Source organism: Triticum aestivum, chromosome 2B (genome assembly GCF_018294505.1).
Source record: "Triticum aestivum cultivar Chinese Spring chromosome 2B, IWGSC CS RefSeq v2.1, whole genome shotgun sequence".
Classification (NCBI taxonomy): domain Eukaryota; kingdom Viridiplantae; phylum Streptophyta; class Magnoliopsida; order Poales; family Poaceae; genus Triticum; species Triticum aestivum.
In genome coordinates, this window is record NC_057798.1 from 516,955,955 (window position 1) to 517,027,701 (window position 71,747).

General features: G+C 48.5%; 2 protein-coding genes across 3 annotated transcripts; both read left to right on the forward strand.

Moving 5' to 3' along the window:
* The first annotated feature begins 33,249 nt into the window (after positions 1-33,249).
* On the forward strand, positions 33,250-39,243 carry LOC123045764 (SWI/SNF complex subunit SWI3A homolog). The gene is made up of 7 exons (XM_044468937.1): positions 33,250-33,490; positions 33,596-34,122; positions 35,864-36,355; positions 36,450-36,613; positions 36,689-36,741; positions 38,222-38,376; positions 38,601-39,243. The coding sequence occupies exons 1-7, from the start codon at positions 33,409-33,411 to the stop codon at positions 38,799-38,801; spliced, it is 1,674 nt and encodes a 557-aa protein (XP_044324872.1). The 5' UTR covers positions 33,250-33,408; the 3' UTR covers positions 38,802-39,243.
* Positions 39,244-39,692: 449 nt separating this feature from the next.
* LOC123045765 (surfeit locus protein 2) lies at positions 39,693-43,075 on the forward strand. 2 transcript variants are annotated; one of them, XM_044468940.1, is made up of 5 exons: positions 39,693-40,078; positions 40,368-40,465; positions 40,978-41,283; positions 42,521-42,584; positions 42,670-43,075. In XM_044468940.1, exons 1-5 carry the CDS (start codon positions 39,780-39,782, stop codon positions 42,746-42,748), a joined length of 846 nt encoding a protein of 281 aa, XP_044324875.1. In that variant the 5' UTR covers positions 39,693-39,779; the 3' UTR covers positions 42,749-43,075. The 2 variants fall into 2 exon arrangements, with proteins under 2 accessions (XP_044324875.1, XP_044324874.1); XM_044468939.1 differs by having other exon boundaries at positions 39,694-40,078; positions 42,667-43,075.
* The last annotated feature ends 28,672 nt before the right edge of the window (positions 43,076-71,747 follow it).

Below are 71,747 nucleotides of genomic sequence, written 5' to 3' on the forward strand. Positions count from 1 at the left end.
TCTGATCAATAAACAAATTTTCCAGGACTTCCTATTTTGATAGAATTTTTAGAGTTCCAGAAGTTTGTGTTAGTTACAGATTGCTACAGACTGTTCTGTTTTTGACAGATTCTGTTTTTCGTGTGTTGTTTGCTTATTTCAATGCATCTATGGCTAGTAATTCAGTCTATGAACCATAAGGAAGTTGGAATACAGTAGGTTTAACACCAATATAAATAAAGAATGAGTTCATTACAGTACCTTGAAGTAGTCTTTTGTTTTCTTTCTCTCACGGAGCTCACGAGATTTCTGTTGAGTTTTGTGTTGTGAAGTTTTCAAGTTTTGGGTGAATTCTTTTGATGGATTATGGAACAAGGAGTGGCAAGAGCCTAAGCTTGGGGATGCCCATGGCACCCCCAAGATAGTCCAAGGACACCAAAAAGTCAAAGCTTGGGGATGCCCCGGAAGGCATCCCCTCTTTCGTCCACTTCCATCGGTAATTTACTTGGAGCTATATTTTTATTCACCAACATGTTATGTGTTTTGCTTGGAGCACCTTGTATTATTTGTGTCTTTGCTTGATAGTCTACCACAATCATCCTTGCTGTACATACCTTTTGAGAGAGCCATATATGAATTGGCATTTGTTAGAATACTCTATGTGCTTCACTTATATCTTTTGAGCTTGATAGTTTTGCTCATAGTGCTTCACTTATATCTTTTGAGCGTGATAATTTTTGCTCTAGTACTTCACTTAGATCTTTTAGAGCACGGTGGTGGATTTGTTTTAAATAAACTATTTGATCTCTCATGCTTCACTTAGATTATTTTGAGAGTCTTTAATAGCATGGTAATTCGCTTAATGTTAATATACTTGGTGTTCAAGATATGTGAAACTTTCTTTTGAGTGCGTTGAATACTAAGATAAGTTTGATGCTTGATAATTGTTTTGAGATATGGAGGTGATAATATCAAAGTCATGCTAGTTAAAGTAGTTGTGAATTCAAAGAATACTTGTGTTGAAGTTTGTGATTCCCGTAGCATGCACGTATGGTGAACCGTTATGTGATGAACTCGGAGCATGATTTATTTATTGATTGTCTTCCTTATGAGTGGCGGTCGGGGATGAGCAATGGTCTTTTCCTACCAATCTATCCCCCTAGGAGCATGCATGTAATACTTTGCTTTGATAACTTCTAGATTTTTGCAATAAGTATATGAGTTCTTTATGACTAATGTTGAGTCCATGGATTATACGCACTTTTTCCCATCCTTCCACCTTTGCTAGCCTCTCCAATACCGCGCACTTTTCGCCGGTATCATACACCCACCATATACCTTCCTCAAAACAGCCACCATACCTACCTATCATGGCATTTCCATAGCCATTCCGAGATATATTGCCATGCAACTTTCCACCGTTCCGTTTATTATGACACGCTCCATCATTGTCATATTGCTAGCATGATCATGTAGTTGACATTGTATTTGTGGCAAAGACACCGTTCATAATTCTTTCATACATGTCACTCATGATTCATTGCATATCCCGGTACACCGCCGGAGGCATTCATATAGAGTCATACTTTGTTCTAAATATCGAGTTATAAGAAAAATAAAAGTGTGATGATCATCATTATTAGAGCATTGTCCCAAGTGAGGAAAGGATGATGGAGACTATGATTCCCCCATAAGTCGGGACGAGACTCCGTACTTTACAAAAAAAAAGAGGCCACAAAAAAAGAAGAGAAAGGCCCAAATAAAAAAATGAGAGAAAAAGAGAGAAGGGACAATGCTACTATCCTTTTACCACACTTGTGCTTCAAAGTAGCACCAAGATCTTCATGATAGAGAGTCTCTCATTTTGTCACTTTCATATACTAGTGGGAATTTTTCATTATAGAACTTGGCTTGTATATTCCAATGATGGGCTTCCTCAAAATGCCCTAGGTCTTCGTGAGCAAGCAAGTTGATGCACACCCACTTAGTTTCTTTTATACAGCTTTCATATACTTATATCTCTAGTGCATCCGTTGCATGGCAATCCCTACTCACTCACATTAATATCTATTGATGGGCATCTCCATAGCCCGTTGATACGCCTAGTTGATGTTAGACTATCTTCCCTCTTTTTGTCTTCTCCACAACCACCCTTCTATTCCACCTATAGTGATATATCCATGGCTCACGCTCATGTATTGCGTGAAGATTGAAAAAGTTTTGAGAATGTCATAAGTATGAAACAATTTCTTGGCTTGTCATCGGGGTTGTGCATGATTTAAATATTTTGTGTGGGGAAGATGGAGCATAGCCAGACTATATGAATTTGTAGGGATAACTTTCTTTTTGCCATGTTATTTTGATAAGACATGATTGCTTTGATTAGTATGCTTGAAGTATTATTATTTTTGTGTCAATATGAACTTTTGTCTTGAATCTTTCGGATCTGAATATTTATATCACAATTAAGAAGATTTACATTGAAATTATGCCAAAGTATCACTCCGCATCAAAAAATCTTTTTTATCATTTACCTACTCGAGGACGAGCAGGAATTAAGCTTGGGGATGCCTGATACGTCTCCAACGTATCTATAATTTTTGATTGCTCCATGCTACTTTATCTACTGTTTTGGACTATATTGGGCTTTATTTTCCACTTTTATATTACTTTTGGGACTAACCTATTAACCGTAGGCCCGGCCCAGAATTGCTGTTTTTTGCCTTTTTCAGTATTTTGAAGAAACGGAATATCAAACGGAGTCCAAACGGAATGAAACCTTCGGGATCATGATTTTCCAACCGAACGTGACCCAGGAGACTTGGACCCTACTCCAAGCAGTGCCCGAGGAGGTCACGAGGGTGGAGGGCGCCCCCCTGGGCGCGCGCCCTACCTCATGGGCCCCTCGGAGCTCCACCGACGTACTCCTTCCTCCTATATATACTTACGTATCCCCGTACGATCAGAAGAGGAGCCAAAAACCTAATTCCACCGCCGCAACCTTCTGTACCCATGAGATACCATCTTGGGGCCTATTCCGGAGCTTCGCCGGAGGGGGCATCCACCATGGAGGGCTTCTACATCATCACCATAGCCCCTCCGATGAAGTGTGAGTAGTTTACTTCAGACCTTCGGGTCCGTAGCTAGTAGATAGATGGCTTCTTCTCTATTTTTGGATCTCAATACAATGTTCTCCCCCTCTCTCGTGGAGATCTATTCGATGTAATCTTCTTTTTGCGGTGTGTTTGTTGAGATCGATGAATTGTGGGTTTATGATCTAGTATTATCTATGGAAAATATTTGATTCTTCTCTGAATTCTTTTATGTATGATTGAGTTATCTTCGCAAGTCTCTTAAAATTATCTTTTTGGTTTGGCCAACTAGATTGGTAGTTCTTGCAATGGGAGAAGTGCTTAGCTTTGGGTTCAATCTTGCGGTGTCCTTACTCAGTGACAGAAAGAGTTGCAAGGCACGTATTGTATTGTTGCCATCGAGGATAACAAGATGGGGTTTTTATCATATTGCATGAATTTATCCCTCTACATCATGTCATCTTGCTTACGACGTTACTCTATTTTTTACTTAATACTCTAGATGCATGCTGGATAGCGGTCGATGAGTGGAGTAATAGTAGTAGATGCAGAATCATTTCAATCTACTTGTTTTGGACGTGATACCTATATACATGATCATTGCCTAGATATACTCATAACTATGCTCAATTTTGTCAATTGCTCAACAGTAATTCGTTCACCCACCATAGAATACTTATGCTCTTGAGAGAAGCCACTAGTGAAACCTGTGCCCCCCGGGTCTATTCTCATCATATCAATCTATATCACTTTATTTACTTGCTTTGTTTTTACTTTGCCTTTACTTTTTACTTTGCATCTATCTATCAAAAATACCAAAAATATTATCTCTATCAGATCTCACTCTTGTAAGTGACTGTGAAGGGATTGACAACCCCTAAGCGTTGGTTGCGAGTTGCTATCGTTTTGTGTAGGTACGAGGGACTTGTGCGTGGTCTCCTACTGGATTGATACCTTGGTTCTCAAAAACTGAGGGAAATACTTACGCTACTTTACTGCATCATCCTCTCCTCTTCGGGGAAATCCAACGCAGTGCTCAAGAGGTAGCAGCTGCGTCGCCGTGATAGGACTGCACTAGTCATGGGATTTGCGTCAAGTTGGTTTAGCTTTCGCGTGACTTATCTCATGGGTTTGGAGTAGTCCTTCGGCGAGGTGTCGGGTCTGCGGGCCGGCAACTGGGGTGTTGCTGGGTCAGGCCCTCGTGGGCTTCTCCCATCTTCCCCACACTTTCCTTCATGCTCTACGTCCTCAGGTCCCGGCCCTCGAGCGAGCTCAGCCGCCGCTGGTATGACAGGTCGTGATGCTGTGGGTCAAGGCCAGGGGTGAGGGCTGGAGAGCCAATAAGAGCCCATGAGTCGCGATGCTCAGGCGCCCCCCTTTTAACGCGCGAGCGGATCATGCCGGAGAGAGGAAGAGAGAGCTTGCGAGGTCCCCAGCGTTACTTCTGGAGTGGGTCCTTGTCGGTGTCAAAACCGACGGATCTCGGGTAGGGGGTCCCGAACTGTGCGTCTAGGCGGATGGTAACAGGAGACGAGGGACACGATGTTTTACCCAGGTTTGGGCCCTCTCGATGGAGGTAAAACCCTACGTCCTGCTTGATTAATATTGATGATATGGGTAGTACAAGAGTGGATCTACCACGAGATCAAGGAGGCTAAACCCTAAAGCTAGCCTATGGTATGATTGTTGTAATGTATGTTGTGTCCTACGGACTAAAGCCCTCCGGTTTATATAGACATCGGAGGAGGCTAGGGTTACACAGAGTCGGTTATAATGGTAGGAGATCTACATATTCGTATCTCCAAGCTTGCCTTCCACGCCAAGGAAAGTCCCATCCGGACACGGGACGGAGTCTTCAATCTTGTATCTTCGTAGTCTTGGAGTCCGGCGGACGATGATAGTCCGGCTGTCCGGACTCCCCCTAGTCCAGGACTCCCTCAGTATCCCCTGAACCAGGCTTCAATGACGATAAGTCCGGTGCGCATAATGTTCGGCATTGCAAGGCGGGTTCCTCCCTTGAATAATCCAGAGAAGATCATGAACACTAGGATAGTGTCCGGCTCTGCAAAATAAATTCCACATTCCACCGTAGAGAGAATAATACACATAAATCCAATCTGCTGACGTTTTATGCGGCATGATATCACACCACTTCCAAGCCTTTATTTGAATCATTTTTTATTATACCACCTCAGCACGTTTAGCGAAGCGGTTTCCTTGGCACGTCTTGTCGAAGCAGAGATCGTGTTCCCCTTATTCCGGGATTCTTATCAATACGGACGTGGGTAACCCAACCGCGCCATTGATGGTGGCGCTTGGGAGATAAGCGAGTTTTACCAGGCCGGTGGGGGACGCATAGTCTTTGTCCGCCTATATATAAGGGATAAGGATTCACCTTTTCACCTACGCCTTCTTCCTCCTTTGCTTATCCATCTCCGCGCACTCAAGCTCCAACGCCCAAGCTCGCGCATCTCGCCCCGACCTTCTCCGAATATGTCCGGAGCGGGAGGCAAATGGTTGGCATCCACCGTTAAGGAGGAGCACATCACCAAGCTGCGCAGCGCCGGATACCTTTCCGGCGACATCGCGCATTGGCTGCCCGACGAGGGGCAGCTCATCCCTACCCCCAGGCCCCATGAGAGGGTCGTTTTCCTCCCCCACTTCCTCCACGGACTGGGTTTTCCACTTCACCCTTTTGTCTGGGGGCTCATGTTCTACTACGGCCTGGATTTCAATGATCTGGCGCCGAACTTCATCCTCAACATCTCGGCGTTTATCGTCGTGTGTGAGGCCTTCCTCTGCATCCGGCCCCACTTCGGCCTGTGGCTCAAGACCTTCAACGTCAAGCCAAAGGTTGTGATGGGCACGCAAGCGGAATGCGGAGGCGCCATGTTGGGCAAGATGCCCAATGTTCTTTGGCTCGAAGGGGCCTTCGTGGACTCCGTAAAGGGGTGGCAATCGGGGTGGTTCTACATCACCGAGCCGCGCGAGCCCACATGGGCGGCGGCCCCCGAATTTAGATCTGGCATCCCCACGCAGCTCACCTCCTGGAAAGAGAAGGGCTTGTTGTGGGGCAATCCAAAGGAGCTGACGGGACTCCGGGCCTGCATCCAGAAACTGGTGAATAATAATCTCAGGCTCGTCGACGTGGTCCAGGTCATGCTCATCCACCGGATTCTCCCATGCCAAGAACGGGCATTCAATCTGTGGGAGTTCAATCTGGAACAGCACCAGGCACTAAGCGGGCTCTTCGACACAACGTACGAAGGCGCCTGGAGGGTGCTGTTTAAGGGCGCCGAAGCCCCCGCATCCGCGACAGAAGATCGCGGATTCCGCTCACAGCATCCGGCTGACGAGGTAAGTGATTCTACCCCTTTACGGGACACTTATTGTTAAGAGTTTGACCCTAAGCGGGTTTTCAATCTTCCTTCTCCTTTGACAGGAATGGATAAAGAAGGCCGAGCAGCTCATCTGCCCGGCTCCCATGCCAGAAGACCCAGTGGACGCCCGTCTAGCGGGGTTGCTGGTTCCGGCACCGCATGTGGTGCCGGAGAAGAAGGCCAAGAAGGTGGCCACGGGTACTCGGAAGAGTACCCATTTTCAGGTGCCCGACGATGAGGCGGACTCCTCCCCCGAAGACAAGGATGAGGAAGAAGATTTTCTCCCAAAGGAGGGAGAGAGAAAGAGGAAGGCCTCCCCTACAGGGGAGGCCGAAGGGTCCAAGAGGGGAAGAACTATTCCTCCGGACAGCTCCGCCAACACCAACGTTGGCGAAGAGGAGTGGCCTTCAAGGGCTAGGCCTCCTGCGAGATCGTAAGTATCCGGATCCCTGTATAATATGAAATTGCTTTCGTGCCACATAGTGCCTTTCTAATGCCGCATATTGTCCGCAGTCCGGCCGATGATGATCTCCCCGCTTCATCGAGCGGGTCGTTGGCCCCGTCGGATGTGGATTCACTTCCGACTGCCTCCACCCCCCGCGCCGATGAGGACACCAAGGTGGGATCCTAGAGAGGGACCCATCAGGAGGAGGCTCCGGAGGCGCCGCAAGGCAGCCTCCCGGACTTTGCGCCGGACTCTACATCGGAACCTGCAATGGTTCCGGAGTTCGGCAGGCGGCCCCTTCGAAAGAAGGGCAAGACCGTGACGCCGGCAGCCTCCGTCCAACCGGAGGCGCCGGACAACTTGCTGGAGGTGCTCAAAGGCGCTTCCATCAAGGAAGAACACCGCACTATTATGAGTGTGTGATTCAGAAGGTTCAGCTCGCCAAGAGCGGGCTGACCGAAGCCTGCAGCAGCCTTCTAACAGGCTTTGAGGTAAGAAGTTATAATTATGTAATGTAATACCGCATAGACAGTAGCCCCTGATGCTCAGTTCGGTGTTCGGAAAGAAAAGCCGGACTGAGGATCTTAAAAGATATACGCAGGGTTGCTTAAAAATATGTCAATATGAGTTTGCAGGCTGCGCTGCTGACCTCTGCCGCACTGACTGCGGAGGTCGGTGCCTTAAGACAGGATCTCGAGCGGTCCGAGCAAGAGCTCGGCCATGCCAAGAAGCAGCTCGAGGACAAAGAAGGTGAGTAACACCACTTTGAATAATTACCTTACAGAAAAGGATTTCGGTTGCAATAAAATTAACAAGGACAATATGGGTATTGCAGGGGCCACGAACGAGGTGGCAGCCCTGAAGGAGGCTATGTCCGCGGCCGAATGCAGTGCAGCCGCGGAACGGGCAGAGCGAGAAAAGCAAGAGGCCCAGGTGGCGGAAGTACGGCAAGAGCTCCAGGCTCTCATGGAGAAACATGAGAGTTTGGAGCGTGACTCCAAGACTCGAGAGTCCGAGCTTGCCTCGGCTCTCGAAAGTGCCAAGTCCGCCAAGGCCGAGGCCCGTAAGGCCCTTCAGGATGTTGAAGATGTAAAGAAGATAGCGGCGAGTAAGGCATTTTTCATGCAAAGCAAGCATGTTAATGTAAACTTCCTGACACTTACCCGCATTCGGAGCTCTCAGGGGCGTTTGCAGATCTGCTGTGTAGTGTGTCCGGTGCCGCCGCATTCTATCGTGGCGAGGAGGGGAGCCCGACAGAGAAGGTCTTCTGGTCTCAGTACGCTAAGGCCGGCCATCCGGTGCCCCCAAGCGACCAGCTGAAACAGCTGGTCGAACTCCACAAGGTAGCTGAGGAGGCCATGAAGGGCCTTATAGTCCGGCTGTGGCCTGGACAGGCCGTGCCTGGGAGCTACTTCGGCCTCGTGCGGCGGCTGGTGGATGTGTGCCCCTGGGTGGAGGTCATCAAGCGCTCCGCATGTATTGAAGGTTCTCGTCGGGCCCTTGCCCGCGCGAAGGTGCATTGGGGCAGGTTGGATGCGGAGAAGCTTCTCACGGACCCACCGCCACCGGGCAAGGAGTATCGTACGCCCAAAATGTATTATAAAACTGTCCTGAAGGGAGCCCGCGATATTGCGGATGAGTGCCCCAGAAATGTAATCTTTGAGTAAACTCGCTATGTATTGTCCTGTGCGCTGAAAACTTCGTTCATATGCCCCTTTAGCAACGCTTGGTTAATTTAAAATATTACCTTCTATGCGGCCGTTTGTAAAATCTGACAGATGGCAAGTCGTTGGCTTCAGCCCCCGAGCCGCGAGTGCTGGGGTGTTCGGGATAAACTTGAGCACTCTTGTTCCCATTTTTGGGTCCATCTAGGGAGGCGCTCAACACAACGAACAAGGCAACCGGACTTATAATGCTTGAACACTCTCACTTAGCCATAGAATTCTATAATTTTAAATTTCGGCGAAGCCCCTGGTATTCGGAAGACCGAATCCGGGGCGCTATCCACGCCTTCGTCGGACATTGTCTGGAACTTCGCTCGAAGCGGCGTGAGTCTTTAAGGACCCGAAAAAAACCTCTCGAACAGCGACCAGTCTCTCGCCTTATCATGCCGGTCAGTTTTAGCTTTCTCCACTGAGGCGCTCGCCCGGCTCAACCGGGGCGCAATCGCAGTGGTTCTCCCAGTGCTACCTTAGCCGACAGAACGGAACATAAGGCACCAAAACATGGGAGCCGGGCAAACCCAACTATTGACCCAAGACATGATTCGGAGCTGATTCATATAATGCTATAAGTTCGGGGTGCCGCACTTGTGAAAGTGTTTGGACTTATCACACCATAATGTGGGGAACATAAGCCCCTGGTGTATTCGGCCATACCAAAACATACGGGTGCAAGATGTCATGTAATGAACATATATATATAAAAAGTAATGCAATTGCCGTCGAAAAGTGCTGCATTATTTATTAAAGGAAATCTACTATGAATGCGGACTGATACAAATAGTGCGGTAAGCAAGGGATTTGGACTGGTTGAACATGTCCCCCTCCAGGGGTGAGCTGCGGACTTGGTGTATATAATCGAATTTAATGCTCGTAATTGAGACCACCTGAGTGTTCGTCGCAGCCTTCTTTCTTCCCTAGCTGTTGCATCATGAGTTCGACAGGTTCACCGCCGGACAGGGCCTCTTGTTAACGGAGTCCTGTGTACACAAAGAAGGAAAATGATAATAAAAAAGGGGGGCACACTTGCGAGCCCCTGGTGTGGTCGAGCCGCACTCTGGGTCCATGGTGACCGTGCCCCTTCCCCTGCGCCCATGGTATCTCCAAAGCGTAATGATGTACGCGGAGGGTTGTTCTTGCAATCATGCGAGGCCGGGGGTTGGGGACGCATTGCTACGCGTGCTCTGATTGCGCCAGGTGGTCTTGGTTGGTATTGCTTCGGGCGCGTTTTGCTATGTCCGGCCGTTTAGCGGCCGGACTCGAGAATTGCCTTAAAAGGCTGCACTGTACTTCTGCCCCGAGAGCCGCTGTATGTTCCTCCGTTCGGAGGGAGCGTTCCGTATTTCCATTGACCGTGATGACTCCGCGAGGGCCTGGCATCTTGAGCTTTAGGTATGCATAATGCGGCACTGCGTTGAACTTTGCAAACGCGGTTCGTCCAAGCAGAGCGTGATAGCCGCTGCGAAATGGGACTATGTCGAAGATTAACTCTTCGCTCCAGAAATTATCCGGGGATCCGAAGACCACTTCCAATGTGATGGAGCCCGTACAATTGGCTTCCACACCTGGTATGACACCTTTAAAGGTTGTCTTTGTAGGTTTAATCCTTGAGGGGTCTATGCCCATCTTGCGCACTGTATCCTGATAAAGCAGGTTCAGGCTACTACCGCCGTCCATCAGGACTCTCGTGAGGTGAAATCTATCGATGATTGGATCTAAAACCAATGCGGCGAATCCGCCATGGCGTATGCTGGTCGGATGGTCTCTTCGATCGAAAGTGATCGGACAAGAGGGCCATGGATTGAACTTCGGGGCGACTGGCTCCATCGCATAGACGTCCCTGAGTGCGCGCTTCCTCTCCCTCTTGGGTATATGGGTTGCGTAAATCATGTTCACCGTCCGCACTTGTGGGGGGAAACCCTTCTGTCCTCTATTGTTCGGCGGTCGGGTATCTTCCTCGTCATCGCTGTTTAGCCCCTTGTCATTGTTTTTAGCAATTAACTTACCTGCCTGCTTAAACACCCGGCAATCTCTATTGGTGTGATTAGCTGGCTTTTCAGGGGTGCCATGTATCTGGCATAAGCGGTCGAGTATTCGGTCCAAATTGGACGGACCCGGAGTGGTTCTTTTGAATGGCTTCTTCCGTTGACCGGGTTGAGAGCCTCGGAATCCGGCATTGACTGCCGTATCCTCCTTGTCGTCGTCGTTAATGCGGCGTTTGTTTTTGTTTCGACGTGACCTGCCGTTGTTGTCCTTAGTATCTGGACTGCCAAAATTTTTATGGAGATTGTTGCTGCGAGCTAGCCAGCTATCCTCTCCCGCGCAAAAGCGGGTCATTAATGATGTGAGGGCTGCCATGGATTTCGGCTTTTCCTGTCCCAGGTGCCGGGCTAGACATTCGTCGCGGATGTTATGTTTGAAGGCTGCGAGGGCCTCTGCATCCGGACAGTCGACGATTTGGTTTTTCTTTGTCAAGAACCGTGTCCAGAATTGTCTGGCCGATTTGTCTGGCTGCTGAATGATGTGGCTTAGGTCATCGGCGTCTGGTGGTCGCACATACGTGCCCTGGAAATTGTCGAGGAATGCGTTTTCCAGGTCTTCCCAACACCCAATTGACTCTGCGGGCAAGTTGTTGAGCCAATGCCGAGCTGGTCCTTTAAGCTTGAGTGGGAGATACTTCATGGCATGGAGATCGTCACCGCGGGCCATATGGATGTGGAGAAGATAATCTTCGATCCAAACCGCGGGGTCTGTTGTGCCATCGTAGGATTCAATGTTTACGGGTTTAAACCCTTCAGGGATTTGATGATCCATTACTTCGTCAGTGAAGCATAGCGGGTGTGCGGCGCCTCTGTATTGAGCAATATCACGACACAGCTCGAGAGAGCGTTGTCTGCTGTGTTCGGCCCGGCCGGGGTTATTGTATCCGGCGCGACGGTATTCGTCATGGGTCGTGGGGCGCCCATGTGATCCATAGATGGATCTGGATTGCCTTGCTTTGTCCTCCAATATATCTCGCAAGTCCGGCGCGTTCCCTCTTGGCTTCGTACTTTTGGAGCGATGCCGGGGTACGGTCTTGATTGGGGGCCTTGATGCCTCTCTGTCACGACCACGGGGTGGTCGGTCAGCCGTATCGTGCGCTGGTAATGGAGGTATGTATGCTTCCTCCTCTAATCGGGGGAGCAGCTTGCGTCTTGGGTAGCTTTTGGAGGGGCGTCCGAGTTTATACTCTTCGGCCGCGAGGACGTCGGTCCATCGATCGGCCAGCAGGTCCTGATCAGCTTGAAGCTGCTGCTGCTTTTTCTTTAGGCTGTTTGCCGTGGCGATAAGCCTGCGTTTAAAACGCTCTTGTTCGACGGGATCCTCGGGCACGACGAATTCGTCGTCGTTGAGGCTTGCCTCGTCTTCGGAGGGAGGCATATAGTTATAATCCTTAACCTCTTCGTCTGCCGCCCTCTCGTGAGGGCTTGCTTCTGCGTCCTCCTGCGCTGAGTCTTGCTGGAGGGGGTTGTCTTCGGCACTCTCTGGGGTATTATTATCTCCCGTGCCAGAATCTCCATTCTTGCTGTGGCGGGATTTAGAGCGGCGCCGCTGACACCGGCGCTTGGGCTGTTTCTTTAAAGAATCCGCCTCCGTTGTTTCTTCGCCGTCCCCTTCTTTTGGGGTGTCCACCATGTATATGTCGTATGACGAGGTGGTCTTCCAGTGCCCTGTAGGCGCTGGTTCCTGTTCGTCTCCGGCATCATCGTCCATAGCGTCGATGTCTTCGGAGTCGTAGTCTAGCATGTCGGTTAGATCGTCGACAGTGGCTACAAAGTGGGTGGTGGGTGGGCTCTGAATTTCTTCGTCGTCCGTATCCCAACCATCCTGGCCATAGTCCGGCCAGGACTCTCCCGACAATGAGAGATGCTTTAGTGAATTTAGGATGTCGCCAAAGGGCGAGTATCGGAAGATGTCCGCGGTGGTGAATTCCATAACCGGCGCCCAATCCGATTCGATTGGTAGGGGCGGGGGAGGTCCGGAGTCCAGCAAGGAGTCCGGCACCTCGGAATCACGAGTTTCGCGAGGGACAAGATTAGCGTTCGGCTCCATCGCCGTGGAAGTTGAAGCCCCCGAGGTGGTGTCCATCCACCGATCCTCGATCTGGGCGATCGGCTCCGGACTGAAGGCCGAAGCGGATTCGTGTGCGGCCACCAAGGCACTGTTCGGCGGCAGAGCTAGGTCATGCCCATCGCAACAGTGTGGCGCGCTTGGCTTTGGCTCGAGCCCGTCGAAGATCAAGTCCCCGCGGACGTCGGCCGTGAAGTTTAGGCTTCCGAATCTGACCTGATGGCCAGGGGTGTAGCTTTCGATCTGCTCCAGATGGCCAAGGGAATTAGCCCACAGTGCGAAGCCGCCGAATACGAAGATCTACCCGGGGAGAAAAATCTCACCCTGGACAGCGTTGTTGACTGAAGACGCCATCGAGCCTATTGGTGACGACACAGAGGAACTCTCAATGAAAGCACCAATGTCGGTGTCAAAACTGGCGGATCTCGGGTAGGGGGGTCCCGAACTGTGCGTCTAGGCGGATGGTAACAGGAGACGAGGGACACGATGTTTTACCCAGGTTCGGGCCCTCTCGATGGAGGTAAAACCCTACGTCCTGCTTGATTAATATTAATGATATGGGTAGTACAAGAGTGGATCTGCCACGAGATCAAGGAGGCTAAACCCTAAAGCTAGCCTATGGTATGATTGTTGTAATGTATGTTGTGTCCTATGGACTAAAGCCCTCCGATTTATATAGACACCGGAGGAGGCTAGGGTTACACAGAGTCGGTTACAATGGTAGGAGATCTACATATCCGTATTGCAAAGCTTGCCTTCCACGCCAAGGAAAGTCCCATCCGGACACGGGACGGAGTCTTCAATCTTGTATCTTCGTAGTCATGGAGTCCGGCGGACGATGATAGTCCGGCTGTCCGGACACCCCCTAGTCCAGGACTCCCTCAGTCCTGCATACCAATCACGAGGGGAAACAAGGTCTGTTGTTACGGTTGCTAGCCAACCATTGGTCGCTTCGAGGGAGTGTTTGGGGCACTGAGGGCCTGGTGAGGTGGCGCCTTGCGGGGCTGCCGCGGCCAGAGCTCGGCCACTCAGATTTATCGGTGTTGCAGGGACGAACCCATGTGCAAGCGCCGTGCCAGAGCGAGCGGCTCCAAAGGTAGGTGTCAATTGAGCAGGCGATTAGATCAAGCATGTTAAGCATGAAGGAGCAAATCCATCTAGATAGATGCAGAAAAAGCAAACGCCACTGGGTCAAGCCCGAGCGGCTTGGGGATAATGCAGCCCGAGGGGCGCCCCCAACAAGGTAAGCAAAGAACATGAGCAAAACGAATACATGCCGCAGGGACGGACCCACACGTCCTGGGAATGATGTAGCCCTGTGGGCGCTCCCAGCTGAAAATGGAACTTTGAAAGATGTCACCTGATACCATTGGAGATGAAAGGATGCTGAAGTAGCGGACGACGCGCGGTGAGGAAGCCGATCCTCATGAGCCTCCGGGACTTGGAGCCTCGGGAGGCTCTGGGGGCACAGGTGGATCTTCGAGGGCCATCTCCATCTCCGCCAGGACCGCGCGATGCCTGACCTCCTGAGCCTCCAGAATGCTCCTCAGCAGGCGCTAGTGAGCGGCGACCGCGTTCGGCAAGCCGAAAGGCATGCAAACGTAGTTTTGAGGAGGACCCTCGCAACGCCCCACGCACGAAGGCCAGAGGCGCTCCTGAGACGCGGCTCGGTTGAGCCCTGCCATGTCGATGTAGACGCGCATCCCACCATCCTCGCCCGGATGGGGGGCTGCGGCGGGTAGGCGGCGGTTGTCGCGCATGACTCTTGACTCCTGTAGCTCCTGAATGTTTCTCGCGATGAACTCCTGAGGGTTTGGCCCTCCTTGCCTCATACCTTCCTGAGGGAAATGCGCCTTGAAGCACGCCTCCAAGTGGTGCCCGAGCGCCTCCCTCGTGACCTTGGCAAAGTCAGTGGCTCTCCAAGAAAGAGCCCTCGAGCCCTACCCGAGGAGGGCGCCGGGCACGCCTTCCTATGCGACAGAGGGTGGCGCCCCCTGAACGGGCGTGAATCCCGATGCAACGCCTCCGGAGGTACCCGCCTCCTGATGGCTTGGGCCAGGCAAAGCCTTCTTCTTCTTAGGGACCGCCTCGAGAAGTCTCCCACTCCTGTGATCTGGGTCTTCGATTGCTGCGGCTTGGAAGGAACGCTCAAGAGAACACACTGCATCCCTTTCCTCACAAGGTACTGTGATGACTCCACTGCTTCCTAGCATCTTGAGGACATTGTAGCCATGGTGAGTCACTCCATGAACTTGGCCAGGGCTGGGTACCCGAGGATGGCATTGTATGGCAGGCGAATGCAGGCGACGTCGAAGTCAATGAGCTCGGTGCGGTAGTTGTTGCGCTGCCCAAAGGTGACCGGAAGGCGAACCTGCCCTATCGGAACAGTGGAACCATCAGTGACTCCTGAGAAAGGCTTCGTCGGCTGAAGCTGATCATATGGCACTTGGAGATTGTTGAATGTCTCGTCCAACACGATGTTGAGTCCTGCTCCGCCATCGATGAGGGTCCTGGTGACTTGCACATTGCTGATGACTAGGGAACAAAGCATTGGGAGGACTCCGACCGTTGCTGCGCACTTGAGCTGATCCGCTGAGCTGAATGTGATAGCGCACGCAGACCACCTGAGGGGGCGCGTGGCCTCAAGCTTGGGGAGGACTGCATTCACCTCGCGAGCAAACTGCTTGAAGATGCGCTGTGAGGCTGGGGCCTGGGCGGCGCCCAGGATGCAAGCGATTGCGCGCGGCTCCTGGAAGCCCCCAACCCCCTCGTCCTGATGCTGGTCCTCATTCCTCCTTGGAGGTGGTGGCAGAGGAGGGAGGCTTGCGTTGCCGTGCGGGCGATCCTCACGAGGCTGATCCCTCCAACCTCCCTCGCGAGGCTGGTCCTACCAACGATCCTCGCGAGGTCGGTCACGCCACCCTTGGCGGGGGCCACGGTCTTCCCATCATCCTCCACCTCTTCCTCCTCCTTGGCCATAGCCCCGGTCGTTGCGCTCGGGGCGTCGGTCGATACGCCCATCTCGCACGGCCCTAAGCTCTTGGCATTCGTTGGTGTTGTGGGTGTGGAGGTCATGGTACACGCAGTACCGGCTAACCTTGGATGACTCAGGCTGATCCCTGCCTCGCTTGGTGTCTGTCTCTGCTGCGAGCACAGCAGCTCCCTTACGCTTCACGTCCTTGACCTTGGGCTTCTTCTCTTCTGGATCGGTAGCCGGAAGCTCGAGGAGGGAGAGGCACCCTTCCTCAGCCCTGGCGCACTTGGTCGCCAAGTTGAACAGCTCCAGGGATGTGCACAGGTCTTCATGGATTGCTAGCTCCTCTTTCATCTTGATGTCACGCACGCCATCGGAGAAGGCCGAGATGATGGCTTCCTCAGTCACCCTGGGGATCTTGAGGCGAGCGTTGTTGAAGCGTTGGATGTACTTCTGCAGGGTCTCTCCTGGCTGTTGCTTGATGCAGCGCAGGTCACTCATGGCCGGGGGCCGGTCGCGAGTGCCTTAGAAGTTGGCGATGAAGCGAGTGCACATCTCGTCCCAGGAGGAGATCGTGCCAGGAGCCAGGTTCAGGAGCCAGGTGCGGGCACCATCCTTGAGCGCCATGGGAAACCAATTCGCCATGACCTTTTCGTCCCCGTTGGTGGCTTCGATGCCCAGCTCGTAGAGCTGTACGAACTCCGCGTGGTCTGCAGTGTTGTCGTAGCGAGGGGGCAGGTCAGGCTTGAACTTGCCTAGCCATGCGACACTGCGTAGCTCGGGGGTGAAGGCACGGCAGCCTGCGGTGGCCACCGGAGCCCTTTGCTGGTGCTGGGCTTGCTCCTGGAGATTCCCATGCGCTGCCGCTTGGAGCAGCACGGGGTCTTGACGTGGTGGCACAGGGATGCAGTCATGGCGCACCGGTGTTGGGAGCACGCGGGCACCTTCTTGGGGGCGAGGGATTTCTTGGCAACTCCTTTCTTGCCGCGCAGGCGCCGGACGCGGCGGGTCTCGTCCTGGGGCCACGTGCTTTGGAGCCAAGGCGCCTTCTTGGGGAGGAGGTAGCGGAGGCACCTCTTGATCCACACCTCCTGCACAGGATGGAGGGCGATGCAGCGAGAGAGATGGCAAAGGAGAGCCCCCTGCGGCGCTGACGAGCTCGCTGATGCGGGCAAGCCAGTCCTCGTAGAGGTCGTCGACGGGGCGGTAGTGCAGGAGCTCACGCGCCAGGAGCAGCGCCGCGTGCGCGTCCATGGGGGCGTGACGGGCGTGGGACGACGAAGCGGCTGGAGTCAGCGACGGGGTGGTGGTGCGGCCTTCCCGCCGCACTGAAGGATGCAGGGACGAGTCCTGCTGCTCGTTCCCCGCCGGGCTGGTGGCGGCGTTGGCGGCAGGCGACGGGGAACGACGGGGGCGTCCACCGACGGGCGACGTCTGGGCGACACGGGTGGCGAGAGCAGCCCGACACTCGGCGCGAGCCCGACAAGCGTCAGCCATGGATACGACGGAAGATCACGCGCGGCCAGCGGAAGAAAGATTCTGGCGCACCCCTACCTGGCGCGGCAAATGTCGGATTTCGGGTTCCGGCAGACCCTTGAGGTTTGAACTTTGGGGTGCGCACGAAGATCTTTCCCCTACCAGCTCGCGTGTCGAGGCCTCGCAAGGAATCTAGACTAGAAAGAAGAACACACAAGGGACACGAGGTTTATACTGGTTCAGACCACCATTGTGGTGTAATACCCTACTCCAGTGTGTGGTGTGGTCGATTGCCTCAGGGGCTGATGATGACCAATACAAAGGGAGAACAACCACGCGAGGGGCAGTTCTTGAGCTGGTGCGATGAACTGCTTGGGTGAGTTCAGTCGCCTCTCTCTAGTCTATTGCAATCTAGATCTCCTCTCTCTCTCTTTGATCGATCCGTCCCCTGCCCTATGGTGGCTAGCTCTATTTATAGAGGGAGGCCCTGGGCCTCTTTTCCAAATAATGAGCGGGAAAGGCACCAACAATTGGCCATCTTGAAGGGGAACATCTAGTACACTTATCCTGACTAAAGTTGGTCTACGGCTTCCAAAGGCTCTGACGATGACGCCGTCCTGGGCTCCACTATGACCTCCGTCTTGCCGTTCTGCTAGTCTTGGTCTTGTTGCACCGAAACGGTAACCTTTGCTTGATGCCTTGGCCTGTGCTTGCTCCCTTTGCACCGAAGGGGAAACAAGGACACTGCATAGGCCGGCGCCCGCCTGGCGCCTGCCTGGTCTCGATCGTCATGGCTTGCGTCACGGGCTCCTCGCGAGGTGCCCTTGCCTTGATCTCTCCGCCTCCTCGCGAGCCTGCCTGATGAGGAAGCTTCCTGTCGTCCGCCTCGCGAGGCTTGGCCCCTCGCGAGGGTCTTGAGCTTGAGCTGATGAAACTAGGTTGCACAGGGCCCCCACTTGAGCCACGCCGCAGGCCGCAGGTAGGCAAGTCTGGGGACCCCCGTTCCCAGAACACCGATAGCGACGCCGCCATGAACTTGGCTAGTGCTGGACGGCCAAGGATCCCGTTATACGGCAACGGGATCTCAGCGACATCGAAAACGATCCTCTTTGTCCTGTAGTTTAGGTCGCCACCAAATGTAACTAGCAGTGTGACCTTTCCCTTGGGCTGGCTTCTCCCTGGATTGATCCCTTGGAACGTACCCATTTCTTTGAGATCCTCATCAAGGATCTGCAGCCTCTTGATCATGTTGGGCGAGATCAAGTTTAGACCGGCCCCACCGTCAACTAACATTTTCATCACCGTGAGGTTGCATATCATTGGTGAGACCAACAATGGCAAACACCCGCCCGCGATTGTGCGATCAGGGTGATCCTCGGCGTCGAAAATGATAGGCGTGTGGGACCACTTTAGTGGCCTCTGGGCATTGACCATCGGTTCCGTCGCATTAATCTCACGCGCCCACTGTTTAAGTTGGCGGTGGGAAGAATGCAATGAGGCACCTCCGTCAACACAAATGACCTTTGTCGCCTTCTGAAACTCATGCTCGGTGGACTAGTCATCATCATCATGGTCGTCATCCTCCTCTTTCTTATCGCGGCCTCGGGCAGGCCTCTCTTGTTGCTTCTCCTTGTCGCGGCGACCTCCCCGGCCACCGCGCTTCTTGTCGGATCCCTCAGCGCCATCTTGGCCCTTTTCTTTGTCTCGTCTCTCATACTCATCCCTCTGCTTCTCCATCAGCTACTCAACTTGGCGGCAGTTTTGGAGGTCGTGGCCCTTGGTACGGTGAATCTTGCAATACTGCTTGTCGGAGCCCTCCGACTTGCCAGCAGCCGCCAAGGCCCGGCAGGCATTGCACCCGGCAATCTCCTTGCTGGGGTCGTCAACCTTGGCCTTCTTAGAGGTGCCGGGGTCACCGGATTCCTCGGCAGCAAGCACGGTCTTGTCCTTGGCCTTCTTAGAGGTGCCGGGGTCACCGGATTCCTCAACGGCAAGCACGGTCTTGTCCTTGCGCTTCTTATTGCGTCGTCAGCCCCTTCTTTGCCGGGGTGACGACGTCTTCATCTTCAGAATCACTTCCCATGTCGGCATCTTCGCCGGGGTACTTTCTTCCTTCCTCAGCTTGGACACATCTGTCAGCCAGGACATACAATTCGGCAACATCCGCAACCTTGTTCATCGCCAGCTCTTCACACATCTTACGATTGCACATGTTCTGATGGAATGCGCTGATGACAACAGTGGGATGAACATCGGGGATGTTGTACTTCACACGGCTGAATCTCTGTATGTACTTGCGCAAGCATTCACCGTCCCTATGAGGGATCACATGCAAATCGCTTGCCTGGCCAGGAGCTACGTGGCCGCCCATGAGGGCACCAACAAACTCGTGGCACTGTGTAGATGGAATCTATCTGCAAGTGCATCAACCATGACATGTGTAGGATCGAAAGTATGTTTAGAAGGGGGGTGATTAGACTACTTGACCAAATAAAAACTTATTCTTTTCCCAATTTTAGTCTTTGGCAGATTTTAGCTAATTTAGCACAAGTCAAGCAATCTTAACACAATTCAAGCAAGCATGTAAAGAGTATATGAGCAACGGAAAGTAAAGCATGCAACTTGCAAGAATGTAAAGGGAAGGGTTTGGAGAAAACAAACACAATTGGAGACACATATGTTATTGTCGTGGTTCCGATAGGTGGTGCTATCGTACATCCACGTTGATGGAGACTTCCATCCACGAAGGGTAACGGTTGCGCGAGTCCACGGAGGGCTCCACCCACGAAGGGTCCACGAAGAAGCAACCTTGTCTATCCCACCATGGTCGCCGCCCACGAAGGACTTGCCTCACTAGCGGTAGATCTTCACGAAGTAGGCGATCTCCTTGCCTTACAAACTCCTTGGTTCAACTCCACAATCTTGTCGGAGGCTCCCAAGTGACACCTAGCCAATCTAGGAGACACCACTCTCCAAGAAGTAACAAATGATGTGTTGATGATGAACTCCTTGCTCTTGTGCTTCAAATGATAGTCTCCCCAACACTCAACTCTCTCTCACAGGATTTGGATTTGGTGGAAAGAAGATTTGAGTGGAAAGCAACTTGGGGAAGGCTAGAGATCAAGATTCATATGGTAGGAATGGAATATCTTGGTCTCAACACATGAGTAGGTGGTTCTTTCTCAGAAAATGTAAGTTGGAAGTGTAGGTTCATTCTGATGGCTCTCTCCATGAATGAAGTGGAGGCGGAGGGGTATATATAGCCTCCACACAAAATCTCACCGTTACACACAACTTGCCAATCTCGATGGGACCGGATTGAGAAACTCAGTCGGACCGATTCAGCAAATCTAGTGACCGTTAGGATTTTCGGTGGGACCGACATGCAACTCGGTAGGACCGATATGGTTAGGGTTAGGGCATAACGTAATCTCGGTGAGACCGATTAAACAAACTCGGTGAGACCGATTTTGGTAATAAGCTAACCAGAGAGTTGGTCAGGTAAACTCGGTACCATTTCGTTCATTTTGGTGAGACCGAAATGTTACGAAAGGGAAACAGAGAGTTTACATTGCAATCTCGGTGGGACCGATCGCTCATCTCAGTGGTACCAAAACATTACGAAGGGAAACAGAGAGATTACAATCCCATCTCGGTGAGACCGAGATCCCTATTGGTGAGACCGTTTTGCCTAGGGTTTGTGGCAGTGACTATGACATCTGAACTCGGTGGCGCCGGATATAAAGAATCGGTGGGGTCGAGTTTGACTTTTGGTTTAGGTCATATGTGGATGTGAGAAATAGTTGAGGGTTTTGGAGCATATCACTAAGCATTTTGAGCAAGTAAGCCATTAAGCAACACCTCATCCCTCCTTGATAGTATTGGCTTTTCCTATAGACTCAATGTGATCTTGGATCACTAAAATATAAAATGTAGAGTCTTGAGCTTTGAGTTTGAGCCAATCCTTTTGTCCTTCGCATTTTGAGGGGTCCACTTTTCTCATCCATGCCATGCCAATCATTGAGCTTTCCTGAAATATTCATCTTGAAATAGCATTAGCTCAATCAGCCATATGTTGTTAGGAATTACCAAAACCACCTAGGGATAGTTGCACTTTCAATCTCCCCCTTTTTGGTAATTGATGACAACATATAGATCAAAGCTTCGACAAATGATAATAAGATTGAAAAGCATTGTCGCTTTGAGAAGTATGTGAAATGTAAGAGCTCCCCCTAAATGTGTGCATAGATTAAGATTTGCTTTAGATTAATTTTTGCTTTGGACTGCAAATGCACAATGAGTTAGGATCATGAGTTACTCTTCCATGTCACATACATCTTGGTGGAGCGCTCAAAATGATAATAATTAAATACATGCACTCATCACCAAGCAAAGTGAATGATCATATAGAGATAAAAAGATAATGTCATCCAACAAGCATTAAGGTAGCATATGATCAAACACATGATCATCCAAGCATCTCACAAAAGCATAAAGTATCTCAAACAAGCAAATAAAGTTCAACCACCAAAACAAGAGAGAACAAAAGCAACACTCTCTCTCGAAGCCTATGATCTATACATCTTCTCCCCCTTTGGCAACAAGTTACCAAAAAGTTCATAAAAATGCATAGTACTAAATCGACTCTCAGGCTTGGTCTTCAAGTGGTGGTGTAGATAAGACTCCAAGGACGAAGGCATCAGTTGATGTGGATGGAGCTGGTGGAGTAGGTGCTGGAGCTGGTGGCACTGAAGTTGTAGCTGGTGCAGATGAAGTTGCTCTGGTGTCTGGAACAGGCACTGCAGCTGAACTCTGACTCCTGGGCACTCTAGCAAAAGCATCAGTAGTAGTCTTGCCCTTCCTCTCCTGCATGTCATCCTGAAGTTGCTCAACAACTTATTGTATCTTAGTGACCTTCACATCTAAGTCATAGAACTTATGCTACATGATCTTCTCCAGGCTCTCCTGGTTTTGAGTCATGGTGGCCAATCCCTTCTCAATCCTCAGAGTGGAGGAAATCAAGTAGCCAAGCTGATCCTGCTTGCTCTTCAAGAAGTACTGAGATGCCTCATCAATGGTTGGCATCTTTGCAGCCTTTTCAGTCCTTGCCTTCTCCTTATTTTCTTGTGCTTGTACAGAAGATGGTTCATCTTCATCCATAACCACTGTGTTGTCCTCAAAATTTGGATAGATAGGCATGTGTTCCTTGTCCAAAAGGTATGTGCCAGTGCCCATCTTGGAGTTGATTAGCTCCTGGATCTGTGGGGCATACCCACAACTTCTCTTTTGGTCAGCAGCTGTCCTCTTGATAGTTTCCACTATGAGGCTCATGACCTTGAACTTTTGTGGCACATCAAATATGTGAAGTAGGTTAATAGCATGGCCTCTGATCATCTTGTGATCACCTGACTTAGGCAAAAGAGTGTGCCTGAGGATCCAGTTGATTGTTGGCAATCCTGACAGAAGGTAATGTACTGATCCAAACTTGTGTGTCTCAACAGCAGCATCTGGGATCTCTCTGTACATATGTGCCATAGAGTTGTGATCCTTCTTCTTCTTGTCATAGACATCTAAGTCATCCTCATTCTCCTTAGGTGCATTTATCAATTTTGCCCATTCTTCAACTGATGATTGGTACCTAGTACCTTCAGACATCCAGACAATCCTTCCATCTGGGTAGAAGTGAGCTGTGGAGTAGAACTGCATAATAAGCTCATCATTCCACTTTGTGAGCTTCTGCCCAACAAAGTCATCCACTCCACAAGCATTGAAGCTATCATACACTCCTGGATAGTGCTCTTCATTTTCCCTGATGTATTTCCAGTCCACCCATCTCATATCACAGACTATTGGCTTCTTGTCAAGCAGCACTCTCTCATAGAAGTCCTGCTGTTCCTTTGTATGGAACCTGTAGTCCACAGCAGTTCTCCTCCTGACTGCATAGGGGTCAGTCAATCTCCACTGTATGAGACCTGCATCCTTCCTCAGCTACAGGATGAACATCATTGTGATCTGGAATTTTGGGCTTCAACTTTCTCAAGACATGTTCCTCATCATCCTCTTCTTCAACAACAGCTTCAGGCACTGGGGCCTTGTTCTTCTCTCCAGTAGGAATGTTCCTTGTATTCCTCTTGGGTGCAGATTTGGGCTTTGAAGCAGCTGCCTTAGGAGCTTCTTTGGGCTTTGATGAAGCAACCCCTGACCTGATGGCATCACCCATAAGCTTTTGAGCTTTGGGTGCTGGTGCGGCAACCTCTTCCTCTTCTTCTTCTTCTTCCATCATGGAAGGCTTTCCAACAACCCTGGACATGGTCTTCTTGACCCTTTCCTTCCTCTTCTTCCCTTCTGCAGCAGCCTCTTTGGGTTCAGATTCCAAAGGCACTTGAGTGGAGGCTCTGGCTTTAGACATGGGAATTCTTTTGGCAGGTGCTTTGGTCTTCATACCAGGCTTGGTTGCAGCAGCTATGCCATACTCCTTCTTGAGCACCTTCTTCTTGGAAGTGGCCTCATCCTCAACAGCCACATGGTCTTCATCCTCAGACTCTGAGGTTTTCTTCTTTCTGGCCCTGGTGGCTGCCTTAGGCAAGTTGCTGGGTGTGCTCCTGCTTCCTTCATCATAGCTGCTAGAAAGGACTAGTGCCCTCACTCATCTGAACCTGCTCCTCAGACTTGTTCTGACTGTCACTTTGATCAGACATGTTGCAAACACTGACAGCAGACCCTGTGAATAGATATTGATGAGATAGATAGGATGAGCATCACAAAGTATAGAGGTTTTTGCAAAAGAATGAGTCAAAAACTTAGTTTTAGTTTTCCACAGAAAGCATTTCGGATCTACCGATTTGTGAACTCGGTGATACCGAAGCAGCTTTTGGAACCTAAACTAGTGAACTCGGTCAGACCGAGTCATAGTTTGGTGGCACCGAGACGGCTAGGGTTTCACAAAGTCCTGAACTCGGTCACACCGATTTGCAATTCTCGGTCAGACCGAGAATCACATGTGCAATGGCCTTAGCCGAATTGGTGGAACCGAGTTCTACAACTTGGTTGGTCCGAGATGGTTTCGGCGGAAACCTAACCCTAAATTTTCAATTCACAACTAACCTACGGAGTGTTTTTGCTGGATAAGATGATCTCAATCATGGCAAGATTCATGGCAAAACAATGTGCTAGGAATTCGGAGTGGGATTAGCACAAGGATCAAGTCCATAACCTAGTTCAGCGATGGACTTGCTACGGCGGCAACGGCGGAGACGATTCCTGTTGACGGCGGCAGAGACCAGCGGCGGGAGGCAGCTGGTGACAAGGAGGACGATCCAGAGACCCAGGGAGGCAGAGCAGGCTGAGCGCGGGCGAAAGAGTTCGGAGAAATTTCCAAATTTTGGCCCGTGGGTATTTATAGCCTGACCCTGTTGGTATGACCGAGTGGAACAACTCGGTGGCACCGAGATGCATAACTGCGAGCAGTTACTGCAACTCGGTGTGACCGAAAAGTTCAAATCGGTTGCACTGAGATTGAAAACCTAGATCGACTTAGTGATCTCGGTATGACCGAAATGGAGGAATCGGTCAGACCAAAACGCACAAAGAAGTTTTGGAAGTTTAAGTCTATGATGAATCGGGGACTCCGAGTGCTCCTCACACAGAGTGGTTCGAATCTGACTTGATCAAACTTTGTGATGTAGCATGAATAGAGTTTGAGACAAGAAAAACATAGATAGCTAGAGAGGGTTCTTAGGCATTCTTGTCCATCCACTTGGCGAAAGAAAAAGAAACCAAACAATCAAAACAACAAGTGGATGTCCTTGAATGTGTAAAATATGCAACCAACATGCTCACACAATAAAATGGCAAATGAAATATGTGGCAAAGCATGCACAACCACTTCTAGCATCTATCAAGCAATTGGCGATGACTAGGTCATCTATATATGAGTATATTGACTTAGGAGTCAAATGAGAACATTTGATCATAGGTCATACTCATCGTTTAAGCTCAAGTGGGGTTACCACTTTTACATAAAGCATTGTTGTGTTCACACCATTAGAGTTGCTTTGACTCAATTCTTAGAGTAAAGCTCCCCCTAGATGTGAGATCCCCCCTAAGTGGGATGAACTAACCTTACCTTGGGTTTTGTCGATGATGACTTCATGTAGGTGTTGAAGATGTGGATGCTCAATGTTGATGTAGATCATTTGGAGCAATCCTTTGGAGTGAGTTGTACTTTCAATACCTACACGGGTTAGTCCCACAAGGAACAAGCAAGGATATCCATAGACATAGAGTGATGCACACACAAGATGATGTCCATGGAAGCATTGGGTTACCTTGTCCCTTGTCTTACCAACAAGAGGTTTTGTGACTCCTTGAATTAGTGCAAGATGTGGAAGTTGATTGCACTTGTTCTTGCCAAAATGATATGAGTGAAATATGTTGGCAGAGTCACCCTCAAGAACTCTCTAGTTCTTCTTCTTCAGGATCCACATCATCTTGATGGGAATCCTTGGAGTTGTAGTTGTACTTGATGAAGTAGAACTTGATGTAGTCTTGGGAACCCACTTAACCAAGGCCTTAGGAGCTTCTTCAAATGCATCAATCTCCTCTTGAAGCTTATCCTTGCCTTTTTGCTTGTGGTCTTGTGGTGGAAGATCATCTTGAGCTTGTGTCCCTTTGAAGGAAGTAGGATCATACTTCTCTTGTTGAGGAACAAACTTCATCTTGGGATATTGATCTTCTTCCCACTCAACTCCATTGGCATTGAACTTTCGTTCAAAACCAACACCTTGGTTCTTTCGGCGCCTTCCTTGCTTGCGTACAATTTCCTCGAATTGCTTACTCCCGGCAAGGCTCTTGTAAACACCTTTCTCTATAACTCCCTTCAATAAGCTATTTTCTTGCTCAAGTGTAACTTGGCTAAGAGAATCATTAGTGGAATCAAGAGAACTACTAGAAGCAACAATATTGGATTTAACATGATTATTGTTACTACTAGAGGAAGAATCATTCTTGTTCTTGTTACTAGACTTTACTTGAGGCATGTAAGTAGATAAGAGTAAACGCTTGACAATGTAAGAAGAACTTTTCTTACGAAGATCATCATTTATTGCCTTTAAGAACCCATGCTCTTGCTCAAGGTTGAGCTTTTCAAAGCGTAACTTCTCATGAGTCCTTAAAAGTTCTCGATGATCTTCTAAGATAGTTTCATGAGCTAACTTAAGAGTGTTTAGTTCTTTAGTTAGAAGCTCAATCTTCTCCTTATCATTGTCATTTGTTTTATCTTGATTAGCATGATTAATTGACGTTTCATCATATTATTCATCAGTAGAGTTGTCAACAAGTAAATCATCATCACCTAACAAGTCATCTTCATCACTATTGAAATCAACATATTCGGGGTGTGTACCTCTGGGCCTTTAGCCATGAAGCATCTTCCAAGTCCTTCATTTGGTGAATCAAATATGTCATAGGAGTTGGTTGACACAAGTGCTAGACCGGCAACACCTTCATCTTGAGTATATTCGGAGTCGGAGTGATAGCTTCTCTCGGAGTGATTGTCGGAGTCGGAGCCAGATACCCATTCACCAACATGAGCTTGATGTCTTCGTTTTGTGTAGATCCTTGATGACTTGTCCTTCCTTTCCGTATCCTTGCTTCTCCGGGATGTTCTTCGTTCATAATGATCATCTCTACTCCTTCTCTCTCTTGGTGGTGATTCTTCTCTTCTACTTCTCCTCTTAGGTGATTCTTCTCTTCTTTTGTAGGGAGCCGTACACTCATTGGAATAGTGTCCGGGTCTTCCACAATTGTAGCAATTACGCTCTCGACTAGAAGATCTTTTGTCATTGTAGGACCTTGACTTGGAGCTTCTCTCTTTGCTTCTACTCTTGTAGAACTTGTTGAAGTTCTTCACCATTAGGCTCAATTCTTCGTTGAAGGTTTGTTTCTCACTTGATGATGTGGGAGCTTCACATGAGGCTTTGTAAGCACCACTTGACTTATTGTGGAGCTCCTCCTTATCCTTGAGTGACATCTCATGAGCAACAATTCTTCCAATGACTTCCGTTGGCTTGAGATCTTTGTAATTGGGCATCATTTGGATCAATGTGCACACGGTATGATATTTTCCGTCCAAAGCTCTTAGGATCTTCTTGATGATGAATTTGTCGGTCATCTCTTCACTTCCTAAGCCGGCAATCTCATTTGTGATAAAGAGCAAGCCTAGAGTACATTTCAGCGATACCTTCACCATCCTTCATTGTGAACTTGTCAAGCTGACTTTGAAGCACATCCAACTTGGATTCCTTGACGGAGTCGGTACCTTCGTGCATATCAATCAAAGTATCCCAACTTTCCTTTGCATTCTCAAGACGTCTGATTTTGTTGGGGCACAATTCGTTGAAGAGGATATCACAAGCTTGTGTGTTGTATTGCAGCATCTTCAACTCTTTTGCGCTAGCTTCACGGTTCGGTTCTCTCCCATCAAAGAATTCACCTTGCAAGACAGTACACACAATAGCCCAAACGGCGGGGTTATGTCCAAGAATATGCATTTTCATCTTATGCTTCCAACTAGCAAAATTAGTACCATCAAAGTAAGGACCTCTACGGTGATAGTTTCCCTCGCTAGATGCCATACTCTCCTAGGTTGTGAAACCAAGGCTATGACTACCAAAAGCTATGGAAATCAAAGCAAATGGAGACCAAAGCTCTGATACCACTTGTAAGATCGAAAGTATGTCTAGAGGGGGGGGGTGATTAGACTACTTGACCAAATAAAAACTTATCCTTTTCCCAATTTTAGTCTTTGGCAAATTTTAGCTAATTTAGCACAAGTCAAGCAATCTTAACACAATTCAAGAAAGCATGCAAAGAGTATATGAGCAGCGGAAAGTAAAGCATGCAACTTGCAAGAATGTAAAGGGAAGGGTTTGGAGAATTCAAACACAATTGGAGACACGAAGTTTTTGTCGTGGTTCCGATAGGTGGTGCTATCGTACATCCACGTTGATGGAGACTTCAACCCACGAAGGGTAACGGTTGCGCGAGTCCACGGAGGGCTCCACCCATGAAGAAGCAACCGTGTCCATCCCACCATGGCCGTCGCCCACGAAGGACTTGCCTCACTAGCGGTAGATATTCACGAAGTAGGCGATCTCCTTGCCCTTACAAACTCCTTGGTTCAACTCCACAATCTTGCCGGAGGCTCCCAAGTGACACCTAGCCAATCTAGGAGACACCACTCTCCAAGAAGTAACAAATGGTGTGTTGATGATGAACCCCTTGCTCTTGTGCTTCAAATGATAGTCTCCCCAACACTCAACTCTCTCACACAAGATTTGGATTTGGTGGAAAGAAGATTTGAGTGGAAAGCAACTTGGGGAAGGCTAGAGATCAAGATTCATATGGTAGGAATGGAATATCTTGGTCTCAACACATGAGTAGGTGGTTCTCTCTCAGAAAATGTAAGTTGGAAGTGTAGGTTCATTCTGATGGCTCTCTCCATGAATGAAGAGGAGGTGGAGGGGTATATATAGCCTCCACACAAAATCTAACTGTTACACACAACTTGCCAATCTCGGTGGGACCGAATTGATAAACTCGGTCGGACCGATTTAGCAAATCTAGTGACCATTAGGATTTTCGGTGGGACCGACATGCAACTCGGTAGGACCGATATGGTTAGGGTTAGGGCATAACGTAATCTCGGTGAGACCGATTACACAAACTCGGTGAGACCAATTTTGGTAATAAGCTAACCAGAGAGTTGTTCAGGTAAACTCGGTGGGACCATTCCGCTCATTTCGGTGAGACCGAAATGTTATGAAAGGGAAACAGAGAGTTTACATAGCAATCTCGGTGGGACCGATCGCTCATCTCGGTGGTACCGAAACGTTGCGAAGGGAAAGAGAGAGATTACAATCCCATCTCGGTGAGACCGAGATCCCTATCGGTGAGACCGATTTGCCTAGGGTTTGTGGCAGTGGCTATGACATCTGAACTCGGTGGCGCCGGATAGAAAGAATCGATGGGGCCGAGTTTGACTTTTGGTTTAGGTCATATGTGGATGTTAGAAAGTAGTTGAGGGTTTTGGAGCATATCACTAAGCATTTTGAGCAAGTAAGCCTTTAAGCAACACCTCATCCCTCCTTGATAGTATTGGCTTTTCCTATAGACTCAATGTGATCTTGGATCACTAAAATATAAAATGTAGAGTCTTGAGCTATGAGCTTGAGCCAATCCTTTTGTCCTTAGCATTTTGAGGGGTCCACTTTTCTCATCCATGCCATGCCAATCATTGAGCTTTCCTGAAATATTCATCTTGAAATAGCATTAGCTCAATGAGCTATATGTTGTTAGGAATTACCAAAACCACCTAGGGATAGTTGCACTTTCAACATGACGTCGGGCTTGAGCACCAACGGGAAATAGTTGGCGAGTACTTTGTCGTCTCGTGCCCCGACAGCTTGCATCGCGATGGTGTAAACGCTCAGGAACTCAGACGGATGGGTCTTCCCGTCGTACTTCTCCTGGACCTCCGGTTTGAACGTGCGGGTGGTGGGCCACTAGAACTGCCGCAGCTCACGGGTGAACGCTAGACAAGTTATTGCATAGGGCAAGTCGCCAGCATCCCCCAGCGTAGGCTTGTACGCAGTAGGCCCAACATGCCTATCAGATTGGTGGCGCGCCTCCCGTTGCTGCTCGATAGTGGTCCGGGCGTCTTCCTTGAGCCGCTCCCGAAGAACTTGACATTGGTCGCAACGCTCGTGGGTTAGACGACGCCGTGGACACGTTATCATGGGCGTCAATCCGACGGGCCGGCCGTGGTGGAGGGGATTGCACCGTGGTGGCGGCGCCTCCAACCCTTCCACTGCCAATGCGCGCCTGCTCGATGGTCCGGCGCTGCGAGGGACTTGCTTCCCGATGGCCATCCCTGTTGGCGTGGCCAATGAGGCTTTGGATGGCAGACCTCCACTCTTCTTGCTTCTCCAAAGCAGGAGGAAAGTCGAGGAGTAGCTGCGCTTGCGCCAATGCTTCTGCTCATGTCGGTGGCAATGACAAGCGCGAGGAATGGGAGGAACTCGGACTTCTAACTATGTTAGAAGGAGTTCCATCACGATTCCGCGGTCGCATGCCTTTTTCGCCAGCATCATGGCGTGCATGTCGGCCCTGCACATCTTGAGAGTGACGCTGAGGGCTCTTGCCATGGCAACGCCCGGGGTCTTCAACATCACGGTGCTGTTCGTCGCGCACGAGCTGAGAGGACCGCCGCACGTGCGCTGGCGGGTCGTCTTTCTGCCCTTGGAGGTCCCCGCGCCACCCGTAGGTAGCACAACTCCGTCCTTGGGCGCGGCGGCGTGCGGACCGTCGTCGCCGCTGCGAACGATGCTACTCGCCTGGCTTCTCGTATCTGGGTGGCGTGGACGATCTTGATCCCCTCCACCACCGGCGTCTGCCACGTGACCCGTCCGCGCTGGCACGAGCGGAGCGGCTCCGGACGAACCGACCGCTACGATCGTCTTCTTCTTCGGAGCCGTGGCGATGAAGAAACTGCTGCACTAACTGATAGACCGGATTCTCACAACTTCTACCCCCTACCTGGCGCGCCGAAGATGTCGAGGAAAAAGAACACCTATGGGATCAAGAGCGATCCCTTCTACGGTTGGCGAGGAGAGGAGTTGCACGAAGAGTAGGTCTAGCGATCAGTGCGAGGGATTTTTACCCAGGTTCGGGCCGCAAAGATGCGTAATACCCTAGTCCTGCTTGTGTGTATATTATGTGTTCTTCAACTCTTGAACTAGTTGCGGTGCTGGCCTAGTCCAAAAAGTCTGAATCCTCCCTCAGTATGCCTCGGGCCTCCTTTTATATGTCAAAGGGGTTGCCAGAGCGACACACAAGAGGTGGAAAGTATCTACACTGTACATACTTATCGCGGGCATCGTAGGATAAACGCATTTAATGTGCTGCCTACGTGCCCTCTCACTTTATCGGGGACGGCAACAAAAACCTCCCCGTCCGTCGCCGCCCTTCCTTGCCTTGACACGCGTCTAGGCTGATGCGGCATGCAATGCCATGCTGGCTAGCTAGCTGCTGTGTTGGCGCGGTGGTAGAGCCTCCACGAAGATTTGCACGTTGCCATGCAGGTGTCTGCCTAGTTGGCAAGCTGGTCGTCGCACTAGAGTGGTGGTGAGGTGGCAAAACCTTGTCGGGCGCGGGCCTGGCTGCGGCCCCGCAATCGTCCCTGGCAAGGCTTATCGGGGGCCTCACGGTCGTCCCCGGCAAGGGTCTTGCCGGGGGTCTTCGTCTTCTGGTCTCACGTGGACCCGCAAGCTATCAATCTTCACAAAGATCTGGATGCTACTTTGCACGCGCCCTCTGAGCCTTGGCCTTGACGTTGTTGATGGTGTCAAAGCTTTTAGTCCTCAAGGGTGATGGCCTTGCTGGCGCTTCGTAGGTTGCCCCGGCAAGGCTCTTCCCGGGGCCACATAGGCTACCCTCGGCAAGGACGTCGCCGGGGGAGGCCCAGTCTGTCCTCTGCTCATTGTTCTTTGACTTGATTGTTGTCTTGGTAGTCTTGTGTTTTGTCTTCTGCTGTCCTGCCGGGCCCGACCACAGGCGTGGCTACAACTGCCAGTAAGGGGTACAGAAGAGCCCATACTTTTGTACACCGACAACAAGCAATTATCCGATATGGTCTGCATCACAAGAAGCTTACCGGATTTCCAAAAGATGACAAGGCCAAAGTTAGGGCAAAGTGTGATTGGCCAACATGTCCATTTATGCCCCAAAAGGAAGGACAATACGTTAGTTAACTCAACAAGAATTGCTGCCAAGTATGACAAGCTTATCAGATCTAACCTAATGTGGAAGATTTCAAGCTTGAAACAACATATTCAGGAAGACATGTTTGCCAATGTGACCACTGCTCAAGTGAAGAGAGCTAAGAAGATTGTGATGAAAAAGTGGCTTGATGCAGGAAAGGTCAAATAGCAGAATATTTGACTATCAGTTGGAGGTGTTAAGAAGTAACCCAGGTAGCACAGTAGTGGTTAAACTAGAACCAAAACAAGTGAAGCCTATCTTCCAAAGGATATATATCTGCTTAGTTGCATGCAAAAAAGGTTTCATGGCTGGTTGTAGGAAGGTTATTGGGATTGATGGGTGTTTTGTTCTTTTGCTTTTTAAAGATGTGAGAGTGCTAGATGGTGAAGGTTGGGTGATTATATCAGATCAACAAAAGGTAATTATTATATGCTAGATGCCATAACTTGTCTACTTTTGCACTCTGTTGCATGTTATGTATGTTGCATGTTATAACTTGTCTCTCACGGTTGCAGGGTATCATCACTGTTGTTTCAAAATGGGCACCAAGGGCTGAACATAGGAATTGTGCCAGGCATATTTTATGCCAATTGGATGATGAAGTTCAAGAACAAAGAATGACAGAAGCCACTCTGGGTTTGTAAAGGCTGCAAGCATTTTGGGCTACAGCCCACGAGAGCACGCGCACGAGCGCCGTTGTGCCAACCGACACTTGAAGTGAGTTTAAAACAATGTCAGGCGAGCAATCACACACCCTTGCACTCGCTTGGTCGTGTGGGACACCCATATTACCTCACTGCACAGTACCGACGACCGTTAAGACGTGTTACGTAAATAAATAACCTGCCCGGACACCTATTTTGGTTGTTTTTTGACTCAGATTTCCTCCTAAAACTTGCTACCACAGGAAAATTTTAAAAATAAATAAATAAATTTTACTTTACTTTTGTACTTTGAAAATGCTGCTAAAATTATTTTTTTTTCTAAAAAATTACAAGTTTACTAAATATTTTATAAATGTTCCAAAATTTTAGTTCACGAATTCAAAAAAAGAGTACAAATTGTCTCTCTGGGCCAAAGCATAACCGAACTAAGGATACGGACGCTGCACCGTGACGGCCCAAAACTGTTAAAACAAAGGCCCATATCACGAGACCCGACCACGAGCCCCGCGCGGCAGGCAGCCCCACGCGCACGCGCACCAACAAATCTCGCCAAGCACCCCTCGTACTCTCGTCTCGGACAGCACCGCACCGTCTCCTTCCTCCCCCCCTCTCTCTCCCCCGAAAAGGAGACCACCAGACCTTAGCTTAAAAATCCACCCCTTAATTCCGGATCCGACGGCCCAGATCTCTCCTGCCCGCATCGCCCCGTCCAACCCCCTTGCTCCCCTTCTTCCCGCCCTCCCCCCATGTCGCCGGCGGCGGCCGGCGCCGCCTCCTCCGGCGAAGCGCCGCCGTCGCGCGAGCCCTACACCATCCCCGCCTCGTCCGGTAAGCGCTCCCTCCCCGACTCGCGCTCCTACTAGGGTTAGTCCGGGGCCGCGTGGGCCAGAAAAGCTTGGCCGCCTCACCAATTGCGCGTCCTCCGCCCTGCAGGTTGGTTCCGCTGGGACGACATCCACGAGACGGAGCGCCAGGCGCTCCCGGACTTCTTCGGCGGCGCCGGCGGCACCGGCTTCGGGACGGCGTCGCGGAACCCCCGGATCTACCGCGAGTACCGCGACTACATCATCAATAAGTACCGGGAGGACCCCGCCCGCCGCCTCACCTTCACCGAGGTCCGCAAGGCGCTCGTCGGCGACGCCACGCTCCTCCGGAAGCTCTTTGGCTTCCTAGACGCCTCCGGCCTCATCAACTTCTCCGCCACCTCCTCCCGCCCCGCGGCGCAGCAGCCTGGGCCGGGCGCCGTCATAGAGGCGCCCCTGGGGTTGCAGGTGACGCCACGCCCGCCGGCGTCCTACTTCGTGGAGGAGAGACTGGGAGGAGGGAGCGCGGACGGCGCGTTCCGCTTGCCTCAGCTCACCTCGTACACCGATGTGTTCGGGGAGTGGACGCCTGGGAAGGGGCCCATATGCGGCTTCTGCGGCGACGAGTGCAAGGACGGCAAGGTGGAAACCTTGAAGGTACTACCAATTTTTGATATTTTGTATCACTAGATAGACTGTGTTCTATACTCAAGCCATTCTTTGATGACCAAGTGATCTACTGATCTATCTCCACATGCTTAGTTCGGTCATGCTGAACTGGATTGTTCGCGACATTGATTGCTGACTTGCTGTCACACCAAAGCCTTATTGGTCATAGCTCCGACAGAAGGACTCTCATCCAACATCTCAAACACATTGAAATGATTTTCTATACACTGCTCTTACACTAGATTGGGACGCTGTCGATTGCTTCTTGCTTCTCCAAGGATACAAAGTTCCCTCCCGCAAGGACACCCTTGAAGTTGATCACGCATCATCAAGGCAATTGGCCCGATCAGCATCATAATACCATTGATGTCCAGGCAATCATTTTTCTTGAACCATGCACTCCCCGTGAGTTCCCGCCAAATATCTCAGTATTCGATGAGATGCTTCCAGATATCCACTATCCGCATTATGCGTGGAAGGTCAATAATAAATACTCCAATGGCACCAATAACCTACCAAAGCCAGTCAAGGATAGTATTTTGATACTCCACCCTCTCAAACTAGCCGTTGGAAGCTGAATCGGTGTAGATCCTGACTGACCGGTTCAACTGACTCCGAACCACCGGTATGGCCTGCTTCGAGCCCAACGGGCAGAAAACTAGCAGTCGAAGACCGAACCGGTGCAACCAACAATAGCACACCGGTTCAACCACTTTAGAGGGCATGTTAATCCCGCGAGCAGAGTGGTGCAACCGGATATCCTCAGTGGTGCAACTATAATGAGTTGAACCGACACTGAGCTACCGGTACAACCGGTAAATATGCTGACCTGGACAGATGAGGCGCAACGGTTCAGCTCCCCCCTCCCTCCCACGATGAAGCCCTCTACTCCCTTCCTATTCAAGAGCAACAATGCCTTCCTCGATCAAATTAAGTAATTTCTGGCACTCTTTAAATCGATGTCATTTGGCATCAATCCTATCTTCAGAATTGGCTCAACGCGAGGAACAATTGCATTTCCTAAAGATAAATGCACACTGGTGCCTCCACACACACAGTTTGTGTTCCCTCCTAGCTTCATACCTATCCTTCTGCAGGAGCCCCTGTTTTCCTGATCGCACGCACACCGCCGTTATCTGCCAGCAAAGGCTTCTGATCCTCAAGCCTCCGCACATTCACCTCATGCTGCTGTCACTGACAAACAGCGAGACTCACCTTTAGCTCGCCATCTACTTCGTCAAGATCAACATCGCCACCGAGCTCAGGGCCACTGCTGGCGGCAAGGGTTCGGGGGCGATGGTAGATTTGATACCACGAAAATTGGAAGGTTGCTTGGGGGAATTTTCTGGCTGCTTCTTGTACATACACCAAGATACCTGGACCACTGGGCTGAATCACCCACACTTGCAAACACATTACAGCCAATCACGGCACCATTCAACACTTTGTCGAGCAGTGTCCCGCATATAAAATCTGCTCACTTCAGCTCTTCCAGGCACCAAACACAGCAAAGTAGTCTTTTTAATTGGATAACATGCTGTGAAATGTTATTTATGAAATTTATCCAAGTACTGTATTTATTTCTGTTTACAGAGGGCCGTGCTTAAACTGTCGGCTACAATTTGATTGAGTTGTGTACTTTATTATTGAGATGGATCAGATGGCATCAAGGTATGAGGAAAATGAAGGAAATTATGTGCTGTCTAATGTTCATGCATTTTCTTTTCAGGATGGTTTTAAAGTATGTTCAACGTGTTGCACAACCAATAGCGCAAAGAAGGAGGAAGCAAATAAATGCTCTGTTGTTAAACAGGAGAGCTCTGACAACCATGCTTCCAGTGCATGGACAGATGCAGAGACGCTACTCCTTTTAGAAGGTGTCCTAAAACATGGAGATGACTGGGATCTTATTACCCAGCATGTCCGCACAAAGAATAAAACAGAGTGCATTGCTAGGCTTATTCAGTTGCCTTTTGGTGAACATATGCTGGGCAACATAAATAATGGTAAATCTGATATTAGGTTCCATACAAACCAAACTACTGATGGCAAAACGAACCACTTTATTGTGAAGGAGGCATCAAGTCAGTCGGCCGATATGGTTGATGGCATGCAGATTGACGGGGAGGAAGATGGTGCTGATAAATTAGTTGAAGACCATCCTTCAAAGCGTCGGCGTTTATGTTCGTCAATAGATGTCACCAGTTCATTAATGGAGCAGGTAATAAAGAAAATATAACATATGAAGAAACTAATTTGTTAAGGATGTACAAAGATTTTTAGCAGATCACTGATATTTGCTAATACTACCTCAGTTAGCACTGCTGACTACCGCGGTGAGCCCAGATGTTGTGGCTGCAGCTGCAGCTGCATCAATTAAAGCATTGGGCAATGAAAATCCCCAAGCAAAGAAGGCATTTCATCTCAGCGAGAAAGAATACCAAGTCAAATCATTCTCTTCTAACCATGTCCAAGAGAGGTAAACATGTGCTGCAACTTGTTATTCTTTTTAGTATTGGTTCAATCTATTTATCTTAAGATGACATTTTTACAGTGATTGCAATGTTGGCAATAAGGAAGCAGAAATGCATGGACAGACTGTTCCTGGTAGGCCTAATTCTCTTCTCACATTTTGAGCTACTGTAAATATATTTGATTCCATGATATTTCTTTATCTGTTGATAAACGTTGTTGTCATCAGAACATTTTCTGATGCATCTTAGGATTAGATTTACCACTCTTAACAAGTTCAGTAGTATTATAATCAGCATCTATGTCCTGAATTTTATAAGCTTACTAGCATAATGCCCGTGCATTGGTACGGAACCACAAAAGTAATTGAAGTTGTATCGGACTAGTATTATACGACAACCAATGCACTTGGAATACTGCAAAGAGGAACTCAAGCAAAGCAGTTTAAACTGCACTTGTGTAACGGCAGGGCCATGGGAGCACCGGTTAGCGATCCATGGCAAGATTTCGCAACATGGAAGTTAGGACGACGGAGATTTAGAGAAGGGTTGGGGGTGGGGTGGGGGGGGGGTGGGGGATAGGCTGGAGGATGCATATTGGGGAGCAGTCACATCGGGAAAAATGATAATTGGTGCATTGACTGCTTTGTGTTATGGTAAAAAAAAAATACATACCGACATGTAATTACAAAATACTTTCCCATTCAAAACATGAGTGAGGTGGTCACTTGCTGGTTTGGTCGAGCTGGGTGTCGAGGCATGTGTGAGGTTCGAGGCTCCCAGCTGCATTATTTTTTACTTTTTCTCTATTATTTATTTCCAAACCTGAGGGGTCTGGTGGGTTCTAGATGGATGAGGGAGATTGGGGTGGAGTGGGGAGTGAATTCTTCCAAATCGGAGGGGTCTAGTGGATTCTAGATGGATGAGGGAGATTCTGATGGGGTGGGGAGTGAACTCTTCCAAACCAGAGGTTTTGGTGGGTTCTAGATAGATGAGGGAAATTCAGATGGGGTGGGAGTGAACTCTTCCAAACCAGAAGGGTTTGGTGGGTTCTAGATAGATGAGGGGGATTGGGGTGGAGTGGGAAGTGAACTCACCACCACCACCAACTCCAATTTATGAGGTAGTAGAGATTAAATTTGGGTTATCGACAAAATCTAAGCACAAAATGTCAGAATGCACATGCGTTGACGGCTATCAGAGGGCTTGGTGCTTGCACAGTTTCACTTACTGGATGGTGCTTGTGTGACATGCCATCTGGGGTTATTTGTTGTTTGATTGTTTTTCACGGAATGAAATTGGTGAGCCAGGGCTATGAATTTAGTCATGCCACCTGTCTAGGCCTTTAATAGGGTCTCTTTTTTACATCACTTGGCATGCTTCCATACCACCTGTATTAACTGATGCAACCCCCAGTACCACACTGAATTAGAATGTTTATATGCTTGCCCGTCAGAAGTAGTTTGCCAGATTGGTGAACTGCAGATTCTGGTTGGGATCTGCCAGCTGATATAATTCCATAAAATAAACGAATGGAGTTTCCAGCCTATAGGCCTCTCTACTTGTGTCATGACTGCTCTGCTCACCTCAAACTAATGCTTTGTCATTAATGCCAGATAAGAAAATGGAAAAAAACTTTATTTCTACCGCATATCAAGTGAGGGCAGCTGTTGGAACAGCTGTTGGTGTAGCTGCTGCCCGCGCGAAGATGCTCGCGGACCAGGAAGAGCGGGAGATGGAGCTTCTAATGGCGTCCATAATTGAAACTCAGGTGAATTGTCTTCCTCTTTCCTTGCTTAAATTTTCATAAATGTAGTGTATTTTGGGTTTCTAGGTTTAGCTGAAAGGTACTACCTCTGTAAACGAATGTAAGACATTTTAGATCACTATTTTAGTGGCCTAAAGCATATTATATTTGTTTACAGAGGGAGTACATCATAGATGCTGACCAAGTTGTTTCTTAATCACTGACGGCTGTTATCTTATGTTTGGCAGCTAAGAAAGATCCAATACAAGATCAAACACTTTGAGGAGCTAGAGTTGATCATGGATCAGGAGTACACCGCCATACAACAAATAAAGGAATCCCTGATGAAGGAATGGCAAACGGTCCTGGAGCGAGCATTTCAGACTGGAGCACCGCTTCAGAGGGACGAAGTGCTCACAAGGCTGTTCCTGGACAGGTCTACTCCATAGAGAAGCTGACTGGAGCCGATAATCCCTCCTCTGATCCGCCGCCTCGCCCTCTGACTGTAGTCCCTGTAGGTAAAGCAGCATTGTGCGTGCGCAGAGGAGGGCGGGCGCATCTGTAAAGGTGCTAATTCATCTAGAAATGTTGTGCTTGGGGCCGCCACACAGCCCCCTGTACCATGGTGTGCAATTGCACACAGCAGCAGCTCTGTTGTACCAACATCATCCAGCTAGGGTTAGATAGCAAGGGTTGCTGATAGTCTCCTGTAACTTCATTTTTTCCGGATGCACAGATGTTTGGTCGGTTCGGCGTGTCCGTATTGTCGGCCCCGCTGTACTGTTTGGTTGAACAAATAGTCGCTGTATAACTTTCCAGTGTGAGCTTAGAGTACATACCGTGAGAATACCATGGATGTTGCTGGAAGAAATGGCCATGTGAACTTTTTCCTGGGAGATGTTTGATTGAAAGTTGGATGGAGGACTGGGGCAGTGATCTCAGCCCCAGACGGCGCCTGGGAGCGCTGCCTGGGTCAGGCAGACTTGCTTGGAAGCCAAACCAAACAGATAGTTTTTTTTTTGCGAATATTTTTTTTTCTTTTTTAACTTGAGCTGAGTTTAACCGAGGCAAGGCAGCTCTTATCCCTAGCCTCGCGCATGCTAAACTAGAGCAGGCATTTTCTTACGGCCTCTGGTCGGGTGTATGGGGTTGGCTTCTGGAAAATTCTACGGAGCCCAGACTCGTAAGCAGAGTATGAAAATTAAAATTGAAATTTGAGAACCAAAATTTCAAATGGCCGACATGGATAATGCCGTGCCAAAATGCAGCATTTTTTGGCAACAATTCCTGTTTCATCATAGGAAAGCAAGGGGAAAAGTTCACCAAAGCCCCCAAAGCGGAGGCAAAACCCTCGGTTCGCGGACAACCTCTCCTCTCCGCCCCCCTCTTCTCTACGGCCTCCAGGCTCGCGACTCGCCAACGACCTAATGGCGAAAAAGGGCAAGGCCGCCGCCGCCGCCGCTTCAGCGTCCGACTCGGGGGCGTCGAGCCCCCAGGGCTCCGTCGAGGGCGGCGGGGAGAAGGAGGGCAGCTTCCTGCTGGGCCAGCCCACCTGGGAGGACGCCGGCGGCGGGCGGTGGCGGTGCGCGGAGACCGGCCACGAGCTGCCGGAGCGGGAGAAGGACGCCTACGCGCGGTCCCGCGCCTGCCGCCTCGCGCTCATCGATCACGGCGTCGCGCACAAGAAGCCGCCGCTCAACGCCTTCAAGCCCCACCCGGAGCACAAGTGCGTACCGCTCCTCTGCTCTGTATTTTGCTGCCTGATGCGTGTCCAACCTAGATTGTCCCAAATACTTTGTGTAGGAGTGTAGATTGCTCATTCGGTCCCATGGCTATTTGATCGGCTATCCCTTAAGTGCCCTTAAGGGATTCTAGGGTTCTAAATGCAACGTACATCGTGTGCCAAACAAGTACTAACAAACAAACATGACTCATTGGCTTGTAATTCGGCTGTGGTTTAGCTGTTGCCTTTTAGGATGTTGGTCTGTCGAATTGAGTTGGCAATTGTGTTGCAGGTCCAAGCTTGTATGCAACATTACCGGGGACACCATAAACAAATCGGAGGAGCACATCTGGAAGCATGTAAATGGGAAGAGGTTCCTGAATAAACTAGGTAAAGTGAGTTTTGCACAATACTGTCTGTGGTGCCAAGTGTGGCAAATGGAACATCATATGCTGTTGCTAATAAAATGTACTATTCTGTTTTTCATCTATTTCTCTACTGGTTAAAGAACCATGATGAATTTCCCACTGCCATTTCCATGTATCTGTCTGCTTCTCGTGGTGCATTCTTGTACACCCATGTGCATCATTTTGGTTATCATCAAAAGTAATTGTTATGAAATGTTAGCTGGTCCGTTTCTCTGAACAATTTTCTATGGATTGATAGCAGATGGTTATTTGGGTAGAATTATGTTATGCAACTTGCTTTGGAATTGCAATAAGCGCTTTGTTTCATTTGTCTTCTCACTGGTCTGGAAATAGTTGGGAATATATCTGGTCATGTACATCTCTTCGAATACATTTTGGTGGAACTCTCATCTCCCATACAACACTACTTTTAAGCCATTGCACTGGCATGTTTGGTTGCTCCTATATCTAACATGCCTATCCCTATTTTGACAGAAAAGCTAGAGGAAAAGATGGCATCAGGTGAGACAGGCAAAGTAGAAGGTGAACAGTCAAATGAAGTCGCAAAGAAATCCAAGTCTGCCAAGAAGAAGGACAAGAAGAAGGAGAAGAAGGAGAAGAAGAAAGCTGTTGTTGTCAACCCTTCTTTGCCACGAGAACCTGAACCAGAAATTGATGATTCAGATGATTCGGAATTTTGGGTGCCTCCTGTTGGAAGTCGTTGGGATGATGATGACGGGAAAGACCGATGGGAGTCCTCTCCGGGGAAGGATGATATAGCAGAGGATGAAGGTGCATCCGGTAAGTGTCATTCTTTTTATCACGTGTAACTGCTTTATTAAGCAAAGCTCAAATGTTTACTTCTATAATTTAGAACATATTTGGTAGATGGTAGATGTTTTTTACTTTATCACGTCATATAATATTCGGTTCCAACTGTTGCCCTTATATCTTCTCTTTAGGTGATGAATCTCTAGTAACTTATTTTGCAGACAATATTCGAGAAACATAATTTTGTCCATTTTGTAGTTCTGTAGCCAATTTGGACAGGATGACTGCTAGCATGTTGAACGTTCCAAAATATTTGAAGTTCTAGGTTTGTCCTAAGTCAAACTTCCTGAAGTTTGACCACATTTATATAAAAAACTAATATCCACAACATCAAATATATATAGTATGAAAATATACTTTATGTTGAATCTAATGAAACTAATTTGGTGTTGTAGATGTTGCTACATTTGTTTATAGACTTAAGTCAAACCTAAAGAAGTTTGACTTAAGACAAACCTAGAACTTCAAATATTTTGGAACAGAGGTAGTAGTGTTTATGTGTAGGGATGCAAATTGGGTGGGATGTGAATCTTGATTCACCGCCAATACAAGGGCAATGTGCACATAGTGAATTACCTATTGAGTGGGATGTCTTCAGTTGATTTGCATTCCTCTAAGTTGATAGTTATGTTTTTTTCAGTTATTTTTCTTGTCTAATAAACTTCTTAGCGGCAGCTTTGGCAACCTTATGTTTTTGTTAAATATACATCTCCACAAGAAGCTAAAAACATTGCCATCAGATGTTATATTCGCCAAAGTTTTACTTTTGGCTGAATATTCTTGTCCCCTTCTTTTGGGATCTTGTTATCTGTTATGAACTTATCATCAGATGATCCTCTGGCAAGCTCCTTTGTTTAATTTACATTGTATAAACAAGCAATTTAAGTTATGTGTGCAAGACCTTGTGGTTACATTGTGATGTGCTCAATATCATTTTGTGGCATTTCCTTGCTTCTGAATTTCGTGATCCCTCAGCTTTTTTCTTCAGCAATGTTAAAGCAAACACAATCATTTCTTTCAGTGGTGTTAAAAGTGCACCAAATTAATTTTGTGATCTTCAGCATAAGTGATTATCTTGCTGCTGCGTAACCAATTCAGTAGGAGAATTTCATACTGCACTTTTTTATCAATTAAATTTAAAGTTGCCGCATACAGAAAATTTATGTTATGGAATGTTCTTTGTCTGATTTGGAAAAATAACTGGTAGATGACGAGGACGACGACGAAATGGCTGACAAGGATGATGAAGTGTCGGAGGAACTGGCTTCAAGGTATTCTAGAACAGTTCTTCTAATCGAATAATGTTTGATGTCACACACACACTTAGGTATAATATTTCCTTTCCTCTTGTAGCAGGACAAAGCGATTGTCAGTGGAAGCTGTTGGACCAAGTAGTTTCGCTACAAGGAAGAAAAAGCCCCGAAAGGACGAGTAGACGGTTATTTCTGATTTATTCTGTTAGCTATGCATGAGCTTGTTTCACCTTGCTTCATTTGGAGCCGCGAACTTCACTTTCTTTGTTCTCCCCGTGGAGGCTTTGGGTTGGCTAATCAATGGCCGATTTTGTATTAGTTAACTCGTGTTTCCTTGGTTTTTCTCAGTGCTGTCACACACGCTGCTTGCTGCAACATGATGTGTGCTAACTGAGCAGCCTTTCGTTAGTGGTAATGAACAGTAATGGCCATACTTCGTCGCCTACACTTTGTGACTATCCTTGATCATATAAGTTTGACGTAGGAGGAAACTGTGTTTTTTTGTTTTAGTTTTGATTTGAATTTGAGATATACTCCCTCTATAAAGAAATGTAAGACGATCTTATATTTCTTTACGGAGGGAGTACTTATGTTTTTAGCTCGAGTAAATTGCAAAAAACCTTCACAATTGGGACCCTAATTTAGAAAACCACCATCATTCAGTTTAAAAACCACCAACATTGTGGTGACAGTTTTTAAAAAACGCTAATTGACCGATTATAGCAGTTTGACGCAAAATTTGACGGATGGTCACGCCGCCCGCATGTACTAACGGCGCTAACTTTGTTATGTTTGAACAGTTTGCATCCATCGTTCCCAAAAAAACGAAACCATGGCGGCGCCCAGCATGCCCGCTCCCGCATCGGTCGCCCCCCGCGCCCAGCGTGCCTACGCCCTAGTCGGCCGCCGGCAGGCCTGCCTCGCCGCGTCGTCGCCCCGCACCAAGCATGTCCACACCTGCACGCTAGTCGGTCGCCGGCAGGCCTAGCTCACAGCGTCGCGTCCCGGCGAGCTCTGCCTCCTCTGTGGCCTCACTCGTGGGGCCAGGGCTAGACCAGAGGGGGATGGCAGGAGACGGGAGGAGGAGGGCAAGCGCGCGGAGAGGAGCTGGGGGTGGCGGCGCACGGCTCGGTCCGCAACCGGCTGGCCGGCGCGCGCGGCTTGTTCCCTTGTCGACGGCGATCGTGGCTGGAGAGGATGCCGTCGGGCACGCGTGGCTTGGTCAATAGCGGGTTGTCCGGCGAGCGCGGCGTGGAGCAGGTGACGGGACGAGGAGGAGGAGGGGGGAAGTGCGCAGGGGAGCTGCAGGTGGCGGCCGTGGTGACGGCCATGGTGTGGGCGTGGTTGTGCGCATAGGGTGCTTGATAAAATGCACAAGAGAGAGAGAGAGTGAGGAATGGAGATACTGATAGGTGGGCCCTATATCAACTTAACGGTCCAGGCAAAACGGCCTCTATATTCTATCCATGTCATCACTTACACGTGGGACCCATCTGTCAGATTCCGTATCAAACATTGCTTATCATGTCATGAGTGTTTTCTGAAAACTATCACCACAGTGTTGATGGTCTTTTTGAAAAAAAAAAGAATGGTGACGGTTTTTGAATTAGGGTGCCGAATTGTGGTGATTCTTTTTTGCAATTTATTCTTTTAGCTCAGACACTATGTTGAATTAGATACACTGGTCTGTTCACAAAAAATGTAAACTAATAACTGAGCAGCCTTTCGTCAGTCGTAATGAACGGTGATATTTTTGATCGAATGAACAGCGATATCCATGCGTAGAGCGATCCTAGCACCAATTGCGGCGGTGTTCGGCAATTTACCCAGGTAGTGTGATTTTTTTTTTTGAAAAACACACCTTTTGAGAGAAAAAGAAATGAAACATTTAGGCCTTGTTCGGTTAAACCTCTCCTGGAGGGGATTGGAGAGGTTTGGAGGGGAATGAGTAAGATTTTGACTTGTATGAGATTTAATCCACCCCAATCCATTTCAATCCCCTTCAATTATGTTGCAACCGAACAAGCCCTTAAGGATCGTAATGTGAAGCACTGCCACAGGTTTCCGGCGCTAGAGAAGGCAGTTGTCCTGGTTCGACTGGCCACGCCCGTGCAGTTTAACCCTACCGTCAGTCCAAAGCCAGGCAAGAAAAATCATGAGCGGAATGACATCCACTAGATGCATGGCGAAGCGAGCACGTGACAGCCCCGATGCGCCTGCGACCAAGGATGACACGAGCCAACCCCACAAGAAGAGGAGGGGGCATGCATTTAGCGTCGTCCACGCCTCGCTTGGTGCCGGGCGACCGCGGTGACGAGGTGCTCCGCTGGACGGGCGCCTTTGCAAGATGCGCGACGTGTGCCTCCGCGGTCCGGTCCTCCGTGGAGACCAGGAAGCTCCTGTACGATCCGTCCACCGAGACGCTGCAGACGGTGGGGACGTCCCTGTAGCACAAATACTCGTTTCAAAATATGTACTGTACTAGTAGGTTCAGAAACAAGGAAATCGAAATAATATATGCACATTGCACAACACAAACCCCCCAAGAACAAGAAGGCAGGCAGATTATGACTCTGACCTGGCAGGATAAAGCGAGAAACGGTTCCGGTGCGACATGTGTCCTTCGCGAGCTCGTGGTCCTCCCCGCGCGCCCCTACGGGTTGCCCCGCCGTTTTGGCAATCATCAACCCAGCGGATGCGGATCCCCGGGCACGACGACGCGCAACCAAAAATGGCGAGCGCTTTGAGGGCGACGCGAGCAGTTGGCCACCACGTGCACGCCAATTATCACGCAACAAGTAACACCTGGGGTTACAGAAAAGCACATGCCCAGTTATTTTCGGACTTTTTATTTTATTTTTGACTGACAATTTTTAGAATGTGTTGTTTCCATGGCTGCAGCGGTTGAAAGAAACACACGAGGATTTTGCAGAGATTTTGAAAATAACCTGCATTCACAAAAACAAAAACAACTTACATGTATCGCGTTGTTAATTTTAAATCCGAACCGAAAAGAGAAACACAACACTGGTCGTGCTAACGGGCTAAATTTGTAGCTCACGACCGTGCATTTTCTCCACCGGCAACATTTGATACTAATAAAAAAAAAATCACGGAGTAGTATTTGCTTTGTCTTCCGTCGGTCCATCAGCGAGGATCTGGTCACGCAAGAGCTGAGAGGCAGGGCTTGTGCCTGGACGTTCGCACCGGGACCACGGGTGAACTCATCGATGGAAACACTTGCATTGATGGATGCTGGTATACGAGCCACAATGGTCTCGTCTCTCTTTCATTTTTTGGTTGGTTGGCAGTGCTCTGTGCCCGCCCGCCCGCAGTCTGCCTCTGCCCTGACATGCAACTTTCGTCAGGCCCCCGATCCTTTTTCTTTTCTTTGGATTGAAGTAGCACCATTTTCGTTGGATTGGAGAGACCAAAGAAAAAAAAGGAGCAATTGTTATCATTGTTACCTTCGTGGTTAGGTGGTTAGAGCAACTGCAACGCGCGCCGACCAATTTTGTCCGTGCGTGTTCGTTTGAGTCAAAACGGACAAAAGCCGGTCCAATGCGTCGACACAAACGAAATCGCGTCCGCTTTTCATCCGGGTGCCGACCCATTCTCTGTACAAATTTGGGATTTATTTGCATAAGCGCGGACACGAAATGGACATGCATGACGCCCGCCTACTCTTCCCCTGGCCCGCCTATCGGTGGCTCCATGCCCTTCCTCCCATAGACAACACACCCCAGGTCGTCCCACCCTGCCCCCGCCGCCACCCAGTTCTGGTGCCCTCGCCAGTAGTCCGCACCCACATACATGCCCCGCAGCACGCCACCTTCCCACGCCGCCGCCACCACTGCCTCGCCGCCGGGCCACCACAACTTCCCCCGCCGACGTTGGCCCGAGCACCTCCCCCCCCCCCCCCCGGCCAGCTCCTTCGACAATGCAGGCACGCTTGTCTGACGCCGGCACGCTCGCTGAACCTCGCCAGTGCAGCTACTGGTCCAAGGCAGGCGCGCATCTCTTCGTCGGCCTGCTTCTTCGATGATGCCCGTAAGCTGTTCGACGGTTTTGCCCACAAGGTACAAATGGACTCCGCCGACAAGTTATTTTTCCACAATTTTCTTTGCGACTCGAATGATTCTTCATCCGACGATGAGGACATGGTGGCTGTTGTGTTGGTCGTCCATGACCACCTTAGTACTCAGCGGCCATTGTTCCACGTCTCGATCCTGGGGCACACTCCGACGTTGAATCGCAACCGAGAGAGCGGCCATTTTCTTCTTTGGAAGGACTACTTCGAGACACCCAACCCTCTCTTCAAACATCACCAATTCCGGGGCCATTTTTGTATGGCTAGGCATGTTTTCAACTGTTTTGGGGGGGGGGGGGTCAGGTATGATAAGTATTTTTTGAGTGCAAGGAGGATGCCCTTGGAAAGATTGGCTTCTCCTCTTATCAGAAATTGCACCGTAGCTATTCAGATGCTTGCATACGGAGTTTCCGGTGATCTCATTGATGAGTACGTCCGTATGAGCGAGTCCACGTGCCTAGAGTCCATGTACATGTTCTGCAAGGCTGTGATTGCAGTGTTTGGTCTTGAGTACTTGAGAGAGCCAAATGCTGCAGATTCGTCCCACTTGTTGGTGGTGAATGCCAACATGGGATTCCCGGGGATGTTTGATAGCATAGACTGTGTGCACTGGGAGTGGAAGAACTGCCTTTCTGCTTGGCAGGGGCAATATAGGGGCCCTGCCAAGGTTTGCACCGTCATACTTGAGGTCGTGGCCTCACAAGATCTTTGGATCTGGCACTCGTTATTCGGCATGGCCGGATCACACAATGATATCAACGTGCTTCAACGCTCTTCGGTGTTTGCAAGGCCTACCGAAGACAACTTCCTGCCAGTGAATGTTAACATCAACGACCACAACTACAACAAAGGATACTACCTAGCTGACGGTATCTATCCTCAGTGGACTACTTTTGTGAAGACAATCTCCAACCCTGTAGGAGAGAAGAGGAAGAGATTTGCACAAGAGCAAGAGAGTGCTAGGAAGGATGTAGAGCGTGCCTTTGGTGTTCTGCAATCTCGATGGGACATCGTTCGATATCCCGCTAGAAATTGGAGCATTAAGAAGTTGTGGGAGGTGATTACTGCTTGTGTGATCATGCACAATATGATCGTAGAGGATGAGCATCCGGAATGTATCTGCGACCAAGGATTTCAGTTTCAAGGTGACAATGTTGTGCCTGAGCATGTAGGAGAGGCAACATTTGCATAGTTTACCTAATTTCATCATCAAATGCGTGATTGACAAACTCACGTTCAGTTGCAAGATGATTTGATTGAGCATATGTGGGCTCATGTTGGCAGCCTACAGGTGTATCTTTAAAAAAAATATCCAGTTTAATTTTTACTTGACTTGTAAACTAATGATATAGTTATTTGGCTTGTGAACTATGACATATTTAGTTGCTTGTGAAACTATGTAAAAAATTGCATTTTGTTCGAATTATGTTTGAAAAACCACGGCAAGCGGGCCACGAAGACAAAAATGGGTCTGCGTGTTGTGCGCACTGCCAACCCAAGCGCAAAAGGGAGCGGACGACGGGCGGACGATCAATTCAAATGAATAAAAACCGGACAAAGCGCGTATCCGTTTGGATCGGCGCCTTGAAATTGCTCTTAGGGCGGTTTAGGATCCTCTCCCCGCGAGCACTAGTTTAGCAGGCTCTTAAGCTCAACAATCAGGGAGCAATATGGGACCCGATCATTCACACATTGCATTAACTTGCCCTCGTTGGTTGTGTAGGTCAACTCCCTAAACAGAGTCCTTTTTATCCGAGAATTTATCTGTTTGGGTAATAGTAATGAGGTGGCGTCCAGCCGTTTTTCTGGATGCGCCCGCCGTGTGCCCAACGCGTGGGCGCATGTCGGCCCTCATACAAGGCATGGCCATGGTCCTCGTAGATGACATTCTCCATGAACTTGGTGTAGTCAGGATTGTCTGCCATCAACGTTAGGAGTGGCATTTCGTCGAACAGCTTGCGGGCGCCGGGAAAGTTGGCCGTAGGAATCACCCGTGCTGCTTCCTTTGCATCTCTCGGACGACTGGCCAGCGCCACTGAACCCAGGCGTGACGTTGAGGTTGATGACAACCGAGATGGCCGGGGTGGCCGGCGCGGTCACACTGCCGTCCGCCGACGTGGAGAACTGGGTCTGTCCATGCAGTCACGGCGGATGAAACCCGGGCGTCTCCGATGTTACGAGGAGCTCGAGGACTGGTATTATGGAGGGTGAACGGCAGACGAGCCTGTGCTCGCGGCGATGGCAGCGGCGGGGAGAATGGTCGGGCCGGGTCGGTCATACCCTAGCATGACGAGGCCCTGCGCCGTCGCTGTCTGCATGGCCTTGGCTACGTTGGCCTAGTTCTGGTCAATGGCGGCCTTGTGCTACGGGGCCTGCTGCAAAGGACGCGGCCCCGACGACATATTCGGCCGCGACTTTCTTATCCGTCTCCCTTGCCCCTCCGCCCCTCCTTGTGGCTGATTCCTCGTCGAGCTGCGCGAGCTCCGCCGGCGTGAGGTGCGACCGGTCCTTCTTCGGGCCCTTCTTCTTCGCGGTGGGGCGCGCGGTGACGGCTGGGTTGCTAGGTTTCTTCAAGGCGCCGGCCATGACGGAGGGAGGGAAGGGGGAGCGTGGGAGGGAGTTTTGGAATGGAGGGTTGTATCTGACCGACGGGTGGGCCAAAGAGGACAAGGACGCGTCCTGCCTATTCGCTGGCTGTCTATTTCGACACAAACACGTCCCAAACTTAGGTCAGGAAATGGGTTGAAAACTAACGGAAAACATGTCCGTTTGCTCTATTGGGCCCCGTTTGGAGCTCCCCCACGTTGCATGTTGCACCGGGTCATTCTTTTCTTTGCTGTATCCGTGAGGGTCTGGTCAAACACAAGAGCAGAGAGGCAGGCAGGGGTTGCTTTAATTTTGGCTGGACGTTCGTCTTGGGATCAGATAACATCGCCTTTCCCCTTCCCCTGCATCTTTCGTGCACATCCCCCTTGCACGGGTGCCCTGATCAATGCAAAGCACTTCTGTTGCTAGCTGCACTCTGTACGGTAGTACTACCAGCCATCATGGTGGCCTCTCTCTCCTTCCGTTCTTTGGTTGGTAGTGCTCTGCACCGGCAGTCTGCTCAACCTGACATGCAACCTGCAAGAGGGAGGGAGCAAGGCCCCGTTCCTTTTCTTGGGAGTAGGACCTTTCTTTGGGCTTCTTTGTTAGCTTTTTCTTTGTGATACTTTTTCTTGGACGATCTTCTTACTATCATTGCTAGCTTCCTGCGTTGTACTAATTTCTTTTGGTTAGAGCATCCACAGCCCGGCGCCTCAAAGCCGCCCTCATATGTCTGGGCGGGCCGGCCTGCCACTATCCCATCGAGAATTTTCGGCCCAGACGGATGCCCCAAACGGCCTTCAAACGTTCAGGCTGACCGACATCTCTCATATCCAATTTAAATATGAGGCGTATATGGGGGCTTCCGGATACGTGCGTCAACGTCGATCTGATGGCGCGGTCCCATGCAGAAACGCTCGGAAACCCGGTGGTCCGAAGCTCGTCTCCTTCGTCGGACCGATGTCGCCGCTCCGGCGTGCCGCGTAGTGCCTAGCCCAGCTATATAAGTCGACCGGTGGCATCAAAACCCTACCATCCACATTTTCCTTTGCATGTCCGCCGCCGCCGCCACTTTCCACTCCCTCTGTCCGCCTATTAGCCATTCCCTCACGCTGTCGAGTGAGGAGGCACCCATTTCTAACGCCGAAGCACCGGCTCGAGCTCCTTGAGCAGATCCGGATAAGGCGCGAAATCGCCGGGGGCTACCTCTGGATGCAGTGGATCCTAAAGAGGAGTTGGAGGAACATGAGGAGGTGGAGGAGGAGGACGAGGAGAAGGAGGATGTGGGGGACGCTGGTAACGCGGATCTGCAGGCAAAGCAGCAGGCCATCCTCGATTCCGTCCGCTCAGAGTCGGTTGCGGAGGCCAGATGCCGTCGCCGGCGGGAGATGGAGGCCACATAGGAGGTGGAGATGCTCGTCTACATGGATGAGGTCGAGCAGCAGAAGGATGTCGGGCGAGTCCGTATAGGGCCACGTCGTCAGGCCGACGTGGCGGGCGTGCCTAGGTGCCTCATATATGCCACATATTTGGGCTGGATATGGTATGTACCGGTCAGCCCTGGCGTTTGAAGGCCATTTGATGGGTCCGTCTAGGTCAAAATCCTGACCGAACAGTGACCGGACGGCCTCCCTCGGCGTATGAGACGGGTTTGCATGTGAGATCTTGTAGATGCTCTAACTGAGCTGCCTTTGGTCAGTCGCAATGAACAGTGATATAGGAGTACATGCTTAGAGCGATCCCCCAATTGCGGCAGTCTTCTGCAATTTACTAAGGTATTTTTTTTCTTTTTTTGGAAAACACACATCTTGAGAGAAAAAAAAGATTTAAGCCCGAGGTAAGAGAGCGGAATGAGAAGCCACGGCTTGATGAGCGGAATGACATCCGTAGACTGGATGCATGGCGAAGCGAGCACGTGATAGCCCAGATGCGCCTGCGACCAAGGATGGCATGAGCCAACCCCACAAGAAGAGGAGGGGGCATGCACTTGCAGTGTCGGCCGCGCTTCCGCGGTGGCTGTGATGTCCTGCTCGGGATACGGAACTAGTAGGAATCTGGCTCGATCGTGGTCGCTCGACTACGGTGTAGAAGCTCCTGTATGATCCGGCGAGGAAGACGCTGCGGTGCAGATGGTGGACGTCTCTGTAGTACAAGTAGTCGTTTCCGTGCACGACGACGCGCAACCAAATATGGCGAGCGCTTTGAGGGCGATGCAAGCAGTTGGCTACCGCGTGCACGGTAGAGCAACTCCAACCAGGGGACACAAAGGGATGCGTGATTTGTCCGCATTTTATTTGCGTCTGTGTCCGTCTTTGCGTCGCTCCTCCAAAGCATTGCGTCCAAGATTAGTAGACCGACTCATACATGCATCTACTACTATTACTCCACACATCGACCGCTATCCAGCATGCACCTAGTCTATTAAGTTTATGGAGAAACGGAGTAATGCATTAAGAACGATGACATGATATAGACAAGATCTATTTATGTAGAAATAGACCCTATCTTGTTATCCTTAATAGCAACGATACATACGTGCCGGTTCCCCTTCTGTCGCTGGGAACAAGCACCGTAAGATCTAAACCATCACAAAGCATCTCTTCTCATGACAAGAAAAATTGATCTAGTCGGCCTAACTAAACCAAAGATTCGAAAAAGAAATACGAAGCTATAGGTAATCATGCATATAAGAGATCAAAAGACTCGAATAACTTTCATGGATAAAAACATAGATCTGATCATAAGCGTAAAGTTCATCGGATCCCAACAAACACACCACAAAAAGAGTTACATCAAATAAATTTCCAAGAGACCATTGTATTGAGAATCAAATGAGAGAGAGGAAGCCATCTAACTACTAACTACGGACCCGTAGGTCTACAATGAACAACTCACGCATCATTGGAGAGGCATCAATGAGGATGACGAACCCCTCTGTGATGGTGTCTAGATTGGATCTGGTGATTATGGAACTTGCGGCAGTTGGAATTGATATTCGTCGACTCCCCTAGGGTTTTTGGAATATTGGGGTAATTATAGAGGAAAGAGTCAGTGCGAGAGGCCCCCCGAGGTGGGCACAACCCCCCTCTGGTACTTCTTTGGCCCACTGGATGTCTTCTGGACCAAAAAAAACTCCAAAAAGTTTTCTTGCGTTTGGACTCCGTTTGGTACTGATATTCCATGAAGTAAAAAGCAAGCAAACAACAACAACTAGCACTGGGCACTATGTCAATATGTTAGTCCCCAACAACGATATAAAGTTGCTATAAAATAATTGTAAAACATCCAAGAATGATAATATAACAATATGGAACAATAAAAAATTATAGATATATTGGAGACGTATCACTCCCTCGCCGACAACAAAGCAAACCCTAGCCATGGGCTTCTTCGGCGGCTCCGACAAGAAGGGGAAGCTCACCCTCGACGCCTCCTCCTACCACGCGCTCCTTCCTCCGCCGGTCCGCCCCGCTAGGCAGCGGCTGCACATTCCGGTGCACCTGGCGCGGTGGCACTGGAAGTATAGGCAGTCGAAGCCGTACCTGGACGTGATGTTGCCGCACGACTGGCAGCTGGATCCATAGCCGATCCCGGTGCCGCGGGCACACGCCGAGGAGATGCGCAGGTGGCCTGCCAGAGCAACATCGGATGCCGACGTACGCCCCAGACTCTCCCAACTGGGAGATGTGGTTTGTCCTCGAGCACGAGGAGTAACTTCGCCTCGTCGTCCAGGAGCACCATATCAACCCTCCGTCGTTCCCCGTCGTCAAGCCGGAGAAGGAGGAGGCTGCGTACCAGGCTGCGCTGGCGGCGGCCATGAAACCTCAGTCGAGGAGGAGCGGCGCAAGGCGGAGGCGGACTACCTGGCGAGGCTGGCGGAGGCCCTCGCCCTCTTTGCGGCAGGCGACTGTGTGGTGCCGCCATCGCGGCCGAGGCTTGTTGGAAATATGCCCTAGAGGCAATAATAAAAGTATTATTATATTTCATTGTTCATGATAATTGTCTTTTATTCATGCTATAACTGTATTATCCGGAAATCGTAATACACGTGTGAATACATAAACCACAATATGTCCCTAGTGAGCCTCTAGTTGACTAGCTCGTTGTGATCAACGGATAGTCATGGTTTCCTGGCTATGGACATTGGATGTCGTTGATAACGGGATCACATCATTAGGAGAATGATGTGATGGACAAGACCCAATCCTAAGCATAGCACAAAGATCGTGTAGTTCGTTTGCTAGAGCTTTGCCAATGTCAAGTATCTCTTCCTTCGACCATGAGATCGTGTAACTCCTGGATACCGTAGGAGTGCTTTGGGTGTATCAAACGTCACAACGTAACTGGGTGACTATAAAGGTGCACTACAGGTATCTCCGAAAGTGTCTATTGGGTTGACACGGATCGAGACTGGGATTTGTCACTCCGTATGACGGAGAGGTATCTCTGGGCCCACTCGGTAATGCATCATCATAATGAGCTCAAGGTGACCAAGGTGTTGGCCACGGGATCATGCATTACGGTACGAGTAAAGTGACTTGCCGGTAACGAGACTGAACAAGGTATTGGGATACCGACGATCGAGTCTCGGGCAAGTAACGTACCGATTGACAAAGGGAATTGTATACAGGGTTTGATCGAATCCTCGACATCGTGGTTCAACCGATGAAATCATCGAGGAGCATGTGGGAGCCAACATGGGTATCCAGACCCCGCTGTTGGTTATTGCCCGAGAGTCGTCTCGGTCATGTCTGCGTGTCTCCCGAACCCGTAGGGTCTACACACTTAAGGTTCTGTGACGCTAGGGTTGTATGAATATGAGTATGCAGCATACCGAATGTTGTTCGGAGTCCCGGATGAGATCCCGGACGTCACGAGGAGTTTCGGAATGGTCCGGAGGTAAAGAATAATATATAGGAAGTGGTATTTCGGCCATCGGGAAAGTTTCGGGGTCTCCCGGTAATGTACCGGGACCACCGAAAGGGTCCCGAGGGTCCACCGGGTGGGGCCACCCATCCCGAAGGGCCCCATGGGCTGAAGTGGGAGGGGAGCCAGCCCAGAGTGGGCTGGTGCGCCCCCCTAGGCCCACCCCCTGTGCCTAGGGTTGAAACCCTAGGGTGGGGGGGGCGCACCACATGCCTTGGGGGGCACTCCTCCCCCCTTGGCCGCCGCCCCCTTGGGAGATCCAATCTCCCAGGGCCGGCGCCCCCCCTGGGGGCCTATATAAAGGAGGGCAGGGGGGAGGGTGTTGGAAATATGCCCTAGAGGCAATAATAAAAGCATTATTATTATATTTCCTTGTTCATGATAATTGTCTTTATTCATGCTATAATTGTGTTATCCGGAAATCGTAATACATGTGTGAATAACAGACACCAACATGTCCCTAGTAAGCCTCTAGTTGACTAGCTCGTTGATCAACAGATAGTCATGGTTTCCTGACTATGGACACTGGATGTCATTGATAACGAGATCACATCATTGGGAGAATGATGTGATGGACAAGACCCAATCCTAAACATAGCACAAGATCGTATAGTTCGTTTGCTAGAGTTTTCCAATGTCAAAGTATCTTTTCCTTAGACCATGAGATCGTGTAACTCCCGGATACCGTAGGAGTGCTTTGGGTATGCCAAACGTCACAACGTAACTGGGTGACTATAAAGGTAGACTACGGGTATCTCCGAAAGTGTCTGTTGGGTGACATGGATCAAGACTGGGATTTGTCACTCCGTATGACGGAGAGGTATCACTGGGCCCACTCGGTAATGCATCATCATAATGAGCTCAGAGTGACCAAGTGTCTGGTCACGGGATCATGCATTACGGTATGAGTAAAGTGACTTGCCGGTAACGAGATTGAACGAGGTATTGGGATACCGACGATCGAATCTCGGGCAAGTAACATATCGATAGACAAAGGGAATAGCGTACGGGATTGATTAAATCCTCGACATCGTGGTTCATCCGATGAGATCATCGTGGAGCATGTGGGAGCCAACATGGGTATCCAGATCCCGCTGTTGGTTATTGACCGGAGAGTCGTCTCGGTCATGTCTGCTTGTCTCCCGAACCCGTAGGGTCTACACACTTAAGGTTCGGTGACGCTAGGGTTATGAAGATATGTATATGCAGAAACCCGAATGTTGTTCGGAGTCCCGGATGAGATCCCGGACGTCACGAGGAGTTCCGGAATGGTCCGGAGGTAAAGAATTATATATAGGAAGTGCTATTTCGGGCATCGGGACAAGTTTCGGGGTTATCGGTATTGTACCGGGACCACCGGAAGGGTCCCGGGGGTCCACCGGGTGGGGCCACCTGTCCCGGGGGGCCACATGGGCTGTAGGGGGTGCGCCTTGGCCTAGATGGGCCAAGGGCACCAGCCCCTATAGGCCCATGCGCCTAGGGTTTCCACCATGGAAGAGTCCATGTGGTGGAAGGCACCCCTAGGTGCCTTGGGGGGGAGGGAAACCTCCCCTTGGCCGCCCCCCCCCCCCCCTAGTAGATGCCATCTACTAGGGCCGGCGCCCCCCCTGGCACCCCTATATATAGTGGGGGGGAGAGGAGGGATTTCACACCTGCCCCTGGCGCCTCCATCTCCCCCCGTTACGTCTCTCCCTCGTAGTCTCGGCGAAGCCCTGTTGCTGTGACGCTCTGCATCCACCACCACGCCGTCGTGCTGCTGGATCTTCATCAACCTCTCCTCCCCCCTTGCTTGATCAAGAAGGAGGAGACGTCTCCCGTCCCGTACGTGTGTTGAACGCGGAGGTGCCGTCCGTTCGGCGCTGGTCATCGGTGATTTGGATCACGTCGAGTACGACTACATCATCACCGTTCTTTTGAACGCTTCCGTGCGCGATCTACAAAGGTATGTAGATGCATCTAATCACTCGTTGCTAGATGAACTCCTAGATGATCTTGGTGAAACGAGTAGGAAATTTTTTGTTTTCTGCAACGTTCCCCAACAGTGGCATCATGAGCTAGGTCTATGCGTAGTTCTTCTTGCGCGAGTAGAACACAATTTGTTGTGGGCGTAGATTTGTCAACTTTCTTGCCGTTACTAGTCCTTTCTTGCTTCAGCGGTATTGTGGGATGAAGCGGCCCGGACCAACCTTACACGTACGCTTACGTGAGACTGGTTCCACCGACTAACATGCACTAGTTGCATAAGGTGGCTGGCGGGTGTCTGTCTCTCCTACTTTAGTTGGAGCGGAATCGATGAACAGGGTCCTTATGAAGGGTAAATAGAAGTTGACAAATCACGTTGTGGCTTTAACGTAGGTAAGAAAACGTTCTTGCTAGAACCCTAATTCAGCCACGTAAAACTTGCAACAACAATTAGAGGACGTCTAACTTGTTTTTGCAGCAAGTGGTTTGTGATATGATATGGCCAAAGTTGTGATGAATGATGAATGATCTATATGTGATGTATGAGATGTTCATGCTATTGTAATAGGATTCATGACTTGCATGTCGATGAGTATGACAACCGGCAGGAGCCATAGGAGTTGTCTTTATTCTTTTATATGACCTGCGTGTCATCAAGAAATGCCATGTAAATTACTTTACTTTATCGCTAAACGCGTTAGCCATAGTAGTAGAAGTAATAGTTGGCGAGCAACTTCATGGAGACACGATGATGGAGATCATGATGATGGAGATCATGGTGTCAAGCCGGTGACAAGATGATCATGGAGCCCCAAGATGGAGATCAAAGGAGCTATGTGATATTGGCCATATCATGTCACGTTTATTATTTGATTGCATGTGATGTTTATCATGTTTTGCATCTTGTTTACTTAGAACGACGGTAGTAAATAAGATGATCCCTCACAATAATTTCAAGAAGTGTTCCCCCTAACTGTGCACCGTTGAGATAGTTCGCTGTTTCAAAACACCACATGATGATCGGGTGTTTTATTCAGACGTTCACATACAACGGGTGTAAGACAGATTTACACATGCAAACACTTAGGTTGACTTGACGAGCCTAGCATGTACAGACATGGCCTCGGAACACAGAAGACCGAAAGGTCGAGCATGAGTCGTATAGTAGATACGATCAACATGAAGATGTTCACCGACGTTGACTAGTCCGTCTCACGTGATGATCGGACACGGTCTAGTTAAACTCGGATCATGTAATACTTAGATGACTGGAGGGATGTCTAATCTAAGTGGGAGTTCACTAATAATTTGATTAGTTGAACTTAATTATCATGAACTTAGTCTAAAATCTTTGCAATATGTCTTGTAGATCAAATGGCCAACGTAGTCCTCAACTTCAACGCGTTCCTAGAGAAAACCAAGCTGAAAGACGATGGCAGCAACTATACGGACTGGGTCCGGAACCTGAGGATCATCCTCATAGCTGCCAAGAAAGATTATGTCCTACAAGCACCGCTTGGTGACGCACCCGTTCTCCCTGCAGAACAAGATGTTATGAATGCTTGGCAGGCACGTTTCGATGACTACTCCCTCGTTCAGTGCGGCATGCTTTACAGCCTAGAGCCGGGGCTCCAAAAGCGTTTTGAGAGACATGGAGCATATGAGATGTTCGGAGAGCTGAAAATGGTTTTCCAAGCTCATGCCCGGATCGAGAGATATGAAGTCTCCGACAAATTCTTCAGCTGTAAGATGGAGGAAAACAGTTCTGTCAGTGAGCACATACTCACTATGTCTGGGTTGCATAACCGCTTGACTTAGCTGGGAGTTAATCTCCCGGATGATGCGGTCATTGACAGAATCCTCCAGTCGCTTCCACCAAGCTACAAGAGCTTTGTGATGAACTTCAATATGCAGGGGATGGAAAAGACCATTCCTGAAGTATTTGCTATGCTGAAATCAGCAGAGGTAGAAGTCAGGAAGGAACATCAAGTGTTGATGGTCAATAAAACCACTAAGTTCAAGAAAGGCAAGGGTAAAAAGAACTTCAAGAAGGACGGCAAGGAGGTTGCCGCGCCCGGCAAGCAAGCTGCCGGGAAGAAGCCAAAGAATGGACCCAAGCCCGAGACTGAGTGCTTTTATTGCAAGGGAAGCGGTCACTGGAAGCGGAACTGCCCTAAGTATTTAGCGGATAAGAAGGCCGGCAAAACAAAAGGTATATGTGATATACATGTAATTGATGTGTACCTTACTAGTGCCCGTAGTAGCTCCTGGGTATTTGATACCGGTGCAGTTGCTCACATTTGTAACTCAAAGCAGGGGCTGCGGAATAAGCGGAAACTAGCAAAGGACGAGGTGACGATGCGCGTCGGGAATGGTTCCAAGGTCAATGTGATCGCCGTCGGCACGCTACCTCTGCATCTCCCTTCGGGATTAGTTTTAAACCTTAATAATTGTTATTTAGTGCCAGCTTTGAGCATGAACATTGTATCGGGATCTCGTTTAATTCGAGATGGCTACTCTTTTAAATCTGAGAATAATGGTTGTTCCATTTTTATGAGAGATATGTTTTATGGTCATGCTCCTATGGTGAATGGTTTATTCTCTATGAATCTCGAACGTGATGCTACACATGTTCATAATGTGAGTACCAAAAGAAGTAAGGTTGATAATGATAGTCCCACATACCTGTGGCACTGCCGCCTTGGTCACATAGGTGTCAAACGCATGAAGAAGCTCCATGCTGATGGACTTTTAGAGTCTCTTGATTATGAATCATTTGACACATGCGAACCATGCCTTATGGGTAAAATGACCAAGACTCCGTTCTCAGGAACAACGGAGCGAGCAACCGACTTATTGGAAATCATACATACTGATGTGTGCGGTCCAATGAGTGTTGAGGCTCGTGGTGGCTATCGTTATGTTCTCACCCTCACGGATGATTTAAGTAGGTATGGGTATATCTACTTAATGAAACACAAGTCTGAAACCTTTGAAAAGTTCAAGGAATTTTAGAGTGAGGTTGAAAATCAACGTGACAGGAAAATCAAGTTTCTACGATCAGATCGTGGAGGAGAATACTTGAGTCACGAGTTTGGGGCACACTTAAGAAAATGTGGAATAGTTTCACAACTCACGCCGCCTGGAACACCTCAGCGTAATGGTGTGTCTGAACGTCGTAATCACACTCTGTTAGATATGGTGCGATCTATGATGTCTCTTACCGATTTACCGCTTTCTTTTTGGGGCTATGCTTTAGAGACTGCTGCATTCACTTTAAATAGGGCTCCGTCGAAATCCGTTGAGACGACACCGTATGAATTATGGTTTGGGAAGAAACCTAAGCTGTCGTTTCTAAAAGTTTGGGGATGCGATGCTTATGTCAAGAACTTCAACCTGAAAAGCTTGAACCCAAGTCGGAAAAATGCGTCTTCATAGGATACCCAAAAGAAACTATTGGGTACACCTTCTACCTCAGATCCGAAGGCAAGATCTTTGTTGCCAAGAATGGGTCTTTTCTAGAGAAAGAGTTTCTCTCGAAAGAAGTAAGTGGGAGGAAAGTAGAGCTTGATGAAGTATTACCTCTTGAACCGGAAAATGGCGCAACTCAAGAAAATGTTCCTGAGGTGCCTGCATCGACTAGAGAGGAAGTTAATGACAATGATCAAGATACTTCTGATCAAGCCCCTACTGAAATTCGAAGGTCCACAAGGACACGTTCCGCACCAGAGTGGTACGGCAACCCTGTCTTGGAAATCATGCTGTTAGACAACGGTGAACCTTCGAACTATGAAGAAGCGATGGCGGGCCCGGATTCCGACAAATGGCTAGAAGCCATGAAATCCGAGATAGGATCCATGTATGAAAACAAAGTATGGACTTTGACTGACTTGCCCGTTGAGCGGCGAGCCATAGAAAATAAATGGATCTTTAAGAGGAAGACAGACGCGGATGGTAATGTGACCATCTATAAAGCTCGGCTTGTCGCTAAGGGTTATCGACAAGTTCAAGGGGTTGACTACGATGAGACTTTCTCACCGGTAGCGAAGCTGAAGTCCGTCCGAATCATGTTAGCAATTGCCGCATTCTATGATTACGAAATATGGCAAATGGACGTCAAAACGGCATTCCTTAATGGTTTCCTTAAGGAAGAATTGTATATGATGCAGCCGGAAGGTTTTGTCGATCCTAAGAATGCTGACAAAGTGTGCAAGCTCCAACGCTCGATTTATGGGCTGGTGCAAGCATCTCGGAGTTGGAACATTCGCTTTGATGAGATGATCAAAGCGTTTGGGTTTACACAGACTTATGGAGAAGCCTGCGTTTACAAGAAAGTGAGTGGGAGCTCTGTAGCATTTCTCATATTATATGTAGATGACATACTTTTGATGGGAAATGATATAGAACTCTTGGACAACATCAAGGCCTACTTGAATAAAAGTTTTTCAATGAAGGACCTTGGAGAAGCTGCTTATATATTAGGCATCAAAATCTATAGAGATAGATCGAGACGCCTCATAGGTCTTTCACAAAGCACATACCTTGATAAGATATTGAAGAAGTTCAATATGGATCAATCCAAGAAGGGGTTCTTGCCTGTGTTACAAGGTATGAAATTGAGCTCAGCTCAATGTCCGACCACGGCAGAAGATATAGAAGAGATGAGCGTCATCCCCTATGCCTCAGCCATAGGTTCTATTATGTATGCCATGCTGTGTACCAGACCTGATGTTAACCTTGCCGTCAGTTTGGTAGGAAGGTACCAAAGTAATCCCGGCAAGGAACACTGGACAGCGGTCAAGAATATCCTGAAGTACCTGAAAAGGACTAAGGAAATGTTTCTCGTTTATGGAGGTGACGAAGAGCTCGTCGTAAAGGGTTACGTCGATGCTAGCTTCGACACACATCTGGATGACTCTAAGTCACAAACCGGATACGTGTATATTTTGAATGGTGGGGCAGTAAGCTGGTGCAGTTGCAAGCAAAGCATCGTGGCGGGATCTACATGTGAAGCGGAGTACATGGCAGCCTCGGAGGCAGCACATGAAGCAATATGGGTGAAGGAGTTCATCACCGACCTAGGAGTCATACCCAATGCGTCGGGGCCGATCAAGCTCTTCTGTGACAACACTGGAGCTATTGCACTTGCCAAGGAGCCCAGGTTTCACAAGAAGACAAGGCACATCAAGCGTCGCTTCAACTCCATTCGTGAAAATGTTCAAGATGGAGACATAGAGATTTGTAAAGTACATACGGACCTGAATATAGCAGATCCGTTGACTAAACCTCTCCCTAGAGCAAAACATGATCAACACCAGAATTCCATGGGTGTTCGATTCATCACAATGTAACTAGATTATTGACTCTAGTGCAAGTGGGAGACTGTTGGAAATATGCCCTAGAGGCAATAATAAAAGCATTATTATTATATTTCCTTGTTCATGATAATTGTCTTTATTCATGCTATAATTGTGTTATCCGGAAATCGTAATACATGTGTGAATAACAGACACCAACATGTCCCTAGTAAGCCTCTAGTTGACTAGCTCGTTGATCAACAGATAGTCATGGTTTCCTGACTATGGACACTGGATGTCATTGATAGCGAGATCACATCATTGGGAGAATGATGTGATGGACAAGACCCAATCCTAAACATAGCACAAGATCGTATAGTTCGTTTTCTAGAGTTTTCCAATGTCAAAGTATCTTTTCCTTAGACCATGAGATCGTGTAACTCCCGGATACCGTAGGAGTGCTTTGGGTATGCCAAACGTCACAACGTAACTGGGTGACTATAAAGGTAGACTACGGGTATCTCCGAAAGTGTCTGTTGGGTGACATGGATCAAGACTGGGATTTGTCACTCCGTATGACAGAGAGGTATCACTGGGCCCACTCGGTAATGCATCATCATAATGAGCTCAGAGTGACCAAGTGTCTGGTCACGGGATCATGCATTACGGTATGAGTAAAGTGACTTGCCGGTAACGAGATTGAACGAGGTATTGGGATACCGACGATCGAATCTCGGGCAAGTAACATATCGATAGACAAAGGGAATAGCGTACGGGATTGATTAAATCCTCGACATCGTGGTTCATCCGATGAGATCATCGTGGAGCATGTGGGAGCCAACATGGGTATCCAGATCCCGCTGTTGGTTATTGACCGGAGAGTCGTCTCGGTCATGTCTGCTTGTCTCCCGAACCCGTAGGGTCTACACACTTAAGGTTCGGTGACGCTAGGGTTATGAAGATATGTATATGCAGAAACCCGAATGTTGTTCGGAGTCCCGGATGAGATCCCGGACGTCACGAGGAGTTCCGGAATGGTCCGGAGGTAAAGAATTATATATAGGAAGTGCTATTTCGGGCATCGGGACAAGTTTCGGGGTTATCGGTATTGTACCGGGACCACCGGAAGGGTCCCGGGGGTCCACCGGGTGGGGCCACCTGTCCCGGGGGGCCACATGGGCTGTAGGGGGTGCGCCTTGGCCTAGATGGGCCAAGGGCACCAGCCCCTATAGGCCCATGCGCCTAGGGTTTCCACCATGGAAGAGTCCATGTGGTGGAAGGCACCCCTAGGTGCCTTGGGGGGGAGGGAAACCTCCCCTTGGCCGCCGCCCCCCCTAGTAGATGCCATCTACTAGGGCCGGCGCCCCCCCTGGCACCCCTATATATAGTAGGGGGGAGAGGAGGGATTTCACACCTGCCCCTGGCGCCTCCATCTCCCCCCGTTACGTCTCTCCCTCGTAGTCTCGGCGAAGCCCTGCTGCTGTGACGCTCTGCATCCACCACCACGCCATCGTGCTGCTGGATCTTCATCAACCTCTCCTCCCCCTTGCTGGATCAAGAAGGAGGAGACGTCTCCCGTCCCGTACGTGTGTTGAACGCGGAGGTGCCGTCCGTTCGGCGCTGGTCATCGGTGATTTGGATCACGTCGAGTACGACTACATCATCACCGTTCTTTTGAACGCTTCCGTGCGCGATCTACAAAGGTATGTAGATGCATCTAATCACTCGTTGCTAGATGAACTCCTAGATGATCTTGGTGAAACGAGTAGGAAAATTTTTGTTTTCTGCAACGTTCCCCAACAGAGGGCAGCCGTACCCTTGTGCTTGGCGCCTCCCTCCCCCTGCTACACCTCGTCCTCCTCCCGTAGTCGCTTGGCGAAGCCCTACTGGAGTTCTGCTGCATCCACCACCACGCCGTCGTGCTGCTGGATCATCATCAACCTCTCCTTCCCCCTTGCTGGATCAAGAAGGAGGAGACGTCTCCCGTCCCGTACGTGTGTTGAACGCGGAGGTGCTGTCCGTTCAGCACTTGGACATCGGTGATCTGAATCACGTCGAGTACGACTCCATCATCACCATCCCCTTGCAAGCTTCCGCACGCGATCTACAAGTGGTACGTAGATGCAAACTCTGAAGGAAATATGCCCTAGAGGCAATAATAAAGTTATTATTTATTTCCTTATATCATGATAAATGTTTATTATTCATGCTAGAATTGTATTAACCGGAAACATAATACATGTGTGAATATATAGACAAACAGAGTGTCACTAGTATGCCTCTACTTGACTAGCTTGTTAATCAAAGATGGTTATGTTTCCTAACCATGGACAAAGAGTTGTTATTTGATTAATGGGATCACATCATTAGTTGAATGATCTGATTGACATGACCCATTCCGTTAGCTTAGCACCTGATCGTTTAGTATGTTGCTATTGCTTTCTTTATGACTTATACATGTTCCTATGACTATGAGATTATGCAACTCCCGTTTACCGGAGGAACACTTTGTGTGCTACCAAACGTCACAACGTAACTGGGTGATTATAAAGGTGCTCTACAGGTGTCTCCAAAGGTACTTGTTGGGTTGGCGTATTTCGAGATTAGGATTTGTCACTCCGAATGTCGGAGAGGTATCTCTGGGCCCTCTCGGTAATGCACATCATTTAAGCCTTGCAAGCATTGCAACTAATGAGTTAGTTGCAAGATGATGTATTACGGAACGAGTAAAGAGACTTGCCGGTAATGAGATTGAACTAGGTATTGGATACCGACGATCGAATCTCGGGCAAGTAACATACCGATGACAAAGGGAACAACGTATGTTGTTATGCGGTCTGACCGATAAAGATCTTCGTAGAATATGTAGGAACCAATATGGGCATCCAGGTCCCGCTATTGGTTATTGACCGGAGACGTGTCTCGGTCATGTCTACATTGTTCTCGAACCGTAGGGTCCGCACGCTTAAGGTTTCGATGACAGTTTTATTATGAGTTTATGAGTTTTGATGTACCGAAGGAGTTCGGAGTCCCGGATGAGATCGGGGACATGACGAGGAGTCTCGAAATGGTTGAGACGTAAAGATCGATATATTGGACAACTATATTCGGAGTTCGGAAAGGTTCCGAGTGATTCGGGTATTTATCGGAGTACCGAAGAGTTACGGGAATTCGCCGGGGAGAAGTATTGGGCCTTATTGGGCCATACGGAAAAGAGAGAGGGGCTGCCTAGGGCAGGCCGCGCGCCCCCCCTCCCATGGCCTAGTCCAAATTGGACTAGGGGGAGGGGCCGCACCCCCTCCTTCCTTCCCTTCTCTCTTCCCCTTCCTTGTCTCCTACTCCTACTACATGGAAGGTCTCCTAGTTGGACTAGGAAAGGGGGAATCCTACTCCCGGTGGGAGTAGGACTCCCCTAGGGCGCGCCATAGAGAGGGCCGGCCCTCCCCTCCTCCACTCCTTTATATACGGGGGCAGGGGGCACCCCATAGACACACAAGTTGATCTTCATGATCGTTCCTTAGCCGTGTGCGGTGCCCCCCTCCACGATATTACACCTCGGTCATATTGTAGCGGTGCTTAGGCGAAGCCCTGCGATAGTTGAACATCAAGATCGTCACCACGCCGTCGTGCTGACGGAACTCCTCCCCGAAGCTTTGCTGGATCGGAGCCCGGGGTGCGTCATCGAGCTGTACGTGTGTCAAGAACTCGGAGGTGCCAGAGTAACGGTGCTTGGATCGATTGGACCGGGAAGACGTACGACTACTTCCTCTACGTTGCGTCAATGCTTCCGCTTCGGTCTACGAGGGTACGTAGACAACACTCTCCCCTCTCGTTGCTATGCATCACCATGATCTTGCGTGTGCGTAGGAATTTTTTTGAAATTACTACGTTCCCCAACAGTGGCATCCGAGCCTAGGTTTTATGGTTTGATGTTATATGCACGAGTAGAACACAAGTGAGTTGTGGGCGATATAAGTCATACTGCTTACCAACATGTCATACTTTGGTTCGGCGGTATTGTTGGATGAAGCGGCCCAGACCGACATTACGCGTATGCTTACGCGAGACTGGTTCTACCGCCGTGCTTTGCACACAGGTGGCTAGCGGGTGTCAGTTTCTCCAACTTTAGTTGAACCGAGTGTGGCTACGCCCGGTCCTTGAGAAGGTTAAAACAGCACCAACTTGACAAACTATCGTTGTGGTTTTGATGCGTAGGTGAGATTGGTTCTTGCTTAAGCCCTTAGCAGCCACGTAAAACTTGCAACAACAAAGTAGAGGACGTCTAACTTGTTTTTGCAGGGCATGTTGTGATGTGATATGGTCAAGACGTGATAAGATATAAGTTGTTGTATGAGATGATCATGTTTTGTTGAAGTTATCGGCAACTGGCAGAAGCCCTATGGATGTCTCTTTGTTGCATAAGATGCAAGTGCCAAATAATTGCTTTACTTTATCGCTATACGATAGCAATGGTTGCAAGAGCAATAGTTGGTGAGACAACCATGTGATGACACATTGATATAGATCAAGATGATGAAGATCATGGTGTCGTGCCGGTGACGATAGAGATCATGACAGTACTTTGGAGATGGAGATCAAAGGCGCAAGATGATCATGGCCATATCATGTCACATATTTTGATTGCATATGATGTTTATCTATTATACATCTTATTCTTGCTTTGATTGACGGTAGCATTTTAAGATGATCTCTCACTAATTATCAAGAAGTGTTCTCCCTGAGTATGCACCGTTGCCAAAGTTCGTCGTGCCCAGACACCACGTGATGATCGGGTGTGATAAGCTCTACGTCCATCTACAACGGGTGCAAGCCAGTTTTGCACACGCGGAATACTCAGGTTAAACTTGACGAGCCTAGCATATGCAGATATGGCCTCGGAGCACGGAGACCGAAAGGTCGAGCGTGAATCATATAGTAGATATGATCAACATAGTGATGTTCACCATTGAAAACTACTCCATCTCACGTGATGATCGGTTATGGTTTAGTTGATTTGGATCACGTGATCACTTAGATGACTAGAGAGATGTCTGTCTAAGTGGGAGTTCTTAAGTAATATGATTAATTGAACTTAAATTTATCATGAACTTAGTCCTGGTAGTATTTTGCAAATTATGTTGTAAGATCAATAGCTTGCGTTGTTGCTTTCATATGTTTATTTTGATATGTTCCTAGAGAAAATTGTGTTGAAAAATGTTAGTAGCAATGATGCGGATTGGATCCGCGATCTGAGGTTTATCCTCATTGCTGCACAGAAGAATTATGTCCTTAATGCACCGCTAGGTGACAGACCTATTGCAGGAGCAGATGCAGACGTTATGAACGTTTGGCTAGCTCAATATGATGACTACTTGATAGTTTTGTGCACCATGCTTTATGGCTTAGAATCGGGACTTCAAAGATGTTTTGAACATCATGGACCATATGAGATGTTCCAGGAATTGAAGTTAATATTTCAATAAAATACCCGAGTTGAGAGATATGAAGTCTCCAACAAGTTCTATAGCTAAAAGATGGAGGAGAATCGCTCAACTAGTGAGCATGTGCTCAGATTGTCTGGGTACTAAAATCGCTTGAATCAAGTGGGAGTTAATCTTCTAGATAAGATAGTGATTGACAGAATTCTCTAGTCACCATCACCAAGTTAGTAGAACTTCGTGATGAACTATAGTATGCAAGGGATGATGAAAATGATTCCCGAGTTTTTCATGATGATGAAATCGATGAAGGTAGAAATCAAGGAAGAACATCAAGTGTTAATGGTCAACAAGACCACTAGTTTCAAGAAAAGGGCAAAGGGATAGAAGGGAACTTCAAAAGAACGGCAAGCAAGTTGCTGCTCAAGTGAAGAAGCCCAAGTCTGGACCTAAGCCTAAGACTAAGTGCTTCTACTGCAAAAGGAATGGTCACTGGAAGCGGAAATGCCCTAAATATTTGGTGGATAAGAAGGATGGCAAAGTGAACAAGGGTATATTTGATATACAAATTATTGATGTGTGCCTTACTAGTGTTTATAGTAGCCCCTGAGTATTTGATACTTGTTCGGTTGCTAAGATTAGTAACTCGAAACAGGAGTTACAGAATAAACAGAGACTAGTTGAAGGGGAAGTGACGATGAGTGTTGGAAGTAGTTCCAATATTGATATGATCATTATCGCACACTCCCTATACTTTTGGGATTAGTGTTAAACCTAAATAAATGTTATTTGGCGTTTGCGTTGAGCATGAATATGATTTGATCATGTTTATTGCAATACGGTTATTCATTTAAAATCAGAGAATAATTGCTGTTCTATTTAAATGAATAAAACCTTCAATGGTCATACACCCAACAAAAATAGTTTGTTGGCTCTCGATCGTAGTGATACACATATTCATAATATTGATGCCAAAAGATGCAAAGTTAATAATGATAGTGCAACTTATTTGTGGCACTGCCGTTTTGGTCATATCGGTGTAAAGCGCATGAAGAAACTCCATAAAGATGGATTTTCGGAATCACTTGGTTATGAATCATTTGATGCTTGCGAACCGTGCCTTTTGTGCAAGATGACTAAAACTCCGTTCTCCGGAACAATGGAACAAGCTACTGACTTATTGGAAATAATACATACCGATGTATGCGATCCAATGAGTGTTGATGCTCGTGGCAAGTATTGTTATTTTCTAACCTTCACAAGATGATTTGAGCAGATATGGGTATATCTACTTGATGAAACATAAGTCTGAAATAGTTGAAAGGTTCAAAGAATTTCAGAGTGAAGTGGAAAAGTCATCGTAACAAGAAAAATAAAGTTTCTACGATCTGATCGCGGAGACAAATATTTGAGTTACGAGTTTGGTCTTCAATTAAAACAATGTGGAATAGTTTCACAAATTCATGCCACCTGGAACACCACATCATAATGGTGTGTCCGAACGTCATAACCGTACTTTATTGGATATAGTACAATCTATGATGTTTCTTACCGATTTACCAATATCGTTTTGGGATCATGCATTAGAGACAACTGCATTCATGTTAAATAGGGCACCATCTAAATCCGTTGAGACGACACTATATGAACTGTGGTTTAGCAAGAAACCAAAGTTGTCGTTTCTTAAAGTTTGGGGCTGCGATGCTTATGTGAAAAGTTTCATCCTGATAAGCTCAAACCCAAATTGGAGAAGTGCATCTTCATAGAATACCCAAAGGAAATTGTTGGGTACACCTTCTATCACAGATCCGAAGGCAAAACATTCGTTGCTAATAATGGATCCTTTCTAGAGAAGGAGTTTCTCTTGAAAGAAGTGAGTGGGAGGAAAGTAGAACTTGATGAGGTAACTGTACCTGTTCCCTTATTGGAAAGTAGTTCATCACAGAAATCTGTTCTTGTGACTACTATACCAATTAGTGAGGAAGCTAATGATGATGATCATGTAACTTCAGATCAAGTTACTACCGAACCTCGTAGATAAAACAGAGTGAGATCCGCACCAGAGTGGTACGGTAATCCTGTTCTGGAGGTCATGTTACTTGACCATGACAAACCTACGAACTATGAGGAAGCGATGATGAGCCCAGATTCCGCGAAATGGCTTGAGGCCATGAAATCTGAGATGAGATCCATGTATGAGAACAAAGTGTGGACTTTGGTGGAGTTGCCCGATGATCGGCAAGCCATAGAAAATAAATGGATCTTCAAGAGGAAGACGGACGCTGATAGTAGTGTTACTATCTACAAAGCTAGACTTGTCGAAAAAGGTTTTTGACAAAGTTCAAGATGTTGAATACAATGAGATTTTCTCACTCGTATCGATGCTTAAAAGTCTGTCCGAATCATGTTAGCAATTGCCACATTTTTTGAAATCTGGCAAAAGGATGTCAAAACTGCATTTCTTAATGGGTTTATTAAAGAAGAGTTGTATATGATGCAACCAGAAGGTTTTGTCAATCCTAAAGGTGCTAACAAAATGTGCAAGCTCCAGCGATCCATCTATGGACTGGTGCAAGCATCTCGGAGTTGGAATATACGCTTTGATAAGTTGATCAAAGCATATAGTTTATACAGACTTGCAGTGAAGCCTGTATTTACTAGAAAGTGAGTGGGAGCACTACAGCATTTCTGATAAGTATATGTGAATGACATATTGTAGATCGGAAATAATGTAGAATTATTCTGCAAAGCATAAAGGAGTGTTTGAAAGGAGTTTTTCAAAGAAAGACCTCGGTGAAGCTGCTTACATATTGAGCATCAAGATCTATAGAGATAGATCAAGACGCTTGATAAGTTTTTTCAATGAGTACATACCTTGACAAGATTTTGAAGTAGTTCAAAATGGAACAGTCAAAGAAAGAGTTCTTGCCTGTGTTACAAGGTGTGAAATTGAGTAAGACTCAAAACCCGACCACGGCAGAAGATAGAAAGAGAATGAAAGTCATTCCCTATGCCTTGGCCATAGGTTCTATAAAGTATGCCATGCTGTGTACCAGATCTATTGTATACCCTGCACTGAGTTTGGCAAGGGAGTACAATAGTGATCTAGGAGTAGATCACTGGACAGCGGTCAAAATTATCCTTAGTGGAATAAGGATATGTTTCTCGATTATGGAAGTGACAAAAGGTTCGTCGTAAAGGGTTACGTCGATGCAAGTTTTGACACCGATCTGGATGACTCTAAGTCTCGATCTAGATACATATTGAAAGTGGGAGCAATTAGCTAGAGTAGCTCCGTGCAGAGCATTGTAGACATAGAAAATTGCAAAATACATAACGGATCTGAATGTGAAAGACCCGTTGACTAAGATTCTCTCACAAGCAAAACATGATCACACCTTAGTACTCTTTGGGTGTTAATCACATAGCGATGTGAACTAGATTACTGAATCTAGTAAACCCTTTGGGTGTTGGTCACATGGCGATGTGAACTATGGGTGTTAATCACATGATGATGTGAACTATCGATGTTAATCACATGGTGATGTGATCTAGATTATTGACTCTAGTGCAAGTGGGAGACTGAAGGAAATATGCCCTAGAGGCAATAATAAAGTTATTATTTATTTCCTTATATCATGATAAATGTTTATTATTCATGCTAGAATTGTATTAACCGGAAACATAATACATGTGTGAATATATAGACAAACAGAGTGTCACTAGTATGCCTCTACTTGACTAGCTTGTTAATCAAAGATGGTTATGTTTCCTAACCATGGACAAAGAGTTGTTATTTGATTAACGGGATCACATCATTAGTTGAATGATCTGATTGACATGACCCATTCCGTTAGCTTAGCACCCGATCGTTTAGTATGTTGCTATTGCTTTCTTCATGACTTATACATGTTCCTATGACTATGAGATTATGCAACTCCCGTTTACCGGAGGAACACTTTGTGTGCTACCAAACGTCACAACGTAACTGGGTGATTATAAAGGTGCTCTACAGGTGTCTCCAAAGGTACTTGTTGGGTTGGCGTATTTCGAGATTAGGATTTGTCACTCCGAATGTCGGAGAGGTATCTCTGGGCCCTCTCGGTAATGCACATCACTTAAGCCTTGCAAGCATTGCAACTAATGAGTTAGTTGCGAGATGATGTATTACGGAACGAGTAAAGAGACTTGCCGGTAACGAGATTGAACTAGGTATTGGATACCGACGATCGAATCTCGGGCAAGTAACATACCGATGACAAAGGGAACAACGTATGTTGTTATGCGGTCTGACCGATAAAGATCTTCGTAGAATATGTAGGAACCAATATGGGCATCCAGGTCCCGCTATTGGTTATTGACCGGAGACGTGTCTCGGTCATGTCTACATTGTTCTCGAACCGTAGGGTCCGCACGCTTAAGGTTTCGATGACAGTTTTATTATGAGTTTATGAGTTTTGATGTACCGAAGGAGTTCGGAGTCCCGGATGAGATCAGGGACATGACGAGGAGTCTCGAAATGGTTGAGACGTAAAGATCGATATATTGGACAACTATATTCGGAGTTCGGAAAGGTTCCGAGTGATTCGGGTATTTATCGGAGTACCGGAGAGTTACTGGAATTCGCCGGGGAGAAGTATTGGGCCTTATTGGGCCATACGGAAAAGAGAGAGGGGCTGCCTAGGGCAGGCTGCGCCCCCCCCATGGCCTAGTCCAAATTGGACTAGGGGGAGGGGCCGCACCCCCTCCTTCCTTCCCTTCTCTCTTCCCCTTCCTTGTCTCCTACTCCTACTACATGGAAGGTCTCCTAGTTGGACTAGGAAAGGGGGAATCCTACTCCCGGTGGGAGTAGGACTCCCCTAGGGCGCGCCATAGAGAGGGC

Coding starts and splice junctions, on each gene's coding strand:
- LOC123045764 (XM_044468937.1), top strand. CDS start 33,409: ATGTCGCCGGCGGCGGCCGGCGCCGCCTCCTCCGGCGAAGCGCCGCCG. Junction 33,491..33,595: donor CACCATCCCCGCCTCGTCCG/GTAAGCGCTCCC, acceptor TCCGCCCTGCAG/GTTGGTTCCGCTGGGACGAC. Junction 36,742..38,221: donor GCATGGACAGACTGTTCCTG/GTAGGCCTAATT, acceptor CATTAATGCCAG/ATAAGAAAATGGAAAAAAAC.
- LOC123045765 (XM_044468939.1), top strand. CDS start 39,780: ATGGCGAAAAAGGGCAAGGCCGCCGCCGCCGCCGCTTCAGCGTCCGAC. Junction 40,079..40,367: donor AAGCCCCACCCGGAGCACAA/GTGCGTACCGCT, acceptor ATTGTGTTGCAG/GTCCAAGCTTGTATGCAACA. Junction 40,466..40,977: donor GAGGTTCCTGAATAAACTAG/GTAAAGTGAGTT, acceptor CTATTTTGACAG/AAAAGCTAGAGGAAAAGATG.